General features: G+C 36.2%; 3 protein-coding genes and 2 long non-coding RNA genes across 5 annotated transcripts in view; 3 read left to right on the forward strand and 2 right to left on the reverse strand.

Annotated features, from left to right (window-relative positions):
* Positions 1 to 22,891: 22,891 nt before the first annotated feature.
* Positions 22,892 to 30,922, reverse strand: LOC147493181 (diacylglycerol kinase 5-like). Its single transcript, XM_086564548.1, is given in 14 exon segments — positions 22,892 to 23,425; positions 24,364 to 24,480; positions 24,651 to 24,738; positions 25,650 to 25,724; positions 26,234 to 26,301; positions 27,633 to 27,715; positions 28,438 to 28,486; positions 28,873 to 28,961; positions 28,964 to 28,995; positions 29,129 to 29,214; positions 29,687 to 29,815; positions 29,912 to 30,034; positions 30,116 to 30,329; positions 30,720 to 30,922. Coding segments are annotated over 13 exon segments (1,467 nt in total). The 5' UTR covers positions 30,317 to 30,329; positions 30,720 to 30,922; the 3' UTR covers positions 22,892 to 23,098.
* LOC147493182 (uncharacterized) lies at positions 23,425 to 23,936 on the forward strand. The gene is made up of 2 exons (XR_015197753.1): positions 23,425 to 23,596; positions 23,678 to 23,936. It is a non-coding gene; the product is annotated as an uncharacterized LOC147493182 (long non-coding RNA).
* A 12,897-nt stretch (positions 30,923 to 43,819) lies between the features above and the next one.
* Positions 43,820 to 44,314, forward strand: LOC147493183 (uncharacterized). Its single transcript, XR_015197854.1, has 3 exons — positions 43,820 to 43,893; positions 43,972 to 44,040; positions 44,154 to 44,314. It is a non-coding gene; the product is annotated as an uncharacterized LOC147493183 (long non-coding RNA).
* Positions 44,315 to 57,174: 12,860 nt separating this feature from the next.
* LOC147493184 (putative inactive purple acid phosphatase 27) lies at positions 57,175 to 62,992 on the reverse strand. Its single transcript, XM_086566765.1, is given in 13 exon segments — positions 57,175 to 57,699; positions 58,106 to 58,415; positions 58,659 to 58,680; positions 58,683 to 58,783; positions 58,896 to 59,101; positions 59,357 to 59,489; positions 59,586 to 59,667; positions 60,033 to 60,162; positions 60,771 to 60,863; positions 61,003 to 61,125; positions 61,226 to 61,298; positions 62,540 to 62,631; positions 62,716 to 62,992. Coding segments are annotated over 13 exon segments (1,857 nt in total). The 5' UTR covers positions 62,902 to 62,992; the 3' UTR covers positions 57,175 to 57,393.
* Positions 62,993 to 63,127: 135 nt separating this feature from the next.
* The window catches only part of LOC147493185 (transcription/mRNA export factor), a 10,964-nt gene continuing 2,002 nt past the window's right edge, over positions 63,128 to 72,089 (forward strand). The window contains exons 1-3 of the mRNA XM_086566768.1: positions 63,128 to 63,154; positions 63,226 to 63,313; positions 63,397 to 63,491. Of these exons, the coding sequence (XP_086422894.1) occupies positions 63,153 to 63,154; positions 63,226 to 63,313; positions 63,397 to 63,491 (185 nt within the window). The 5' untranslated portion in view covers positions 63,128 to 63,152. The remainder of the gene's footprint in view (positions 63,155 to 63,225; positions 63,314 to 63,396; positions 63,492 to 72,089) is intronic.

Consider the following 72,089-nt stretch of genomic DNA (forward strand, 5'->3'; position numbering starts at 1 on the left):
AAAAATAGCAATTGTTAGCTAGCTACAATTTCTTTCTCTGTCCAAGCTACCTGCTTATTTAATCAAATTACAAAAAAGTGCTTATGGATTCTCTAGATCCTTTTGAAGACAATAATAAAAAAGGTTATTCTTCTTGCATTTTTTTTAAGAAATTTTATTCTCTAGTGTAGAATAGCAATTATGTTGCACACCATGATATAGTATTCTTATATCTTAGAGTTAGTACACTCATATGAATCCAACAATGTTCCTCAATCACATATAATTGCTCAACAAGATTTATTTGCAACATGGTAGAGCAGCAAAAATCGAATCGAACAAAAAACACAACTAGCATATTGAACTTTTTTTTTTACTGAAGTGTTTTTTCATACCTCAACCTGTATTAATCTAAAACATGTTACATATTGATTTTCTCCACCCCAATTTTCTCACCTAGCACGTGCAACGCACATGCCCGTTTACTAGTAATAATAATAATAATTAAAAATTAAGTTTTTCATCGTGTTCTCTAATAGTCAAAAAAATTTGTTTCTCTTTGTATCTTCTTTTGTTAAGAAATGTTAAGGAGTATGCCTACTAGGATTGTCATAATTCTAGTTGTTATTAATAAATAGACATTTGAATCAAATTTTAAATTGTTGTTTTAAATTTGAATACAGGAGGGGCCTATCTTCTTCCATACTCTTTCATCCATCCAGTCAGACTTTATTGGATACTTATCTTAGTATCACTTTATCCATCAGGCGTGGCGGACATATTTTATTCCCTTGCGGTGGGACCTTCTCGTTGCTTCACGCAACATGACTATTTCATTTTGAACGTTTCCTCACACTGATTAATAGTCTGTCAGGACTCCCTACCTTACCCCTCTCTCTACTCCTACTAAACTATCTTCATCAAGCATGGCTACACCACGAATCATTCATGAGCAATCCTTCCAGGCTATGATAGATTCCAATGCTTATGGCTTTCATTTCCGTGAATACATCACCAACATCGAGTGGTCTTCTCTACTTCTTTGACCTGACCAAACTTATTTTCCAAGTTTGGCTGCATACTTTTATGTCAATATGGGAGACACACAAGCATTTAATCATGCTCAAGGCTTCTTCTTAGATGGGTTCACAATCCAAGTTGGTGGTACACAACATATCTTTTCTGAGCCAACACTTGCCCTAACTTTGGATCTTCCCTATCACGAGCCGGCGACAACATGGCCATACATCCGCCAGAACTCTACCCGTTCCTTTTCATGGCCTACTTTTCGGTGAACATATGGTGATGGTCTTGCAATTAAAGATGAAGGCACTGCACCTAGCAGATGGCCATAAACCACCATTCCATTAGCAAACATGACTATGAACGTGGGGAATGCAATGTTGTTCATCTTTCTAAACATCATGGGAGATTAGCATTTTTCTACTACCAATGATGCTGCCTATGTAGTATTCAATGTGCTTGCTCAAGGTCATACATTCTTTAATATCATAAATTATGTTATCAACAATCTGAAAATAGGTCGCACCGTTCGGCATCAGTATTTACTTTTACCTGTAATCACTTGCCGAATTATGAGGACACATTTCCCATAGATTTTGGCTACTTTTAACGATTGGGTTAAAGTAGATTCTATGTGCTCGGCGAACAGAATAATCCGTTCACTAAGGTTTCGGCAATGGCGAGAACGTCCTTCACGGTACCTAAGATACGTTCGTTGCTACCCTGACGACGATGATATGTTGGCACATTTGAACAAATATGGGGAACAACAATGGAGCACCATTTGGCAAACCATTATCTATTGGTGCGATACTAAGGAAATGCATTTCACTCGAGATGATGCGAGAACATCAGGACCTAGTGGTTAGTAAATTTGAGTAGGCCACTGTGTATATATATCTAACTATATATAGTTGCGTTGGCGTATATATATCTAACTGGAGCTCTAGATAAGGTCACGCGCGTGACTCCTGGAAAAATCAGGTTTTGATATTGGATCAACTGTTGTAAAATAGAACTAGGAGTTGGAATGATATTTCAGAGATGAATATCAGTTCAATTCCACATGCTAGTATGATATGTTTAGAGATATGTATATTGTGCTAGGGTTCGAGACTCAAATTTGTTTTCGGGTTTTTTTGTCAACCCAAAATGGATTAGAGACGTAGTGATTTTATTTTCTAAAATGTTATGAAACTAATCTTTGCATGAGTAAGATTAATTCTCTCCTATCTTTCTCTCTCTTTTATTTAAGAAACAAACTTGTAATTTCTAATAACTTGTTTAGTAAGTCGCCTTAAGAAGTAGAAATATATCATTCCAAAACCCTTCTCACATGGTTTTCTAAGGGTAAAATTTCAGTTGTGATAATTAGCCTAGTCCTAAGGTTTGGACGAACTCCTTACTCTAATTATACACATGAATCACGTGAGTAAGGTGAAATTGATTATTAGTATCTTTTGAGGATTCGGGTAGCAAATACAATAAACTATCAAAAGGGCTAACATCACCCAACAAGAGGCTATAGACTAAGAAGAGGCATTCTCCCCTATGGTGAGATACGCTTCAATTTGCCTCATTCTAGCTATTGTCACACAATAGGATTTAGAACATTTTCAAATGAATGTTAAGACCGCATTTCTCAATAGAGAATTAAAGGAAGAGATCTATATGGCTCAACATACTGGTTTTAAGGTCTAGGGACAAGAGCGCAAAGTTCGCCTCCTAAAACGTTCTATATATGGCCTTAAGCAGTCGTCTAGGCAATGGTATCTCATATTTCACAATTCATTACCCCAATTGGTTTTGAGATGATTGAAAAAGATCACTGCATATACACTAAGTGACCCAGAAAGATTTTCTTATCCTTTCGTTGTATGTTGATGACATTCTTTTAGCTGGGAATGATATGGATTGCATTGTTGCCAGTAAGAAGTGGTTCTCCTCTAATTTTGATATGAAGTATATGGGTGAAGCTAACTATGTATTGGGAGTTAAGATCATGAAAGATCACCTAAGGAAATTTCTTGGTTTGTCTCAGGAGACTTACATTAGAAAGATTCTTGAGCTTTTTGGTATGCAAAATTCCAAACCAATAGACACTCCATTGGAAAAAGGATGTGTCTTAAGCCTTGATCAGTGTCCCAAAACTAATGAAGAAAATAATCAAATGTCCAATGTGCCATATGTGGCTGCAATTGGTAGTCTGATGTATGCCATGATGTGTACTCGACCAGATATCAGCTCTACAGTTGGGTTAGTCAGTCGTTATCAGAATAATCCTGGTCCCGCTCATTAGAAAGTTGTGAAAAGGATACTTAGATATCTACAAGGGACTGTTGACTTTGTCCTAAGTTACCATAGTGGAGACTTGAAACTAAAATGTTACACCGATTCAGACTGGGATGGTGATAAAGATGAACGCACGTCCACTTCGGGTTATGCTTTTATGCTCAGAAATGGAATTATTACTTGGTGTAGCCAGAGCAAAAATGTGTTGCTTTGTTTACAATGGAGTCAGAGTATACTGCTTGCTCAACTGCAGTCCAAGAAGTTGTTTGGCTAAGGAAATTCTTGATACACTTAGATATCACAGCTCATGCAGAGGATGCAGTATTACTTTATAGTGAAAGCACTGCAGCTCTGGCATTTGTAAAGGATCCTAAGTATCATGGGAAGGTCAAACACATAGAGACTCGTTTTCACTACATTCGAGATAAAGTTGAAACAGGAGAAGTGGACTTGAAACATAACTCCGCGCTTAACACGTTGGCTAATCCCATGACTAAACTATTGCACGAGATGCGTTTAAATCTCATGTTAGGAGTATGGGACTTCATAGGATTTGATATGTTGACATTGTTTATGGTATATTTCATTAATTCAAATTTTTTGGAATATTCTTTTATTTACACATTCTTGATTTGTTTTTTCACTGGACTTGAATCGACCTACTCACACGGGTGATTCACATTGGCGCTTGGAGAGTGAGCAAGATGATCGAGACATCTATATTCTTGGCGCTAGAAGAGCGAAAAGAATATTTTTTTAAACTCTTGAATGTCGTCTTAGTTAGAACTAAGATGAGACCTTATATAATAAAGGTTGGACATAAAATTTATCGACAATTTTATGTAGTCGCCTTGTAGTTAAGCCGAATATGAGTGTTTTTCTTGACAGGCGCTAGAGAGTGACTGGGATAAAACTCAAGTTAGGCGCTTGTTTAGCAACTAGACTAAGATTCGTATGGTGTTACAGTTTCGCAAGTGACATACCCATTTTAATGGGATAACACCATATCATATATAACATATTGTATGTGCTTTGTCGACCGATAATGAGAACAATGAATGAATCCCTTCTTCATTGTTGTGTGAGCCACGCACTGGGATAATTAAAACATTTTCCCATTGTATGCCTTTCTTAACATAAGGTTATGTCATGAAGAGAATATTTGGTGTCGCTACTTTAGTGTGCTTTCTAAGTACAACGATACTTACCGTATTACGGGGCATTTATAGGAAAGCGACTTAATATAATTGAACTGGCATGAATGCTTAGGGAAGACTTTTTGATATTACATCATGTTTTGTGACTGATAACTGGCCCGTGACTATATTTTTGATATGTCATGAGTACAAAACAAGGAGGGATGTATCACTGCTTTATACAAGGGATTAAGAGTGTTGATTCCGGTGTAATCAACAATGTCTCAGACATATACGAGATGTTTCTGGGTGATGCGTTTTTATTAGTTGGATGAAAACTTAATAATATCGCTCATGTTGCTCTTTGTTCTTCTCGTGAGGTCACACACCTTATTCCCTGTATGCAAAAATAAGTAATAGAGATATATTGAAAGATATTAAGATTTACCCTATGTGGGCGAGTGGGAGATGTAAGTGGGTCGTATCACTTAAGTCCACCCACATGGATCAAGGATCCATCTCCAATATAAGTTACTTCCTGGATCATTGGATATATTATGAACTATGGGTTATCCTACTAGATAGAATAAAATCTATCTTAAATCTCTTGTTGCACAAGAGTAGTGGGAGTTAGCTATTTTCTAGTTTTGTTTTAAATACCTTACGTAGGTATTATAAACACACTAAGAAAAAAAAACGAAAAACTATCTCAAAGATTTTACTCTCATCTTTCTCCATTCACCAACGAGTGGGTTTAATAAGGTGTAGAATCTAAGGGTTGATTCTAGTAGCAATCCTAAGCTTATAACAACAAAAAAGGGTTATCATTCTTTATATTTTGATTTATTCCGCTAGGACTAAGGTATGTTCTATAACTCGAATTAGTATGTTAATGTATAATTTACACTCCACTTTAGAATATAACAAGTATGCGAACTTTGCTATGCATCGGTGCTTTTTCAAGTCTTTAAACCTGTCGCTCTAACATCTCTCGGATAGTATGATTTTTTGAATTCTAGTTCTAATCAAAAAAATAATATAAAAACATTATGATGGGTTGAATATAATTTTAATGACGTGAAGGATGTTTTCTAAATTATTTTAAATAATATGAATCTAATTCTAATTTCAATAAAGTGAGAGAGTTTTTTGTAAATTGTTTAAAAAGAAAGGAATTGATTAGAATAAGGGAGGTAGTTCTAAAATCTTAAAATAGAGAGATTAGAAATATACGGTTGAGAAATATGCCTCCTAAAGACCCGGCTATCATATAGATACAAGTATGCAAACCTTACTACGCATCGGTTTTTTTAAGTCTTGAAACTCGTCCCTCCAGATCGATAGTTAGCATGATTTCTTTGGATTCTAATTGTAAATGGTAATTGTAATTATATAGGAGAGACTCATTTATTTATTTATTTTAAACAAAATGGGAGATAATTATGTTATTTGAGTGAGATTAGGAAGGTTCTTTTAAATTATCAATAATAAAATAGGGCTTACTTGTTTTAATTTCAATGTGGAAAATAGGGCCGTCCCTCCAGGTCGATAGTTAGCATAGTTTCTTTGGATTCTAATTGTAATTATATAGGAGAGACTCATTTATTTATTTATTTGAAACAAAATGGGAGATAATTATGTTATTTGAGTGAGATTAGGAAGGTTCTTTTAAATTATCAATAATAAAATAGGGTTTGTTTTAATTTCAATGTGGAAAATGGGGTAATTATTTAATTTAAGGGACATTAGAGAGGTGTTTCTAAATTATTAATAAACAAAAAGACCTTATTCTAAATTTAGTGAGGGAGGTATTTCTAAATTAAGTAAATAAGGAGATTTAAATTTGCCTACTCGAGAATTGAGGAGGCTTCCGAATGACCCGGCTATCATATAGAGACGAGTATGCGAACCGTGCTACGCATCGGTGTTTTTTCAAATCTTTAAACTTGTCACTCTAACATCTCTCTAATAATATGATTTTTTGAATTCTAGTTATAATCTAAAAAATAATATAAAAACATTAGGAGGGGTTGAATATAATTTGAGTGACGTGAATGAGGTTTTCTAAATTATTTTAAATAATAATGAAGCTAATTCTAATTTCAATAAAGTGAGAGAGTTTTTGATAAATTGTTTAAAAAGGAGGGAGCTAATTAGAATAATTAAGGGAGGTGGTTCTAAAATCATAAAATAGAGATATTACAAATACACAGTTCGGTTAAGAAATTTTCCTCCTAAAAAATAATACAAAAAAAAATTAAGAAGAGTTGAATATAATTTGAGTTACGTGAATGAGGTTTTCTAAATTATTTTAAATAATATGAAGCTAATTCTAATTTCAATAAAGTGAGAGAGTTTTTGGTAAATTGTTTAAAAATGAAGGAGCTAATTAGAATAATTAAGGGAGGTAGTTCTAAAATCATAAAATAGAGAGATTACAAATACCCAGTTCTGTTGAGAGTGTAGAGATGTAAGCAATAGCGTTCCAAAAAAACTGTAAAGAATTTTGGTCAATTTTCAAACTTATACCTATATCTTCAACCTGTAAGTTCACCACATATCACAGAGTTCATATTCTTTACTAATGCTTCTTTAGTAAGCCTGCATGTTTAACGAATCTAGTTAAAAAACAGCCTTCGGCAAAAAGAAAATTGAGACAACCATAACAATATCTTATCATAAAGTTTAGCAAACATGCAGCAACGCATTTAATTTTTCGTTCACAATGAATCACCAAATATAAATCAACACACATGGAAAACACAGAAACTTACTAACCATTATGCGAGACATTCTGCAATCCAATTTGCGCCATAAAATCTTGACGTTCGGATTATGGATCACATAGAAACGTTTTCATTAAAATTCTAAGATTTATTGCTTTGAGGTCTCGCTAGTCAAAAACCCCCCAAAGGATGCGTGATGGTGGGGGTTCCCAATTTGTTCTGGAAACTTTCAAATTTTGATGTTTGCAGTTCCGGAATGTTTAAATTGAATTTTGATCATCAAAGAGGAATGTTTAAATAATGAAAATAAAGAGATCCAAAATAGCCTACTCGATCCCGACCATCATATAGTGTAGAGATTCCATAGGTTATTGCCTTGGGATTATTGTTACTAGGTTTTGCAAGATTACAATGATTTTATTTGTTGTTACCAGGTTTTGCAAGATTACAATGATTTTATTTGCCAAGATTATTATATGTGCTTCAGTGCTTCGTTATCTTAGATCAATAATGAAACAAAAGTTTGAGACAAGAAGTCTAAGTTTTCATTCCTTCATAAGAAAATTGATATTTACATTATATGAAGAGATCGATTTACACTGTTCAGCATTCATTAACTCAGTTGGCACCCCAGCAACTCAAGAACATAACTTTGCCTAGTGACTCCTCTGATTGTTTCGTATTCTCATCACTCAACTTCTTCATCATCACAGAAGAAAATGTACAAGAAAATCTTTTGCTTTCATATATAGACCTCCCACTGATTTTGGCATGTTGCTGTAGTAATCTAAGAGGAGAGTTCCATCTACATACACCTTGATCTTTCAACATCACCACAATTCCAACGCTTGCAGCTGCAACCCAAGCTCTAGTTGTCGAACTCATCTTTCTTCTTCTTTTTCGGTTTTGCTCTTCTACGAGTTAAGAATAATGTAATTGTATTTTGTTATTTGTGGAGACGAACTTATATATAGTCATATAGAGAGTGAGTCTGCATGAACAAGATAAGATCAACGAAATCAAATATATATATATTATATAATAGACAAGATAATGCCTATAGTGGTTTTGCTAGTGGTATAGGAAAATCATTGAATGAGGACGAACGCAAAAGAGAAAAAAAAGAAAGAAAAAAAGGTGATAAAAGCACCAGTCCCCACAAGAGAATATAATGAGGTTGTGGGTCATGAATTTCCTTCTTTTTTTTATCAGAAATTATTGTGCAAGTGCCAACAAATAAATCTATTTGAGCCATGATGGATAGCATGTATCTTAGGTTCTTGGCTTCGATCTGATCACAATCTAGCCCTTCATTTTCACATTTGCTTTGTGTTTATCCTGTCATTATGTGAAATATGATCATTTTCAACAAGTTGATTAATTAGATACTAGCATATAATCCTAGCATGGTGCAGTTGTTTACTTGTTTATCAAAAAAAATCATATCTTATTGTATCTTTTCCGGGGGATGTGGAAACCATGTCTATCTGCATCGAGAGTCTGTATAGCAGTTGTACTTGAGTCCATGTGATGCCCGATAACATTTTTATTCTTGTCCAGGTCGACTCTTCTGTTTTTTCCCCTGCTTTTGCTTAAAATGTTTTAGGAAATAGCTTGAATTGTCTGATCGAGTGATGTGCAAATTCAAATCAATTCTAGCACCACCACCACATGCAACTCCATAGCATCTGTATAGCTTGGATCAGAATACTTGACAGGAAAAAAATACAAAATAAATAAAGAAGAAAAAAATTAAAAAATCTATCAGCTAAGTCACATGTACAGGATCATTTCAATTAGTAATCTGAAGACGACAAGAGGGAGATGCTCAGATGCATCTCCGATCCATGCACTTGTTACTTTTGTAGTATTAAATAAACATCAAAGCTTGCCAAATCAATTTGACTATAGTTTGACGGGCGAAACAAAAAGGTATTGAATACGGTTTTGGTAGATTGTATATACTATTTTAATTAGATTTACATATCCATATTCGTATTTGATTAAATTTCTTGTGTGGAATAGAAAATTTATATTCCTTATCAGAATCGGCCATTGGGTCTTAATTATTTGACAATTTCACCTATAAGTACTTTGTTGACAAATTTGCTGACGGCAGGACTCATAGTTTTTCAAAGTTGTGTTCTGTCTAGTAACTGCTAGTACGCGGGAGCATCCTTTATCTGCAGCCACTATAACGCGTTTGCATCCTACACCCCTTCATACTGGATCCTCCATGTTGGGGAAAATGATGTCAATCGTGTTGTAATTATCCCTCACATGAGGAGAGAACGAAGTTCATTCTGCGTGGAAATGTTTGAGCACGACCCGTGCTCAGATTGGTCTTGACCAAGGCGTGACCCGCGCTCATGCCGTGGAAGACTTCCAATACCTTTCAAAGACGACCGCGACTCGACTTCGACTTGTCTTGCCAGCGCCCAAGTCTATTTTCAGAAGAAATTGTGGACCGCAAGTTTGCAATAAGAGTTAGAGTTTTTTGCAAAACCTAACACCCATAAAACACACGAGAGACAGCACAAAAGTCAGAGAAAACCCAATCTTGAAAGCTATCAAGATTGAGAGATAACCTTTACAGAGAGACAACTCTATAAAAAGATAAGAGTGATCTAGTAAGGTGAAAGACTAAAAGGAGATATTGTAATCTTCCTTCCCACTTTATAAAGAACTAGCTCTTGTGGAAGTAGGCACCATTGGCCGAACCACGATATATCTTTGTGTTGTGGTATACGTTTAATTCTGCTTTATATTATTATTTGTTGTTAATAGTTGTTCAGCGAGTTTGGCATGTTAGCATAGGTTGTAGTTGATATTTAGAATTTGTCTGGAGTTGAATTGTATTCAAATACAAGTTATCTGTGTAGTGGAGGGATTGATTGGTATTGGTATAAACCCCAACAATGTGGTATCAGAGCCTTGGTTATATTAGCCTAGGGTGTTATCCAAATTTTGGTTGGAAGGTGTTTGACAAAACTCCTGAGAAAATATTTGAGTTTAAATAACTTGTAGAAATGGACCATTCCATTAACACTCGCATGACGAGTCTGAATAGGAATAACTACACTATGTGGAAAGTCAGGATGGAAGACTTGCTCTATTACGAGGACCTGGCACAACCCATTGAGAATGGGGGAGTAAAACCGGATATATTATCCGATGCCGATTGGAAGATGTTTGATGAAAAAGCGATTGGGCGCATTAGATAACGGATTGACAATAATGTAATCCATCTTGTATCCCAAGAGACCACAACTTTCAACCTATGGAAGACTTTAGAAGACCTCAATGAGAAGACAAGAAAGGACGCACATAATAGCTCCTGTCACTCAGAGATCCTTGTTACAGAAAAGCAAGAAAGAGGCAAAAGTAGAAAACCATCTCATTCTAGAGGTGAGGACAAAAGAAAATCTAGGAGCACAAGCAGACCTCCTAAGAAAGACTTGCCATGCAATCATTGCGGTATCCATGACCACTTCAAGTATGAATGCATAGAATTAAAGAGGGATGAGAAAACTAGTACCGTACATGAAGACAAGTTAGAGTTAAAAGACGCCACAGATATCGCTTCAAAAGGTGAAGTAGGAATTGTGTCAGATGGTGACGAGTTATGCTTGAGCACTTCAGGCCAGGGTATAGAGTGGGTGGTAGATACAAGTGCTTCTTACCACGTCACACCCCATAAGAGTTTCTTCACTACCTACAAATCTGGTGATTTTGGTGAGGTGAAGATGGACAACAGTGGAGTCTTGAAGATTATAGGCATTGGTGATGTTCATGTAGAAACCAATGTCGGCTACACCTTGACACTCAAAGATGTAAGACATGTCCCTGATATTCGGCTAAGCCTAATTTCGGCTAGGAAGTTAATGACGATGGCTTTGTAAACTCGTTTGGTAACGGGGTATGGAAACTGAGTAGAGGTTCCATTGTAGCAACCAAAGGGAAGAAAACTTGCTCTCTTTACAAAACACAGGCTAGTTTGTGTAAAGCAGAAGTAAATGCGGCAGAAGAAGAAGCTTCCTCCAAACTCGTGGCACAAGAGACTGTGTCATATGGGCATAAAAGGGATGGAAGTTCTTGCTAAGCAAAAGGCCTTGTCGGACATCAAAGGGTACACATTTAAATACATGTACTCATTGTTTGGTAGGAAAGCAACACAGGGTGTCTTTCCAAAGATTCCCGTCTCACAGAAAGGACAATGTCCTTGAACTAGTGCACACAAATTTATGTGGTCCTATAAAAGTGAAGTCCCACGGGGGAGCTTCATACTTCATGACCTTCATTGATGATGCGTCAAGAAAGATATGGGCCTATAGTCTAAAGACCAAGGATGAAGTACTTGGCATGTTTGAGAAATTCCACAGCATGGTGGAAAGAGAGACTGGGAAGTTGTTGAAGTGTATTCGCTCAGATAATGGGGGTGAGTACATTGGGCCATTTGAAGAGTATTGCCAGAGTCATGGGATTCGTCATGAGCAGATCGTTCCCAAGACACCGCAACATAATGGAATAGCAGAAAGAATGAACCGTACCATTGTAAAGAGAATGAGATGCATGATGTCTCACTCTAAGCTACCTAGAATCTACTGGGTAAAAGCAATGCATACAGCCGTGCAAGTGATCAACCTATCACCATCAAAGCCTCTGAATAGTGATTATCCAGAGAGAGTATGGTCAGGCAGAGATGTTGATTATGGATACTTGAGGGTATTTGGATGTAGGACCTTTGTGCATATTTCGAAGGATGAAAGATCCAAGCTTGATGACAAAGCCAAGCAGTGTATTTTTCTGGGTTATGGAGATGAAAAGTTTGGTTACAAACTCTATGATCCAATTAACAAGAAGGTAATCCGAAGTCAAGATGTTGTGTTCTTGGAAGACCAAACCATAGCGGACTTTGAGGAGGGTGAGAAGCTACAGGCTTTCACCAATGATCTTGTTGATTCAGAAACCGAAGTTCCTACTGTGGAACGTGCAGAAGGCATTGAGAATGCAGAGAACCATGAGTTTGAAGCTCATGATGAGAATCCTATTGCTCACGATATGATAGAACCTATTGGTATAGAAGATGCAGATGAGATGCATGAACCACCACCAGAGCACGCAGAAGTGTATCCTCCTGAGGCACCAGCAGATGGGGCAAGGAGGTCAAATAGAGAGAGACTAGCTTCAACCATGTATCCACCACATACGTACATGCTACTATCGGATGGTGGAGAATCTATGTACTATCAAAAGGAACTTGAAGGTACAGACAAAGAAAAGTGGTTGAAGGCTATGCATGACGAGATGGATTCTTTGCATAAGAATCACACTTATGAGTTAGTTGAGAAACCGCAAGGACAAAAAATTCTCAAGAATAAGTGGATATACAAAGTCAAGCATGAGGAAAACAATCCTCACCCAAGGCACAAATCTCGCCTTGTTGTGAAGGGATTCGGTCAAAGAAAAGGGATTTACTTTGATGAGATTTTCTCTCCTGTAGGGAAGATGACTTCTATAGTTCTATCCGAGTGATATTGGGTATGACCGCAAGTATGAACCTAGAGGTTGAGCAGCTAGATGTTAAGATAGCTTTTCTTCATGGAGACCTTGAAGAAGATGTCTACATGGACCAGCCAGAGGGGTTTGAGGTCAAAGGCAAGGAGCACCTAGTATGCAAGCTGATAAAGAGCTTGTATGGGTTGAAGCAGGCACCGAGGCAGTGGTACATAAAGTTTGATTCCTTTATGGCGAAGCAAGGATACAAGAAGTCTGCTTCCAATCATTGTGTGTTTGTTCAGAGATTTCCAGACGGGGATTTTATTGTGTTATTGCTGTATGTGGATGATATGTTGATAGTTGGCCCAAACATCAACAAAATATCCAAGCTGAAGAAAGACTTGAGTAAGTCCTTTGAGATGAAGGATTTGGGTCAAGCAAGACAGATACTTGGGATGCGGATTACTCATGACAAAAAGAGTGGGAAGTTGTGGCTTTCTCAAGAAAGCTATATTGAAAAGGTGTTGAAGAGATTCAACATGGATCAAGCGAAGCCAGTCAGTTGTCCGCTTGGTGGCCAGTTCCGCATAACCAAAGAGATGTGTCCAAAGGGTAAGCATGAGCAGAGTCAGATGGAAAAGATTCCTTATGCATCCGCAGTGTGCAGTTTAATGTATGCAATGGTGTGTACAAGACCGGATATTACTTTCGCCATGGGCGTTGCAAGCCGCTTTCTGTCAAATCCGGGTAAGAAACATTGGGAAGGTGTTAAGTTGATATTGAGATATCTCAAGGGCACTTCCAAATCGTGTTTGTGCTTTGGTGGAAGTAAGCCCTTACTTGAAGACTACATTGATGCAGACATGGCAGGTGATGTTGACTCGATGAAGTTCACCTCCGATTATCTGGTTACTTTTGCAGGGGGAGCAGTTTCTTGGCAATCAAAATTGCAAAAGTGTGTTGCCCTCTCCACTACAGAAGCTGAGTATATTGCAGCCACTAAGTGTTGCAAAGAGATGCTATGGATGAAGAGGTTCTTCGAAGAACTAGGGCTAAAGCATAAACTGTTTGTAGTTCTATGTGACAGTCAGAGCGCCATCCATTTGAACAAGAATCTGAGTTTCCATTCTAGATCCAAGCACATATACGTGCATTATCATTGGATTAGAGAAGTACTCGAAGACAAGCATTTGTGTATCGAGAAGATCCATACCGACAAGAACGGGTCGGATATGATGACCAAAGTCTTACCGAAAGGTAAGTTTAATGTTTGTTATGCTATTGCCATAATGGCAGCACACTCCTCCTGTTGATTTGGAAATTGCATGGAGGTAGCCCCCCTCACTATTCGGGAGGGGGAGATTGTAGGAATTATCCCTCACATGAGGAAGGAACGAAGTTCATTCTGCGTGGAAATGTTTAAGCGCAACCTGCGCTCATATTGGTCTTGACCAAGGCGACCCACGCCCATGCCGTGGAAAACTTCCAGTACCTTCAGTCGCGACCCGCGCTCGACTTGGTCTTGCCTGAGGCGCGACCCGCACCTAAGTCTATTTTCAGAAGAAATTGTGGACCGCGAGTTTGCAATAAGAGTTAGAGTTTTTGGCAAAACCTAACACCTAGAAAACACACGAGAGACAGCACAAAAGTCAGAGAAAACCCAATCTTGAAAGCTATCAAGATTGAGAGATAAACTTTACAAAGAGACAACCCTGTAAAGAGATAAGAGTGATCTAGTAAGGTGAGAGACTGAAAGGAGATATTGTAATCTTTCTTCCCACTTTATAAAGAACTAGCTCTTGTGGAAGTAGGCACCATTGGCCAAACCACTGTATATCTTTGTGTTGTGGTATGCGTTTAATTCTGCTTTACATTATTATCTGTTGTTAATAGTTATTTAGAGAGTTGGGCATGTTAGCATAGGTTGTAGTTGATATTTAGAATTTGTCTAGAGTTAAATTGTGTTCAAATACAAGTTATCTGTATAATGGGGGAATCGATTGGTATTGGTATAAACCCCAACAAATCGATTCCGCTAAGATAGCTTGTATATGGACACTCCAAACTCCAACCGAATCTAAGTTTTCACTACAACCAACAACTTCAAACCTAAGCTATGGAATCAACAACCACAAACCTAAGATATGGAATCAACAACCACAACAACCAATAACAATGTAGAGTAAACACATAACAAAATATGTAACGTGGTTAGGCCAATAATATCTACTTCCACAAGAGCAAATCATTTATAAGATTTGGAAAGATGATTACAATCACTCCTCTCAAGTCTCTCCAACACTTACTAGATCTCTCTTCTTGTATCTTTCTCCTTACAAGCTTATCTATTTGTAATGATTTCCTCTCAATTTTGGTGGCTCTCAAAATTGGTTTTTCTCTCTCTTTTTATTTTGGGTATGAAACCCTAATTTCTTTTATGGGCAAAAAGGTAGTTTTCACCCTCGAACTTGTCACGTTTTACCACTTACCCCCCCCCCCCCCCTAAGCTTCACTTTAGGCAATTTTAACCCTAAACTTGTAAAACGTATCCAGCTTCATTTTTCCAGTTCATTTCCGGCACCTGAAGAGTGACGTGGAGTGACGTGGAATTATGTTTTCTTACGTGGAATTTCTAATTTTGTCATGTGTCAAATTTCTTGTGTGGAATAGAAAATTTATATTACTTGTCAGAATTAGCCATTGGGTCCTTAATTATTTGACATAAATTATTTGACAATTTCACATGTACGTACTTTGTTGACTAATTTGCTGATGGCGGGACTCATAGTTTTTCAAAGTTGTGTTCTATCTACTAACTGCTAGTACACGGTAGCATCCTTTATCTGCAGCCATTATAACCGTTTGCATCTTCCACCCCTTCAGATTAGATCCTCCGTGTTGGGGAAAATGATGTCAATCGATCCCCGCTAAGATAGGTTGTATATGAATACTCCAAACTCTAATCAAATATAAGTTTTCACTACAACCACCAACCACAAACCTAAGTTATGGAATCAACAACCACAAACCTAAGATATGGAATCAACAACCACAACAAGCAATAACAATGTAAAGTAAACATATAACACAAGATATAACGTGGTTCGACCAATAATGTCTACTTCCACAAGAGCAAATCATTCATAAGATTGGGAAGGATGATTACAATCACTCCTCTTAAGTCTCTCCAACACTTACTAGATCTCTCTTCTTGTATCTCTCTCCTTACAAGCTTATCTCTTTGTAAGGGTTTCTTCTCAATTTTGGTAGCTCTCAAAATTGGTTTTTCTCTCTCTTTTTCTTTTAGGTATGAAACCCTAACTTCTTTTATATACTATGCTGAAAAATCAGTGAGCCATGATATTTCGGTTTATCTCAGTTCAACAACAAAAAATCGGAACTTTGCTCTTCTTAACTTCTCACATGGTGAGGGACACCCAACAATCTCTCCCTCCCGAGCCATGAGGGGTGGGATACCTCCACATTCCCAAATAGGAGGAGTATGTTACCAATCCGGCGGTAGCACAACAAACATCAAACTTGCCTTTCAGCAAAATTTTAGTCATCATATCCAACCCATTCTTGTCGATATGGATCTTCACAATGCACTATCGCTTCTCTTCGAGAACTTCTCTAATCCAATGATAACGCATATGTATGTGCTTGGATCTACAATAAAAACTCGAATTCTTGCTTAAATGAATAACGCTTTAACTATTGCAAAGAACCGTAAACTGTTTATGCTTTAACCCTAGTTCATTGAAGAACCTCTTCATCCATAGCATCTCTTTGCAACACTTAGTAACTGCAATATACTCGGTTTCTATAGTGGAGAGGGTAACACACTTTTGCAACTTCGAGTGTCATAAAACGGCTCCCCTTGGAAATGTAAATAGATAACCGAAAGTGGACTTCATCGAGTCAACAACATTTGCCATGTTTACATCTGTGTAGCCTTCAAGTAAGGTCTTACTCCCACCAAAATACAAACACTCCTTGGAAGTGCCCTTGAGATATCTCAATATCCACTTAACACCTTCTCAATATAGCTTTCTTGAGAAAGCCATAACTTTCCACTCTTTCTATCACGAGTGATCCGCATACCAAGTATCTGCTTTGCTTTACCCAAATCTATCATCTCAAAGGACATACTCAAGTCTTTCTTTAACTTGGATATCTTGTTGATATTTTGGTCAACTATCAACATATTATCCACATACAACAAGAGCACTATGAAATCCCCATCTGGAAAGTTCTGAACAAACACACAGTAGCCAGAAGTAGATTTCTTGTAGCCATGTTTCACCATAAAGGACTCAAACTTCATGTACCACGGTCTCGATGCTTGCTTCAACCCATACAAACTCTTTCTCAGCTTGCATACCATGTGCTCTTTACCTTTGACCTTAAAACCTTCTAGCTGGTCCATCTAGACATCTTCCTCAAGATCAGCATGAAGTAAAGTTGTCTTGAAATCTAGTTACTCAACCTCTAGGTTCATACTTGCAGCCAAACCCAATACCATCCCTGATCGAAGTCATCTTAACCACTGGAGAGAAAATTTCATCAAAGTCAATACCTTTCCTCTAATCGAATTCATTCACAACAACGCGAGCTTTGTGTCTTAGATGTAGATTACTCTCTTCATGCTTGACTTTGAACACCCACTTGTTATTGAGAACTTTTCTTCCTTTCGGTTTCTCTACGTCATAGGCGTGATTCTTATGTAAATAACACATCTCATCTTGCATAACCTTCAACCATTTCTCTCCATCTGTACCTTTAAGAGCATCTTGATAGTACATATGTTCTCCACTATCGGAGAGTAATACATATGTATGTGGTAGGTACCTGGTTGAAGCTTGTCTTTCTCTTTCGAATCTCCTCACCTCATCTTCTTGTGGCTCAGGAGGATGCATTTCTACTTGTTCAGGTGGTGGTTCATGCACATCTTCTATCTCAATAGGTTGAATCCTATCATGAATAATAGGATCATCATCATGAGCCTCAAACTCATGGTTCAATACATTCTCAATGTCATATGTCGCTTATTCTACTGCCAAAACTTCTGGTTCTAAGTCAACGAGGTTATAAACAAGAGCTTCTAGCTTCTCCCCATTCTCAAAGTCCTCTATTGTCTGATCTTCCAAGAACACAACATCTCAACTTCAAATTACCTTCTTGTTAATCGGATCATAAAGCTTGTAATCAAACTTCTCATCCCTATAACCAAGAAAAATGCATTGTTTGGCTTTGTCATCAAGTTTGGACCTCTCATCCGTGGGACTATGAACAAATGCTCTACACCCAAATACCCTCAAGTATCCATAATCAATATCTCTACCTGACCATACTCTCTCTGGATAATCATTATTCAGAGGCTTCGAAGACAATAGATTGATCATATGTACGGTTGTGCGCATTGTTTCTACCCATGCTAGTAACTCTTTGGTAACTTAAAATGAGACAACATGCATTTCATCCTCTTTACAATGGTACGGTTCATCCTCTCGGCTATACTATTGTGTTACGGTGTCTTGGGCACTATCTGCTCATGACAAATGATATAACTCTTGCAATACTCTTCAAATGACCCAATGTACTCTCGCCCATTATCTGAACGGATACATTTCAAAGGTTAAGGCTTCCTGGTGTCTCTTTCCACCATACTATGGAAAGTCTTGAACACATTGAGAACCTCATCCTTGGTCTTCAAACCATATGCTCATACCTTTCTTGCATCATCAATGAAAGTCAAGAAGTACAAAGCTCCCCCGTGGGACTTCACTTTCATGGGACCATATAAATCCGAGTGTAGTAGCTCAAGGACATTCTCCTTTAGGTGAGAGGAGGATCTTTGGAAAGATTCTCTACGTTGCTTTCCAACTAAACAATGAGTACATTTATTTAAATGTGTACCTTTGATGTTTGGTAACATATTTTGCTTGGCAAGAACTTCCATGCATTTCTCTCCCATATGACACAATCTCTTATGTCATAGTTCAGTGGAAATTTCTTCTTGTGCCGCATTTAACTCTGCTTTACACAAACTAGCTTTTGTCTTGTAAAGCGAATAACACTTCTTCCCTTTGGCTACCACAAAGGAACCTCTGTTTAGTTTCCATACCCCATTACCAAACGAGCTCTGTAAACCATCATCATCTAACTTCCCAGTGGAAATTAGGCTTAGTCGAAGATCGGGGATGTACTAACACAATATTCACCACAATCTGACACAACTCCCAATAGATCATCGTCTGAAACTACTACGGTAGTATCTTGATTTGTGCTTCCATTCCTCTTTATCATGTCTTCATGTACACAGTTATTCTTCTCATCCCTCTTTAGTGATATGCACTCATACTTGAAGTGACCCTTGGTGGTAGAGTAGTAATATTGTCTCTCTTTCTTACTAGTTCAATATTCACCCCTAGTTTTGCTTCTATCATCACTTCTATAATAAGGTGGTTTTCTACTCTAACCTCTCCCCCATTTTTCTGTGACAAAGATATTTGAGTGAGAGGAGCTACTCCGTGAACCCCTTCTTGTCTTCTCATTTAACAATGCACCGATAACCCTTTCCATTGAAACGATTCCATCATTAGCGGCTCCGCTAAGAGAAACTGCCAAAGTTTCCCTACTATCAAGTAGAGAGTTCAATAATAACAAAGCCTCAACTTTGTCACCCATATCAATCTTCATCAAATGCAACCAATTGATGGTATTATGTACGTCATTAAGATGCTCAGACATTGAAGAACATTCTTTGTACTTCGAGTTAGCAAACTTCTTAATGAGTAACACTTTGTTTCCAGCAGATTTCCTCTCATAGAGGTCTTTGAGTTTCTTCCACAAGCTAAAAGCGATAGTCTCTTGGGATACATGGTGGAATACATTATCGTCAATCTATTGTCGAATGTACCCAATAACTTTTCTATCAAGCTTGCTCCACTCGGCCACGGATATTTCATCTGGTTTTACTCATTCATTCTCGATGGGTTGTGACAAGTCCTTGCAATAAAGCAAGTCTTTCATCTTGGCTTTTCAAATAATGTAATTACTTCTATTTATACTAGTAATGTGAGTGTTTATAGAATGATCCATCTCGACAAACTATGTCAACTCAAACCTCCTCTTAATTAGGAATTTAATCAAACACCTTTCAAGCAAGATTTGGAACAACAACCTTTGTGATTGATCTAATCACGGCTCCGATACCACTTATTGGGGAAAACGATATCAATCAATAGCTTGTATATGGATACTTCAAACTCTAATCAAATCTAAACTTTCACTACAACCAACAACCACAAACCTAAGCTATTGAATCAACAACTACAACAACCGATAACAATGTAGAGTAAACACATAACACAAGATTTAACGACGTAATGTGGTTCGGCCAATAATGCTTACTTTCACAAGAGCAAATAATTTATAAGATTAGGAATAATGATTACAATCACTCCTCTCAAGTCTCTCCAACACTTACTAGATCTATCTTCTTATATCTCTCTCCTTACAAGCTTATCTTTTAGTAAGGGTTTCTTCTCAATTTTGGTGGCTCTCAAAATTGGTTTTTCTCTCTTTTTCTTTTGGGTATGAAACCCTAACTTCTTTTAGATACTATGCTAAAATTTCAGTGAGCCATGAAATTTCAGTTCATCTCGATTCAACAACAAAAAATCGAAACTTTGCTCTTCTTCTCACATGGTGAAGGACACCCAACACTCGGAATAGCAACATTTATCAAGTTTCTTTCATGGTATGTCAAAAGCCATAGAAGCCAAAGCTGCTTTCCTATAGTACTAACATCAATTTATTTTTATTTTTTGCCATGGTGTGGTGCAATCCAAATCCTTTTGTTAGAATTTAGAATTTAGATAGCGGAACCTATTCTTTTATTTTTGGACAATTATGTGAACCATATTACGCATCAGTTTTTTCCAAGTCTTTAAACCTGTCGCTCAAACATGTATCCTCTGTTCTATATATAAAGGTAGTATGGTTCTTTGAATTCTAATTCTAATTTAAAAAGCAATATAAAATTTCAGTGGCATGAGAGAGGTTCTTCTAAATTATTTTGAAAATGAGAGCTAATTTTAATATTGTGAGAGAGTTTCTTCTAAAAAATTTAAAAAAATTTGAAGTTGATTTTAATTTCAGTGAAGTGAGGGAGTTTTGTTTAAATTATTTAAAAAGGGGAGGTGATTAAAATTGTAAAATATAGGAGATTAGAAGAAATAGCCTATTCGATTGTTAGAGAGTTCATGAAACTGGCTACCATATAGTGTAGAGAATTGAATTTCATACTCGTAGTTGGTACCAAACTATCAATAATACTTATGGAAATACGTGGGCATACTTAAATAAATGAATTGAACCAGCACAAAATCCCTTCGATCACTTGACCTGCAAGGCTACGACTCCATTTCTCATGCATGGATGCATGAAAAGCTTATCCATGTTTCAAAAAACTGTTCTAAACGCCTTGCAAAATTAACACAATTCCATTTTTATATATGCTGATGAAGAATTATTTACAAGCAAATAAATACAAATAGATAACATGATCAATTAGGACCCCAGCAGCTTAAATACATAACAGTCCTTAATGATTCCTCGGCCTTTTTCAGCTTCTCATTACCATTCTTAGCCACTTGATATGAACCTTGAGCATTTGAGAACCTTCTAATTTGTTTAGAAGATGAAGAACTTGGAGTCTTTAAGAGATCGGATGGTAGAAGCAGAATCACACTTGGAAGCTTGATCTTTGATCCCTTGAGCTGCTCGCATGCTTACTTGATAGAATACTCGGCTCACGTACCTTAAGCTCATGGTCTCAGATATTTGGTAAAATAAATACAACGAAGTGTTTTGTGTTTTGTGTTTTGAAAATTGGAATTAGGATTCGAAGAGAAGAAAGAAAGTTGTATTTGTTTTGGTTTCTTGGTTTAGTGTTTAGATCTTGTGGAAGTGATTTATACTGTTTGAGAGAGTTGGCGGTATTTGGAAACTAGGTGGAATGGGTCAACTGTTTTGTCATGCTAGAAAAACAACCGGCTGTGTGGATAATGATACATTTGGCTTTGGAGCCAAAGAAGTTAACTAGAAGAAACTGTGGGAGCTCGTCTGGCCGGTGTGGGCAATGTTATCCGCTTAATATTCTGACTTGGAATCTGAGTTGCTTGGGGTGCAAACCAACTAACCTTTCTTAGGTTTTTTTTTTTCTTAGAAGGCGTTTTTCATAATTTCATCTTGGTCAGAATTGCTAAAAAAAAAAAACAATTATTACAAGTGTGTCATTGGTCCCAAAAAATTGAATTCGAAAATTCCAAACTTAAACGACCCGGTTAGATCGTTCATTGTGCAAACCCAACGATATGGCCACACCGTTTGGACTAAGTCTCCAACGATATGGCCACACCGTTTGAGACTTAGTCCAAACGATGTGCCATTAATACCGGTTAAGAAAGGCAGTTAAAGCGAAAGCTTTATATTTTTTCAAAGTTCAAAGTTCAAACGGTGTGGCCATACCGTTAGAAACTTAGTCCAAACAGTGTGGTCATATCGTTGGAGACTTAGTCCAAACGGTATAGCCACACCGTTTGGGATTTGAACTTTGAAAAAATATAAAATTTTTGGCATCTTTTTTGGCCTCTCTTGACCGGTCCCAAACCAAGTCGTTTGGGATCGTTATTCAAACGATATAGCCATATCGTTGGAGAATTATTCCAAACGGTGTGGTCATATCGTTGGAGACTTAGTCCAAACGGTGTGGCCATATCGTTGGGTTTGCACAATAAACGACCTAGTCGGGTCGTTTAAGATTGGGTTATCGAATTCAATTTTTTGAAACTAATGGCACACTTGTAATAATTATTTTTTTAGAGTCTGCCCAACACAATATGGAGTCGGTCAGTAATAGGACCCATTTTGTTTTATTATCTTTTTCCATTAAGAGTATTCGGTAATCAGTACTAGTTTTTTCTCAAGTTCGGAGAATACTGGAAGACCACAACTTTTTCAACATAATTTTGGTGGACAAAGGCTAAGAAATGGGATTGCAGCTGAAGCCGGAACCTAACAAACTTAATATATCTTTTGACCTTTTTGACGATCTATGCCGAGTTTAAGATTTTTGTTAAAATCAGCCATTGTCGTGGATTACCTAAATTACAAGGGAAATAATCAGAATATAGTAATATCGTTTGAGATCACAAAGACAGTTCGAGAAGCAATGTGCAAAAATCTTTATATTTCATGCTACGAATCTACAAACAGTTTCCCCGTAGGGCATTCAGTGTATTTATCGAGGTCAATTACTGTTATATACCTAAACAGTAAACATATACAGAGTAATAACATAACTGTAAACTTAAACTAGAAATGGTAAAAATGAGCAGGTCTGCACAACGTAGAAAAGGTCAAGTGTTGAAGAGGTCAAGAGAGATTTGCAATGTCAACCTCGAAGGGTATTTTGAATGTATCCGCTGCGCCAAATTTTCTCCTCTCTTCCCAATCTTCACGAGATTCTTCTTCAGAACTATAATCGTCCTCATCTTGCTGACTACGTGGAGTCGTGGGATCATTTACACTTCTGGATTTACAATCTTTAGTGGCGAGCATGTTGACTTGACCACGGTGAGATATTTCAACTACAACAGTATCATCATCAACAGGTAGTGGCTGTTTCCAAGGTTCCCCATCAATTCTCATGTATGTATGATCAGCAGCTCCTTTGTGAAACTCAAAGCGGATGCCATGTGCCTAAACAAGTATTACAATGTTTAATGGTTTGTTTATGAATGTAAATTTTGTTGAAGTTTTTTTATTTATTTATTGACAAGTCTGTTTTAAATGAGATCAGTAACTCTTTGAAGTAACTTTTTGATGATTGGCAGGGTTCGACCACCAAACCTCTGTTATCATCACCCAAAGGTTTTACCTACTAGCTAGTCAAATGTAAATTTTGTTCAAGTTGGTTTTATGATAATGAATGCTTAGCAATATTAACTGCAGATTTGTCCCCAACCTTGAAAGTAAAAGGCAGGGTTTTGGCTAATACAACTATCAAAGTTGGTGAAACTAGTGTCTAGAGCAGGGGGATTAGAACTTAGAAGATGATGTCCACTTTCCTGAGGTACACAGAACAGTTTTGGAGGCATACAGACCCACTTGACCTACCTAGCTAGTCAAATGTAAATTTTGTTCAAGTTGGTTTTATGATAATGAATGCTTAGCAATATTGACTGCAGATTTGTCCCCAACCTTGAAAGTAGAAGGCAGGGTTTTGGCTAATACAACTATCAAAGTTGGTGAAACTAGTGTCTAGAGTGGGGGGATTAGAACTTAGAAGATGATGTCCACTTTCCTGAGGTACACAGAACAGTTTTGGAGGCATACAGACCCACCATAAATGGGCTACGCCTGTGTGTGTAGCAAGAAGAAGCAGTCCTTTTGGAAATTTGACCATCAACTCATCAAGTTTGCTATTATCTCCTTGAGAGTTAACAACAATATGACAACTGAATCTACTCAGAAGCAAAATCTTCGAGGTGGTTTATTACTTTATTGGCATCTACAATTCTCACAGTGGACCATTTGAATGTGTGCTTCCACCTCCATAATTTATGTGCATAAAGGAAGAAAACTGCAGTTTTAAATCAAGTCTCAATAAGCATTACAAACAAAATAACAAGTCAAACCTGTGCAAGACGAGTCCCATGTCCTTTCGGAGCATACAAAACAAGTCCGTGCCACGCATCCTTAAAACCAACAACCTCAAGGAAGCCATCATCTACAAATGGTGCTGTCAAGTCTCTCTGTAGATTACAGCATCAAATGAAAATTCGTAAACAATGCATCAGCAAAAAATTCTTGATACACAAATTGCAAAGGAAGCTGTTCAATTATAAGTACCACCAGTTTTTGTACTCGTGTAATATTCTAAATGGAAAGATAAAGATATTGCAATAGCATAATCAGAACTCACATCTCGTGTCTTCCTCTTGTTTGGTGTACCCCAAGGATTTAGTCCACCAGAAAAGCTAGGCAAGTTTAGACAGACAATTGATCGGATGCTGTATGATGAAAAAACAAATTAATTAGCAAGACTACTCATTAATTAAAATTTAAAACCCATAATCAAAAAATTTAGGTATTTTAAGTAGCAGACTGATTTTAGAGAATGTAATTTTTCTCACTTTATATAGCATATATGAATGCACAAAGAAAACCCACGAAAGCAACACAGGTTTTGGTAGCAAAAAAGGACAAATTTTGTCTAGCATTTCTTAGTATTGTGTGACGCTCTGTTCATTTACAGAAAGGAACTTTAAGTGGAATGCAGAATCTGGAGTTCTATTTATTTCTTCGTCTTGACTGTTGTAACAGTCGACTGAACGAAAGATCAACAGTTTTGATAAAAGAAGATGCAATCGTAAAAAACTAACTTTTGATGACCCATCTAGAAGATTGTTTATCCACCATTGACTTGCTAAAAAGCCCTCCACATAGTTGCTAGTTTTATAGTAAATTCTCAATACCTGGTAGCTGCAGAAGAGTTTCCACTGAACATATTACAAATTGAACTCTAAAGTGCCCATAAAATGAGTAGAACAAAGATGAAACATCAATAGATACAACGTAGAGGTTTAATCAGAAAGCAAATTGCGAGACCCAGTCAAGACACAGTTTGAAAAGGATTTATATGCGCTTACATGCTGTACAATACAGGTCTCTATTTGTTTCCATAAAATCACCCCTCTGATGAGTTAATAGAATTAGCTTGTGTGGTACATAATATATAAATTTATCAAAAACTCATACAGGTGCAAGCAAAAATATGAAAAGAAAGTCTATATCATAAAAGGACTACAGCATAATACTAATGTGTGCACTGCCCAAAATATGAGTTGAGGAATCGAATTGTGAGTGAAGTAGAAAATATAACAACCTGAATTACAAGAAGTGTACATACGAACACCATTACCTGCGAGGAATGTGCAGATCTTCCCACTGACCATGTCTTTTCATGATCTTGACCCTTGCAAGTTGAGCTATGTTCCTGAGCAAGAAGTAAATCATTTAAATTAATAACACATTTTTTTTTATATGTAGTTTAAATAAGTAACACATTGCAATTAAACAATATAAAAAGTGTATACATTGTGATAACTATAATCTAAGGTTAGGACCTAAGAAAAATTCCCTTGTGCCCATTGTTAATTTTTGTTTCAGTTGGAGCTCTACTTGGCACAACAAAGTTTCCCATTCACACTTCATATGATCTGGGAAAATCAGGATTATGCAATCTTTCCCACATTTCCTAATGTGTGCACATCCTTGGCCAGATCTGACCTGATTTGTTCAATCAATATTGTATAGTTAAGTAATCTCAAGTAGTTGCAAATACCCTTGTTTCATTTCGTAAAATACCTTATTTTCAAGTGAAGATATAGAAAGACTTAGGCAACCTTAAATCTGAGCATCGAGTACTCAAGCAGGACAACAAAACATACTAATTATGTGCTTTCTGGACATTTGATCATAACAGCTGTCCCTTGAAATGCTCACCTTGATGGAGGATGCAAAAGAGGAGCCCAAAACCATCCTTGTGTGCATACAAGCTTTGCGTAAGTACTCTGCTCAAGTAAAAAGTATAAGTACCACAATTTCATTTTGATGGTTCATGACAGTAATTGACCCCTAAATAAAGAAAAAAGTAAAAGAAAAGGAAGGCATTCGCATAATTGACCACAAATTAGAATTAGGACTTTAAGATCCAATCCAGTATAGCATTAAATAGTTTGTAGTAAATCCTATTATCTATTTCAAAGTCAAAAGTCCAGGTTGGATTCCAAAATGATGTCAAGGAAGTATGCCACATCAATATTGAAGTAGAGAATTAAACCTATTCACGTAAAATGAAAACCCGTCAGGAACAACCACGCCGCCTACACCGAGACTCGCATATTGGATAGACCAACAAGCAAATGGATAGTTCTTAGACAAAGGAATGCATTCATATTTTCGTACAACACTGAACAGTTGTGACCATAATTATGATTAATGGACAAACACCTAAAACTAAGGTTTAAACCTTCAATATGAAGAAAGAAAATAATATTCAATAACAACCATCTCACAATTTAGGCCTAGATGTCTTTATATAATAATCCTTGTTCCTAATTCTATATGGAAACCAAAATAGAAACCTTACAAAATAACCTAGATCTAATACAAATAGGAAATTCTACTAATTCAATAAGACTACTAATAATATAATTAGAAGCTTCCATGCCCATGCATCAGTTGAGTTTTTCATTGTTGGGAATTCGGGACAGTCTAGAGATTAATTTCAACTTGTTTAAAGACACCACATTTATATGCATAAGATGGAAGTAAGAGGACTTTCTCAACCAATAGGGGAAAGGTGGAAGAATTTATTTAAAAAGATGATCGCAGAAATTAGTATTGTATGTTCAGTCTCAAAAACATTTGGAAGAAGCAGTCGCTATTCACTACGTCCTGTATGTATGATAATGTATGTCCCTCACACATGCAACATGAGGTACATACGGTTGATATTCTTCGTAATAGCTTTTATTTTGTTTTCCCAAAAGGTGTGCCGAGGACACTATGATTGAGCTATCATTTCCTTTCCACCAACCAAGATATTCACCTATGCTAATAAAAAGAAAATCATTATAGCTAATTATTGCAATCTTTGATTGTTTGGAATCTAATTGGTTGAGCTATAGTTCCAATTTCACCAAGTATATACACCTAAATAAATTGTTTCCTATCAATCAAACACCATAAGATCAAGATTCCATGTCATTAACAATCTAAAGAACTACTCTAGTTTTTTTTCATGTTTATGAATTACAATTTGTAGTCCCAAATAACAAGGAAAAATATAATCACCGTAAAGGTTGACATCTTAGTCCAAGTAGAAATAATAAATCAATACCTGATTAACCAACTGATTCTTGAATTTTTCTGGATGCAACTTTCTCTCTGAATGAAATGCATATGATACTTGAGCATCCATACCTGCGAAGGTAAGAACAATACTTGTTTGTTCACTTATACCTTACTACAGTTGAATTGCATATTTACTTTATATTTCCCAACACAGAATATGCTCTGTGTGATCGATTATTCTGTTATTCCAGTTTTAGCATCAGATGATTTAGAACAAGTGAAACTTCACGAGTTAAACTCAAGCTTGTTAAAGTATCTGGATACTCAGAAATGGAATGGTTTTTCCCTCTCTTTCTCTATATATTTTGTCCATGCATGTAATTTTCTTTGTACTTTAACAATAACTGTGCCCTATCCCAAATGTCTAGTAGTGGCTGGGGGAATCCTGTTTATCTGTTCAATCTGTCCAGAGCTATCCATCCAGTTCTTTAGTCAGGGATTTTCAAATCATAAACAAATCTGTAAAGCTTGTTCTTCTTCAAATCGTGATCGTTTACAAAAGACAAGAATTTGATGTGCCCACACAAAATATATAAACAGGTAAAAACATATATTTCTAAGTACATAATAAATCAGGTAAAGAAAAGATAGATATCAAGATTTAATAATTTTCATGAAAAAAATTGCTATATAGTGCTGCCGTAAGCCCGTAAAGCACTTTTTTCCCTAGGTGCCATTTTATTTATTGGTGTGCGCGCGTATTCTCAAATAGTGAAATAACTACAGAGATCATAGAAAGCTTAACAAAGATAAGAATCATCTTAGAAATGTGTGCAAAAGAAAACAGTTACCCATGCTGAAGTAGTTCCAGAACCCCCCACGAAATGTGTGGCGACCTTCCTACAACCAACAAAAAATATGCATTTGAGCACCGGTACAATTCAACATTTACATGAGAAAGGTCTTTTTTTTTCATACTTGATTTATCTCATATCTTCCGAATTAGTGGGTCTACAATTAGAGCATAATGCTATAAAAAGTCAGTGTATTTTAAGCTATAACAATGCTGTAAAAATTTAACAGAGTGCTATATTTTATATTTTAACCCAGTATATTTTAATATAGGGAGAGGAACAACAAAAAAAGAGATAAGACGATCTGTCATGTTACTCATTTGGATTATGTTTTTCACCTTATTCATTTGTCCTTCAAGTTTAGGCAAGCATGCTTTATAAGTAAATGTCAGACTTGAATCAAGAGGTACAGAATTTAAGGGAATGTATTACCATGTTCTGTGAGTCTGTCTGTGAGACACGGTGAAATGCATGTAAAGATTGTGGTAGATCTAGAGGTGCAATTGGGTCACAAGAACCTTTTTGGGTGATTTCATCCTCATAAGAATGTGCCAGCTGAAATACATCTTTACGTTAGTAATAGAATAAAACTCCAACCATCAATTAGAAATGTGCACAATTTTTTTAATGTGTGATACATTGAAAAGATTCTATCAAAATGAAACATTGAACCATCAATATGTCATACCTGTCTATCTTAATTTCTTTAGCTGTCAACACTTGATCCAAGAACAACTTCACAGATTGATGATCAGTACCAGGGTTCCTCTTTCCCTGCAAATCAAAAGTGGGTCTCACTTCACATTTTCAAATTCATGTCTTTCGAACCATATAAAAAATTCTTATCCACTTGCATCAATATACTAAAAACTTGGATCCTCAAAACACAGTGTCATGCAAGTGTTGTCAACAACACGCGCCTTGATGACTATATGTTGCTTCTTGTGAAGAAAATATACTTCATTGACCCGCATTAAGGTAGGGAGAACAAGGTTAGTCGTAAGCTTTAGTGGTTATGAAAATGTGACAACAAAACGATATATGTGAGAGTTCCCAGGAGAAATCTTAATATAAATTATGATTGGTGAGTGGAGACATAGACATGTTCAAGCACAACCGAACAGAACCAAAATTGAATGTTCATTGTTGAGAAATTTCTAGTTAAAGAACTAAGTAATATCTAATTCTATTCATAAGTTATTGTCATAATTTATAACAATGCAAAATCCATTCTTCAGTGTCCTACCCAGCCAAAAGAAAACGGGAGGTTGTTTCCAGTACCCAAGGGTACTGTTGCAATTGGAGGTGGCTGAGAGAGCTTGAGATCGGAAACAACTCCAAGTAGCCAACCAGCTGTACCATCGCCACCTGCAACCTAAACAAGCAAGTAAATGTTAATAATATATATGAATTTAAGCAAAGTCAATACTCTATCATAATTCACAACTAGAACATTGGAATCTGAACTCACAATTAGTCTCAATCTATTGTAAATTTCGTGCGCAATATTATCTCCATTGAACTTTAGCTTTTCTAAAGTGGCATAAATTTTGTGAAGCACTTTATCAGGAGCATCTTCCCCCAAATCAAAAACCTGGAAATCAACAAAAAGGAATAAGAAGTAAATATATACAATGTAATTATGTAAATCCTATAATGACCTCACATATTATACCTGATTCTTATTGAGAGTAGAGCGATATGTTTTCAGTAACTCCCCGCCCAATTGACCGCCACTTCTGGAGTTTATAAACACTAATACGGGGCAAGTTGGTACATAAGAAACCTGTTCAACCTCCGGTTCTGCTAGAAGTATGTAATTAGGAATGTAAAATTCCTTTAGAAACTGTTTAGATCCAGTGTTGCTATCGCCCATCACTACGTCCCAGCTGTAGTATCACAAAAGGAACAATGATCACATTCTGCAATACAGGTGTATAACTATTTCCAATAGGGGCAAAATAGAGTTCATGAAGTTCATAGCAATTAGCAAGCACGCCCAAATGATCACCAAATGAGAAAACTATACCTCCTAGTGTTAATTCGTAATCACAACCAATGAATGACACGTAAGACAATTCTATATCGATCTAAGAATCTACCGGAAGTATAATAGCTAGAAAATATGTGTTTACAATTTGGTAATCGAAAAACTCAACCATCAAAATCAAGTCCAATTCTAGTTCAATCAAATACTCGCAATTACGAGCAAAACTCATGATATCATGAAGTAGCATTCGAGACATTGAAAAAAAAAAAAAAATGAGAAGATTCTTTACCTTTGGAAAGAGAGAGATTCTACGATTCGATTCTTTACCTGGATCTGAATATGAATAAAAAGCGTGATCAAGAAGAAACAGAGACAGATAAAATGGCCAGCTGGTTTCAGGTTTATTTATACTACTTTTTTGTTTGCGGTAGTTGGGGCAGAGTATGTAATTAATTTTGAAAAAACAAAACAGAAAGTGCGGCAGAAGCGCACAAGGGGTCTATCGGCTCTTATCTTCGCATGTTCGAATTTTATTATTGCGTTCTCATTGGTGGGGGCCAAGAAGATCTATGATTGGTTTTAGTCCAAACTCCAAAGACACGCCGCTTGAAAACGTGTGATTATAGGTTTTATTTTCTTTAATTAATTAGGATAATTATCAACGAAGGATGCCGTGGTTCAATGACGGCGCCAACTCTAGATATATTTTTCACCAGGTGGTGCGTAAAAAACGCGTGACCAATAGATTGAGACGGCCAACTAACGAAAATTGGGAAGAAGAAAGATAACATATTAGCATCACTATCGTTGCATGAGCATTTTACAAAACCTATTAACATCTTCAAACCTTGAAATTTATGTGGCCGACTTAGAGATAATAATTTAACAGAGAGCGACTCTAAAAAAAAAAAATCGGAAAAAAAAAAAAACTTTTTTCTTTTAATCACGAAATAATGACCGGGTGGTCAAAAGTTCAAGTTTATCGAAATAACAACAGCTTGGATAGATGAAAGGTCAAGTATATCCCTAGAGAAAAAAAATAAAATGCCCGATCCAACCCAGTTATTATGAACATTGATTGTTTATACCCACAATAAATATGAACATTGATTGTTCATACCTACACATGTTGAACATCAGCTATGAACATTGATTGTGGCTATAAAAACATGAACCCATAATAGATATGAAAAATAATTGTTCATACCCAAAACATATATGAATAATCATTGTTTATACCCTCAATTATGAACCTTAGCTATGAACAATGAGTGTTCATACTTATTAGACTATGAACAAAACAGATATGAACAATAAATGTTCATACCCAAAACAGATATAAACATGGATTGTTCATACCTTCTTAGGTATGAATAATCCATGTTCATAAAAAAACATTAATCCAAAACAGATATGAACAATATTGATTGTTCATACCCAAAACATATATGAACAATAAATGTCCATACCCAAAATAGATATGAACATTGATTGTTCATACCTACTTTAGGTATGAACAATATGTGTTCATACCAACAAAAAAACATGAACCCAAAGCAGACATGAATGAACAATAAATGTTTATACCCAAAACAGATATGAATAATACATATTCATACTTAAATAAAATGTATGACCAATAAGAACATTTATTAGAGTATGAATAATAATTGTTCATACCTATTTTGGGTATGAACAATCATTATTCATACATCAACATGAGCTATGACCAGTCGTTGTTCATATATATATTAAGGTATGAACAATCAATGTTCATACCTAAATATAATGAATGATCAATAAGAACACTTATTGAAGTCATTGTTCATACCTATTTGGGGTATAAACAATCAATGTTCATACCTAAATACAATGAATGATCAATAAAACACTTATTGAAGTATGAACAATGATTGTTCATACTTCAATAAGTGTTCTTATACTTCAATGTTCATACCTCAACATCATGTCTAAGTATGGTGCGACACTTTCGATCGCAGGGAGCCAAAATATTGGAATTCGGACTTTCTAAGGGTGGAAGATCCATATATACCTACTTTTTAACTTAATGTTATCTTCTTACAAATCAATAACCTTATTTTATTCATTAATCAATCACCTTTAAGCAAAAAAAATAATGTATGATCAGTAAGAATACCTATTGAAGTATGAACAATCATTGTTCATACCTCAACATCATGTCTAAGTATGGTGCGACACTCGATGCAGGAGCCAAAATATGGTGGAATGGACGTCCAGACTTTCTAAGGGTGGAAGATCCATATACTACCTACTTTCGCTTTGTAACTTAATGTTATCTTCTTATTTTCCTCTTGTAACCAAAGTGTAGAGCTGTAACCTTATTTTATTCATTAATCAATCACCTTTAAGCAAAAAAAATAATGTATGATCAGTAAGAATACCTTATTGAAGTATGAACAATCACTATTTATACTTCAACATGATCTATGAATAATCATTGTTCATACATCAATATATTGTATAAGGTACGTTCACCTATTTGGGTATGTATGAACAATCATTGTTCATACACCAGCAGAAGGTATGAACACTCATTGTTCATAGTAAAATGACATAAAGGGTAAAATTGAAAAATATTTATTTCAAATCCGGGACATTTGTCTTTGAGGGTTATTTTCACCCAAAAATTGGTTTTCAGGGTTATTTTCATCCGAAATTTGCCCTTGTGAATGATTATAAAAAACCTCTTTCCTCTAGAGTTGTTTTGAATTGAAATTGGGTCTTTGACCTTGCCTCTTTTTTGTTTGTGAGATGATATATGGATGATGTAGATAGATGATGGTCGTTGAACAAAATAGAAGCGTATCAAAACCTAATTATCCCTCAATGAGTAAAGGATGAGTAGGGTATCGTTCCACTTTTAATTGTATGTTTATATGAAGGACAGGACTGGAAAGGGGGTTTAAGGGATTAAAAACTATTATTATAGATTTTAGATTCTAATGCTAAACTAAACTAACTAAACTAAACTAAACTATTGAGAATTTATAAGAGAGAGGGAATTCAAGAGATTAGAATCCACCAATACTTTTGATCTATGATCTTCTGCTTCATGGTTGTTCTCACAAGTAAACTACAATTAGGTAATCGAGCGAGTGTCAATGCCCTCTTGGACGAAACATCGTTAACGAATAACTTTACTTAAGGTTGTTCCTATATTCATGTTACTAGTATCTTCTTTCCTTTTATGTGAGTTTGGGTAGCTATTCAATAAATCACCATCTAAGGCAAACACAATGAATACTTCCCTTACTCTAAAACAATACACAACTAGAAGAAAAGTAGAGAATAATAGTATAATATTCAATTACAATAAATAAAACCCTATTCTAACATTGTATTCAATTGCAATAAATAAAAGCATGTTACTAACAAATATTCAATTGTAATAAATACAACCCTAAATTAGCATGATATTCGATTGCAATAAATAAAAACCTTAATCTATACTTCCATCCCCTGGTTTGGGCAATGGAACTAATAACTAAAAACATAAAGAACTAACCTGATTGAAGAGCACCATGAACCAGAAGAATCATTAAACCTTAGGCACCGGCTTCATCTTCTCCCTTGAAGGAGAAGATTAGCCTTCCATAAAGAAGGAAAAACACGAAGAACGAGAAGAAGAAGAGTCGAAGAACATAAGACTAGAAATACTAATTTATTAAGACTCAACTAGTTAAAACCAATCTTTTATTATTAATCTCTCTCTGCCTCAAGTTCTGGAGACAAGAGTATAAGTGAATTGACAAATTACATGAGGCACTTAGGTCCTCTATTTATAGAGGTTACAATGAGCTCTAGAAGCATTCCAAACCGTCATTTGTTTCCTAATACAAATATACTTCTTTCAGAGTCCAACTTCGTCTCCAAAACTGAAAAGAAATTGGCTACAATGTCGATTCATGCGTCTGGACACACTATTCATGCATCTCAGATGTGATCAATGCGTCTGGACGCTCGATCCATGCGTCCCAGACGCGTAAGCCTATTTTGTCTCTTCTGCTCTATCCTTCTATCATCTTTTGCGGGCTTTGGTCTAAGCAACAAATCATTTGGCCTTGGGCTTCCAAATAGGCTTTAAAATAAGTCCAAGTCGCATCTTTAATAGCTCCAATTCCTTGGCCTTCTCCATGATTGTCCACGGGCTTCCCATGTGATCCTTAATGCTCCGAATTGCTCCGTTTTACCCCTTTTTCTCTAATATTCTACAAAACTCTCTCTTTCACCTGTAGAATCATAAAACATAACTTACAAATACTATTAGTCCACTAAGATAGCTAAACAAGAGGCATAATCGAGGGTTAAATTGCACATTTTGAGCACTTATCAGCCTTGGGACCAATTTCTTGATAATTGAACTCACCATCATTGTTATTTAACGTCTTGATCTGATTCCAGATGTGATAACTGGTTCACTTTAGCCACGCGGTGGCTAATGGGGCAGGTGCCCCGGTAGAATTCTACAAGAACATTAAAAAAAAATTGGTCAAAACAAGAACGTCTCCACACTATAAGATTGCCACATTCCGGAATCCCCTTATATAGTTGATCTCGTGTATTTTGAATCTCCAGTTTTTTATTATTTAGTTACACCTCTCTACCTTTTTTTCACTAATTAGTTACATCTCTATATCATTCTCATTATTTAGTTACACCCCGTCGCTCTCTTTTAATCGGGCATCCATCTATATTTTCCTGAAAATGTCTTAAATACCCTGCACATGTCAAACACGAGACTTATTTGAGGACCAAACACAAATATTGCTATTAACGGTATGACCAAATATTGAAAACCCCAAATAATAGTCACACATAAGAGTGTAAAAAAAAATTGTTGACCCATCATCCGGTATGGTACCCGGTCTTCACCCGCCACCCAAATCCGCACCGACCCGAAAACAGACCCACCCCGCCCCGCCACCATTTTTACGCGGTCGGGATATGGGTGTAGGTTATATGCTAAAACCCGACCCATATCGTGTCATAAGCCGTTGACCCGCACAATTTCAAGACTCTAACTCTAATATTTTTGTATTTTGTTTATATTTTCTTTTAACTTTTGTAAGAATTTGAGAGTTATGAATACAAACTTATGAGTTCAACATCAATTTCACATATTCAAGTTTGAACATTGGGCAAATATCAAGTGCAAATTCAATTTTCGAATTTTGGAAAAGATGAATCATTCATCCTTGTATTAATTTCGAATTCTTTTAGTTTATATTTTATTGTTTTGTACCATAGATGCTCGCTTCATATATTTTAGTTTATATTTTATCATGCTATGAAAAATAATCAATTTACAAATAGTAAATCACGAGAAAAAAGTTTCAAATTTATAGATATGGTTTTGGGTTCAAGTTCAAGTTTTTTTATTTTTGTTTATTTTTTATTGATTGATTCTATTTTTTTTCTCTATGTTGTGAATTGGAAATATATTACTTGCAGAATTAGAAAGTTTTTTTTTGGTGAAATTGGGTTAAAATGATAATTTCCACCCGACCCGGATAACCTGCCCAAAACCCACCCCGTAAGCTTACCCAACAGGCGGGGTGATGGTACTAAGACATGACACTTCAACCCGCCCCGTTGGGGACCACTGGATTTGTATCCCCTAGACCCGCCCCGACCCAACCCATCACTATTTGACCCGCGGTTGACCCGGCCCGCCCCATATTACACCCCTAGTCACACACTTGGCAAGATCTAAGATTTGATTCAACGGCCATATAAGAATCTTGTCGGGGCAAAAAGTTAGCTCGGCACTCCCGAAGTGGTGGCGCTTCCAAAAGCTCGAAGGAGATGGGGATTAGGTTTTTTGAGAAAGAGAGACTTTACCAACGTTCTGGTTGCCTACGTACCCAGTAAAGAATTCGGGATCAAGTCTCTTCAAACGTAGTTCTGGAGGCTGCAAAAGTCTCCATATATATAGCAATCTCCTGCCTTGGCGACCAAAAAAGTGATTCTCAGAAATTGCCTTCCTTAACGAATCCTAGCATGATTCTATTTCTCAAATAGGATCATTCCCCAAGATTTCATTCTATTATTGTGCAAGATCTTATCGGATTGCACTAGGGTTTATCGCTTCCGCGGATCGGGCTATTAGATCAGAGTGATTCAAACGGATTGGGTCCATGAACTTGGGCAACCCGGATGGGCCCTGGACCTATGTGAATTTTGATGGACTAGAGAACCGGATGATCCAAAGTGATTTTGACAGCTATCAAACTGGTCCGCCGCTGGTCCCACACCCGGTATATGGTCCGAGTACACTTTGGACCAGAAATATGATGTAGGGTACACACATTGCCCCCTCTTCAACAGATGAGCAAACGAAGATGAAGATGAGATGTTGAATAATTAAAGTATCGAAAAAACCAAAATGGAAAAATAATGAATGTGTAATGGAGATGGGTGAAAAAGTTTGAAAAGCGTCGAAATAAACAAAAGTGAACAAATAAAAGGGTATAAATGGAAATGACCGTTGTAGGTAACTAGTGATAAAAAAAAATAGAGCTACTAAAGTACGCGGGATTATGGGTGCGCTAGCATCTAGAGCCTTGGTTATAGACTATGCCATGCAATACACCCTCATCCCTTGCCTGATGGAGGGCCCATATCTCATAGTGCAGGTACAACCTGCGTACTCTAGAATTTGGTATAAAAAAAAATGGGAGGGATTTATGTGAAAAGGCTTTACAATGAGGGACTTAAGCTAAAAAAATTGAGAGAAGTTGGTGTAAATGAATGAATGGTGTGAACATAAGAGAGACTAAAGTCAAAAGTTGGGAAAAGTAAAAAAGGTTGGTGGGTTAAGTTGAAGGGGGTAGGCAATAACTGGGTGGGTGGGGAGTTAAAAAGAATGAGATAACAATTGGGTGGGTGGGGAGTGGGGGAGTCAGAGGAAGTGGAGCTAGAGGAACAAGGTCAAAACATAGAAAATCCAATGTCAGCTACTCGGGAAGGACAATGACATAATACCAACAAGGTGGGTGGGGAGTGAAAGAAAAAGATAAGAAGAAATAGAAGAAGAAGAGGACAAGTGAAGAACTAAGCATTACAATGTAAGTGTGCTTTCATTTTTCACTTAATTCCTTTGTGTATTTGTCACTACTAGTTTTTGAACCCGTTCAACGAACGAGGATCGTTTTCATGAAATATTTTGTACCAAAAAATTTTAACTATAGAATATTGTAGTGAGTTAAATTTTGATTAAAACACTAAAAGTACTGGTCTCTACCTTTTAGGGAGGAACTAATGTATTAAAGTAGCATATTTATACTTGCAAAATCAATTCACATGGCATACATTATTAATTACAAACTTAATAACATGCCCATCTTAGGAATCTCTTAAGGGCGTTTAGGCTTCTTGGTTAGGTGATCCCAGCCTTTTTTAACGAACAGGGACCATTTTCATGAACTATTATGTGCCAAAAGGTTTTAACTATAGAATATTGTAGTGTTTCAAATTTTGATGTCAGCACTAATACTACAACATAGTATTAATAAAAGAAAACATAGTTCAACAAACATAATTAATTTGATTTATGACCAAACCACTAATAAATACAAATTATGGAAAAAAGAAAGTGGTTAGAAAGTGATGATATGTACTCGTGTATGTCAAAATGAGTGACCTTGCCTTATGAATTATGGTGTCAATGACAATTAACACAATAATTTTCATACAACATTCTCAATCATGTATTTATGAGTCCCTCATGTTTGTGTTTTATACAAAATTAGAAATCATGCGCGTCCAGTAATAAGACTCCTCCAAGTTCATTTGGTTACATGTAAATATATCACATGAAAAGTCAATAAAGTTGGTTGAACAACCGGTTGTATTGTGGATGAGATATAAAGTTTTCATGTTTATATCCTAAATATCAACATCAACTGTTGTCATGCAATTGAATTAAATATAAAGTTTTAACTATAGAATATTATAATGATTTTTTTTTTTTTTTTTTTTTATAAAAACACAAATTTTACAACCCTACATGGGCTATAATATTATTTAAAGTAAAAATAGCTCAACAAACATAATTTATTTGATATATGATTGAACCACTGACAAATCCTATAATTTAGAAGTAGAATCTATTTTACTTGTTCAACATGTTTCTGGCTTGATAACTGAAGGTCATGTTGGGAAGAAAGAAGGTGACATCAATATTTTAATGATTTCAGTTTTGATCTAAACAATTTTTTTTTTTTTTTTAAATATTCAATGTGTCCCATATTTTATTTCCTTGTAGAATAACCGATTCATAGAAAGGGTGTCGACGCAAAATAATATATAATTATGAAAGAAAAATATAGTTCAACAAACATAATTAATTTGATTTATGACCAAAGCATTGACAAATCCTAAAATTTAAAAGTAGAATCTATTTTAATTTTATGCACAAATTGAAATTGGAAAAGTCATTGAACTCCAAATTTAACTGTTGACTCTTTTTAATTGATTATATTTTGACAAACAACCATTTTTGTTTTCCTATTTTACACTTTAATTCATAGGCAAAACATCCTATGATTTGGGCTTGTTATATTTCTGGGCTTGTTGTTAAGCCAAAAGCCCATATTTTGTTATAATAAACACATGCCAAGGTTTTTACCATTTGTTTGATTCATTCAAAGAAACTTGACAGGTGTGAAGATATTTCTCGTGGTAAGATTTTAATCAATTTCATCTTCTCCAACGCTGACTTGAGCTTGTGCCGTGTTATTTTGTTTTTATAGATTCATTTGAGGTAATTTTTTTTGTTTATTTACTTTTTTTAAAAAAAATTACTAATTCCCAACTCTCCAATTTTTATAACGGTACTTAGTTGATGCTAATTAATTAATTTAGTTAGCAACTATTTGATGTAATTTTTGTTTAGACTATTATTTGGCTCCTCTATTTGATTTTATTGTACCTTGATAAAATATTTGAATCTTTGTCTCTTTGGATTCATGTGTTTAACTTAACATTTTTGTTGGAATTGAACAATTTCTTAACTCATTTTGATATATAGTCGGCAATCATACTAACAATTGTTATCATTTTGTAGTACGTTACCGATACTAACTTGGTATCTGTGTGATCAGTTAGTTAGCACTCTAGGATTCCACGAACAATGAGAACGCTAGGCATTCTTTTAGATCTCTTATCCCTTTCAAATTTTGTTTTGATTTTCGGCTATGTTTTATTAGGTATGTATGTATGACTGTATGTCTGTATGTATAACTGTATTTGGGTGACGTGTTCTGTTAATACACATGAACTAACCATAGTTAGACAGTTGTCTGGGATTTTCAGCCTCCACAAAATGGAAAAATTATTTTTGTTTTTTTACCGGTGGAGAAGAACCACCCTTGTTGAGTTCGTTGTTGAGTTATCCTTGTTTAGTTTTTGTGTAGTGGTGAGTTTATGTTGGGGTAAAGAAGACATAAGGAGAAATCATGCGTGCGTCTTCTATTGCTTTCTATTTGAGTACTACGTTTCATAAAGTACTTTTTGCAATTTCTTATATTATACCAAAAGGCATATTGGGGTGATGTGTTCTCTGAATACACATGAACTATCCATAGTTAGACAGTCTGCTTGGATCTCTAGTAGTAATTTCTTTTTTGAGTGTATCCTCACCAACTCTCATTACTAATTATTATCATGGCAAGACCTTGCTAGGATGAGTTTTCAAATTTAAGTATATGATCTGTCAAAAAATGAAGTCATTGTTTAATACACTATTTTATTTTATTTTCAGGTTATCTTGGAATTTTATCAAAATGGAAGTGTAAGTTGAGTTATTTTTGTATTAGTATCAGTTTATTTTTATGTTTAAATGTTTTTTTTTTATGATTATTAATTTCTTTGTTTTTTTTTTTTTTAAATGTTTTGTAGAGATTGTTCATGTAAATTTCATAATTATTTTGGTTCTCCAAAAGACAAATGGTTAGCAAAAACGTTTGTTCAATATAATTATGATTGCATTACTGTTTTAGATTTTTTAAAATATATCTGATTAAAAAAATCAAGGAAAAGATGTGTTATATACACCGTGGTGTATGTAATGTTTATGCAAATAGTGAAATTCAAAAGTCGGTTCTCAGGATGAGAAACCTATTAGATGAGTAAGTTTTTTTTTTTTTTTTTTTTTTTTTTTTGGAATTTAATTACTTATAATGTTATTAATTTTATGTTTTTTTTTTAATATTTTTTGAAGTGTTCGTGTTCATTCGTATGCTATAAAGATGTTTTGGGTAAATAATGAAGTGGATAATTTTCTCAAATATTATAAGAAAAACTTTGAAGGATTAACTTTCTTGAACTGTATGGAATTTTTGGTTGAAGTTCTTACGAAATATATTAATTTGGATGAATATGATGAAGAGGTCGTTTGTCCTCATCTTAAAACGAAGAGCATTCAAGAACTTTATGATGAAGGAAGTTCAAGTGGTTGGAATGTGAATACTAAAAAAAGACAAAGAAAAATTTAGCAATAAAAGTTGTTGATAGGTAATTGTTTTTTATCATATAAATTTTTTGCTTTGTTTATAGTATATATATATATATATATATATATATATATATATATTTTTTTTTCCAACTGAACAGATTTTGGATGCTTTGTGGTACGAAGCTTTTGATGGTGACTTTGGACGCTTTTATTTTGGTAACGTTCCTCTTTTGTATGTCTTAAGTTGGGGTTTAAATAGGAACTTATATGGTCTGATTTTGCTCTAAAGTTCTTCCGGCAGACTTGTATCTTTTGGTAGTTATGATTTTTTTTTCGTCTTTATGTTAGTCTTTAACTTCATAGTCTAGTAATTGTATTATGACTATTTTTGTAATATCTATATTGCAATGAAAGTATATTGGCAATGATGATTAATCAATATATTTTGCTTACTTTGTTGGTCTGTTTATGTTTGATTTTTTTTTTGAATGAGTTGGATACACATTTTTTTTTCAATTCCTTTGAAAATGTCTCTATCAATCCTTGTGTTTTGATTTTTGTGAATCAAATTATTCTCATTACCATTTTTTCTTGTTACTACAACTGTAATTATCCCAGCTAAGAAAGCAATAGCTGCTATTGGCAGCGAATTAACTGCTAAAAGAGTTTTGTTTTTTTTGTTGGAAAAACAGTGATAGATCAAGTGGTTGAGTTTTCCCATTTATCTTAAAACCTGTGATGCAACAAAATATTGCTTTGATGGAGAAAAATACAAGTCTTGATAAAAAGGTAGATGTACTTTAGGCTTCAATTCTAGAGAACACAGCTGTTTTGAAACCCTTTATGAGCCAAGGACGAACCTCTATGCCTGATGTTTCATCGCCATGTTCTAGTCATGCACATTATACCCACTCTACGCCGGTAATAATCTAAGTTATATGATAAATGGTATGATCACCACTTTGATGTTGCAAATATTGACAACTCTTTTTAATTTCAGGTTGTGAATGAATTCATTGGTAAATAATGTGACTTGCGTGGTGGTTGGCCACTTCGAGTTGTGGCTAGGGGTATTATGCAAGATGTTGATCCTACTATTGAGTTTGGTGACAGGAGATTAGAGGAGGGGAACTTTAAGGTTTATGTCAATGTTATTTATGACGGAACTGTTGCACTTCCACTTTCTCATGATGCGTGGAAATCAAAGCTTGGCGAGATTGCTCAAGGAAGTGTTATTTGGCCCAAAGAACTATTGATGTTCTAATATATTGGTGAAGTTCTGACACATTTGGATTCCCATCCAAATAAATAGGTTTTTGATATTTTGTGTAAGTAAGAACGTGTTCACATTAAAGTTCATACTGCATAAGTCTATGCACTTAAGTCTTTGGTTGGATTTTGTAGTCCAAAGTAGTAAGTAAAATATGTAAACCATGAACTTTTGGTGTTTTATGTATTGTAATGTTTTTAATGGACGTTGCATTATTATAATTTTGTTATAAGCTATATTTTACTAACCCCCTTTAACTCTGCCAATGCAAACTATTGTCAAGTTTGCATTGCCAGTCCCAAGCCCGGATAAAGGAGGAGGGAAAAGGGCAGTGTACTTGTCTCTGTTAGTTAATGAGATCGATTTTAAGTTATTAATTATTTATTTGGTTTTTGCTTACTCTGCTTATGTTTTCTGGTTTTATAGAACACGAACGTGAAATAGCTAATGAAGAAGTTATAGGATATGGTGTGAATGATGCTAATCATAGTGGCAATGCCCCAGAACTTTTGAGCCATAGAACAATCATAAACCAGGTGAATGTGAAATGGTGGTTTCACTTATTATTTTGTTGTAAGTTATTTTGAACTGAATGTGAAATGGTTTTTTCAACTGAATGTGAAGTATTGCTTTGTTCATGCTTTCTCTTTAACGGACATGTTTGAAGGCAGCTTATATATAGTGTCTTAAACAACCTGTTCTAGGGCAGCTTATATATGACAATGTATAAGTTGTGCACGACACTGTATAAGCTATGCACAACACTATATAACAGAGAAAGTTTATATATGACAATGTATAAGCTGTGCACGACACTGTATAAATACCGTATGTTAGTATTGTGGAATTTACGAAAGACGATTTTGAACCTACCCATTCTTTAGTTTCTTCTACATCTTTAATTCAACAAAAGCTTTGACTTGGCTAAATACCGTATGTTAGTAGTTCCTTGGAATTTTAGATATAACACTAAGTTTTATATTCACTTAAGTTACTATTGTACAATTGAATTCAGGTTTCCTAGAAGCGCTATACTCAAGAGTATGACTCATGGGAGCCGATAGAGAACCTTGGGCTTGCTACACCTTATATATTTAACTTTTTTTTTTTGTAATTCTTATACATGTGTATGTACTTACAGCTGTTCATACTTGTGCTCTAGAAACTGTGAGGGAAAATTATGGGAGTTTGTAACTACTCAAGCATCTTGCATTTACCAGTAGGTTATCTTTTCCTTTTCCTTTTTTTAAGAGAATAGTTTATATCATTTTTGTTCCTTAAATGGTGGTGTAACACATTTATTCTTAAGCTGTATTTTGTAAGTTGTTTATTTATTTATTTATTTTTAAAATTTATCTTTTAAAGGGTAAAGTTCATGTCATACATATGGTGGCCCTCCCTGCCAAGGTATTAGTGGATTCAACCGTATCCGTAACAAGGATAAGCTTTAGAGGATCTGAAGAACAACCAACTTGTTGTTTTCATGGACATCATCCAGTACTTGAAGCCAAAATATGTGCTCATGGAGAATGTCGTAGATATCGAAAAGTTTTCTAGTGGTTACCTTGGTCGCTTGGCGCTAGGCGTTTGGTTGCCATGAATTATCAGGCGCGATTTGGACTACTAGTTGTCAGATGTTATCGGCTACCACAGTTTCGCATGCGTGCATTTTTTTAGGGGGCTTGTTCTACTGAGGTAAATCCATAAGAAATCAATAAATAAAACCAATTTATCATGTAAAGGTCGTTTATTGACCATTGTTTTCCTTTTCAGAAGCTTCCGCAGTTCCCATTACCAACCCATGAGGTGGATGTTCGTGGTCAAGTCCCTAAAGAGTTTAAGGTATTACTGCTATTTGCTATCAATGTCTTTGAAATATTACATCTTAAGTTATGACTACTATTTTCTATCAATTTCTTGAAAACATTACAATAAATCGTTTTTCACAACTATAGCGTAATGTTGTTGCCTATGGTGAAAATGACCCTTGCATACTAGGAAGAGCTAACATATATACTAGTCTGATTTCCTAGGGCTAGCTATATTATCCGCTGCAAACAAAAACATGGCTATAAAATGGGGAGACCCAACCTTGCATGAATGTCTACTCAACCCAAAGAAGGTGAGTAATTGTATACATTTTATCATTTGTATAAATAATTAAACTCAAAGCTTTGAAATATTAAATTGTCTTTGATTGAACATAATATGATGTTTGGATCTCATACAAATATCTCTTCTTAACAAAGATTTATATCTCTTCTGCTTTGTAGTACATTCTTAGAACAAATATGGTTTTTCATGGACTTAAGAAGGCTCATGAACGTGCCGATCTCATTGCATACCTGAAATCAGCAACTTCATCTTAAGCTACTCCTGGCGCTTAAACAAGAGTAAGAACAATAGTGGGACTGGTTGTGCTTGTGTAGTGAAAGATTTAGTAAACAATATATGGTGTTAGTATTTGTAAGCTTTAAAACAATTTTGCTCCTTGTTTTTACCCGTTTCAATGGTGTACTAAATGAATTTGTAAGCTTTATCTTCTTGATTCATTTCTACATGTTTATATAGTCAAGGTGCTCACAATGCAATCTTGGGGGTTAAAAAGTTTTTGTTATGTTGTACAGGGTTCTTATTTTGATGTGAGCAGAGAAAAAATAATTTTTAAAAAAAAAAAAAAAATTAACTCTTCCAACGGATTAAGTTTGCAGGAACATTCTTTACCGACGGCTACAGACTAATTGCCATGTGGTCCAGAAATAGCTTTGGCATCCAACATAGACCGTCGGCATAGGTAACTTTCCGACGGTTAAGAGCAGTGGAAGTTTTGCCGATGGCCCTAGACAGTGGGTACATTCCAACGATTAATAGTCGTCACACATCCGCCGGCGTAGCATATTTTAGCCAACGGCCTATTCCGATGGTCAAAAACAGTCAGTAGGCTAACCTGATTGGCCATTTTCCGACGGCTCTCCGACTGCTTTAGGCCGTTGGGTATTCTCTTTCCCTACTGTTGTAGTCCGTTGGAGAAGGTCATTAGTTTTGTAGTGATCACCAGTCAAGTTCTTGAGAAAATAAGAACCTTTGGATGTGAGCTTTTCAATGATAAAAGGGACCTCCCAGTTTTCACCGAGTTTCCAGTTGTTGGATTCTTCGTTGCTCTTTTGTCTTGTACGTAAGATCTAATCACCTGGTTTGAATACTCGTGCGCACAACTTTTTGTCATAACTGCGCTTCATAGATTCCTTGTAAGTCATGAGATTCTGTAGGGCTTAGCTTCATCTCTAAGCTCCTCCACCATGGCTTTTTCACGAGCCAAGATGTCAACATTCGTCTCTGTGAAAATGGATTTTGTTCGCGATGTTGGAGCGATTATTTCAGTTGGGAGTACTGCTTCCGTTCCATATGCCAATGAAAGGGTGACATTTCTGTTGAACGACGGGGGTTGTCATGTAAGCCCAAAGCACCCTCGGTAGTTGTTTTGCCCAATTTACTTTGGCCATTTTCTTCAATGTGTCAAGAATGACACGGTTCATTGCTTCCACTTGTCAATTTCCCTGGGGATAGTAGGGGGCAAAGAAGTTATGCCTTATCTTCAAGGATTTGCAAAAAAAGTGGATCTCAGTAGAATCAAATTGTCTTCCGTTGTCCGATACCATTTTAGCTGGGAATCCGAATCGGCACACAATATCTTGCCAGATGAACCGTTTGACATTTGAAGATTGAATCTGACTTAAGGATATAGCTTTAACCCACTTCGTGAAGTAATCAGTTGCGACCAAGAGAAACCTTATGTTACATGGTGCCTTTGGTAAATGACCAACAATGTCGAGTCCCTCCTTAGCAAATGGTCAAGGGCTAAGTATGGGGTGAAACTCATTTGCAAGATGTTTAACGATCCGAGCATGTTTCTAGCATAGTACACAGATCTGGACAAACCGTTTGGCTCCTTTTGCATATATGGCTACCAATTAATATCCTTGGGTGAGAGCTTTGTGAGCGAGACTCCTACCACCCGAATGATTTCCACAGATGCCATTGTGAATTTCTTTCAAAATATCTTGTCCCTATTCAGGAGTAAGGCATCGGAGTAGTGGGCCTAAACCCATGGGTTTCCTGTAAAAGCGGGATCCCCCCTCTGAGGTAGGTAACAACAAAAACTACAACGCATCCCATTTCACTTTGTCAGATAAAGCCTTGTCTACAGGGAGTTCTCCAGTCTTTAAGAATTCAACAAGATGTCGACGCCAATCGGGAATTATAAGTTTCATAAATTCGATGTCGGAAAACTGATCCTCTGGTATCTCAGGAGTGTTGTCAGCAAGATCTGTTTCTGAATCAGGTGCAAAGTCATCATCCTGTACAACTTCATTTTCAGCCGCTACAGAGTCAGTATCCATAGTGGTGGAGATGTCAATGTCTTGCTCATGGTTGCGAGGAGACTCTTGAATGGGAGGCACTTGGTGCTTTTCCCGCGCTTTGCTGCGCGTCATTATTGCGTAAATTTGTGTGAATACCTTACATTCTGCAGTGCAGACGTTAGCCATATTTGGCAATGGGAGGTCGATGCTAGGCATTGGCTGAACCTCTACCCTGATATTTCGAGGTGATAAGGTTATATACTAAAAGTATTACTTTTGTATTAACTCTAATTCTTCATTTTTTGAATGAGAATCATATGGGCAAATGTTATGCATATTATATATGTCATTAGTTATATGCATGCGTCTAATACTTTATGTTGTAGATGATATGGTGTGTGGTGACACACAAAATATCATATCATCAGTACCTTATAAAGTATAAGTAAACGTTCACAACCTAGATGGATTTGGACAAACCATTGGTATGGTTGTAGTATAATCTGGTATTAGTCTATCTTGACTATAGGATTACACTAGTACACTTTGTGTGTATTGAACAAGACCAAGTGAGGTTGTTTATCTTTATACTGACTATATAAGAAAACAAACACCTCTATTATTATGGATGCTTGTCCTCTTACTCTGGATATAATAACGGGCACTTGCGTGCATTGTACATTGCTTTAAATCATCAATGAGTGAGATTCATTTGCGAATCAACATACTCGATGGATTGGGTAATGACATTGTATGTAAGGTGTGTTGTTGATTATAGAAGGAATCCGTGACCCGCAAGAAGCCGGGTTGATGATGTCCCTTTGAGGAGCTCATAAGGATTATCATGCATATAAACCCGGCCTTCAGGTAGATTTAATCTGACATGACAATGAGGTTGAGCGGTACTACTCAAGGACATAAGAAGTTGATTAATGTAGTTGTTAGTAACTTGAATTAATCAACGGGCATTCAATATCTTAACTCGGGGAGATCAACAAGCATATAATATGGAGCCCATAAACGTAATACATATGATTTGGGATTAGGGCGGTAGTGCAACAATGACCTTTAGTGGAATAAGTCATTTTTGTTGATGGACTTATCTTTTAAAGGTTATGGGCTTAACATGGGAAGCCCAAGCCCGTCAGAAGACCTAACCCTAATTTCTCCTCATGGTCCCTGTTGTAGCCTATATAAGGAAACCCTTCTTTCCTGGCCAAGACACTGAGTTATTTGCTCAAGCAAAATTAGTCCCAAAATTCGGTTCTAACCTTGTGAGTGAGAGAGGCCAAGAAAGAAAGAAGGGGCTGGTAGATCGTTGCCCATATAACGTCTGTTGTGAATATATAAGTGCGGAAACAACGTTACCCACAACAAACGGATCAATCCTACACAACGATCGATCCTTCACAATAGACAAGACTTCAACACCCTCCAAGCAATATCCCAACACTTCTCAATATCAAATAACAAGCATATAAAGTAAAACAATTAATGCAAAAGAGAACCAACCACAAGACAAGGATATATCGTGGTTCGGCAATTTGCCTACGTCCACACTGGCGAGATCCAAGCTTTACTACAAGTCCGGAGTAACAGATTACAAGTCTCTCAATTCACTCACAAAGAATGAACACTCAACTCACAAAGAATTGTTCTCTTGTAATCATTTCTCATTTGTTTTGGAAAAGTTAGGTTTTCCAAAACTGGTTTTGTTTTTATACTAAAAACAAAAATCGGATTCTCGTAGGCGAGGCCCGCAAACAAAAGATTTGGCTGGCACGCCTTTGGCCTGGGGAACAAATAAAATCACCGTGGACTTAAGAAGGCTGGCATGAGCTTTTTCTTTGAGCGCGGGTCGCGCCAAACATATACTCGAACCCGATCTTAAGCTAATTGTAAAGGCATTCGATCGTGGAAAAGCAAAAAAATCCCTTTTTCTCTACATTCTCCACCTCGGTGAGGTTTTAACACATAAAACCGAGCCGAACACATCCAGCAAGAACACATCCATCCGTAACTTCGCAGTCATCGGCCTCGAGGGCCATGCCCCTAAAGGGCCACCCACAAAAGTGTCTTGCTCACAAAGAGCCACCCACAAAGAGTGTCATGCTCACAAAGAGCCACCCACAAAGAGTCATGCCCGGGTTAAAAAGAGCACGCCATGCCCACAAAGGGCCACCCACAAAGAGTGTCTTGCTCACAAAGAGCCACCCACAAAGAGTGTCGCTCACAAAGAGCCATCTCCACAGAGTCATGCTCACAAAGAGCAATCACGCCCACAAAGGGCCATGATTTGAAAGGCATCAATCAACAATGCATGAGCCTCCACCATTTGTGGAGTACCTCCAACCAATGTTGGAACTCAACTCCATAGAGAACCTTCTACAACCCAAAACCCTGTTGCCCTTTAGGCAATGAAACAAATTGCTTTTTACAAAACTTGTCACGAGCCTCCACCATTTTTCTGCATATCCACCGACCAATCTCAGAATGAGCATCTCTAACGCCTTCCTTGAAGCTATCTCGGTTCATCATTGCAATATTCGGTCGTAAGCAACCGAAGTTCGGTTGACCATAATGCTTCACTGGCTTATCATGCCCGTACTTCATAACTTGTTTCACACTTCTCTTTGGCTTTGATCTAGCCAAAGTTTGCTGCTCAGGTTGTTGTAACTCTACTTCTTGTTGAATAGTTCTTTCACTAAGAACCTCACTCTCTTTTAGCATCCTCGGGACGCTTCTATCTCAATCACTTGAGATTGTATAGAATCACCCCTATTTCAAATTCTCCTAATTCCGCTAAAAGTAGCACGAAGTCTCATCAAAGGTAACCTCGCTGTCGACCGGGAACTTGTGGTTCTCTAGACACCACAATCCGTGATCCCTTTCCTCCCTTTGCATAGCCCAAGAATATTGCTTTCCTAGCTTTAGAATCAAGTTTACTATCATTCATGTGGTAGTAAGCACTAGATCCAAACACTCGCAAAGTACCATAATCGGTGGTTTCCTGTCACACCTCATAAGGTGTTTTTGCGCCTATCGCCGAACCGGTGATCTATTATACAAGTAACACGCCATGGCCATTGATTCGCCTTGTAATTTCTTTGCCAAGGTTGGCATTGAAAGCAAACACCTAGCTTTCTCAAGCGGCGCGCGATTCATTCTCTCGCTAACCCATTCTGGCTGTGGGTTGTCCCTCATGGTCAATTGTCCGGCAATTGTCATTCAAGCACAAAACTCTTTGAAAGGCCTATAGGTATACTCAAGGTACCATCAAAATCGGATGGGAAAGTCTTCACCTTCCTATAAATGCGATTCTCAACCCTTTTGCCTTCCACTTCTTAAATGTCTCAAAACTTCATCCTTGGACTTCAAGATATATACCCACACATAGCTGTATAATCATCGATGAAAGAGACATAATACGGTTACCTCCTTTAGGAGCCACTCTAGAAGGTCCCCAAACATCCGTATGCACATAATCCAGGATACCTCTCGTCTTGTGCTTGCTTGTACCGAACTTGACTCTGCACTGCTTGCCATAGACACAATGCTCACAGAACCCCATACTTGGCTTCTTCAAGTTCTTCAAGAATCCTCGCTTGCACAACTCAGACAATCCCTTTTGGCTTATATGCCCAAGGCGCATATGCCACAATTTTGTGCACTCAGAATCATCACTACATGTACCCACTGCTACATCACCTATCACTGTACTACCCAAGAAAGTATACAAGTTTCCATGTCTTTGACCCTTCATAATGACTAGAGAGCCACTAAGGATCTTTAGGACTCCACCATTTCCCACAAAATTGTGGCCTTTGGAATCCAAGGTACCAAGAGAAATAAGGTTCTTCTTTAACTCAGGAACATGTCTCACATCGGTTAAAGTCCTCACTACACCATCATGCATCTTGACCTGTATAGTTCCAATCCCAACCGTCTTACAAGCAACGTCATTGCCCATCAAAACGGAACCTCCACTCAAGTTCTCATAGGTAGCAAACCACTTCCTATTTGGACACATGTGGTAGGAACACCCGAATCAAGAATCCACGTGATCGGTCATGTGGTCGTCTTGTGTAGACACCGAAAAGACTTACATCATCCCTTATCGGCCGGGAAGCAAGACTTGCTTCACTAACATCCTCATTCTCAAACTTACCACTCATCTTGTTACTTTTTCGGAAGAGCAATCACATAGATAAATGTTTTTCTTTGCAATTGTAGCACCGCATCGACATGTTTTAAAGGCTTAGATGAACTACCCTTCCACTTGCTTTGTGGAAGTCATCTCATTCGACATCACCCTCGCCATCTTTTCTTTTGCTTCTTTATCAAACTTCTCTACTTTAAATCTAGCATTTGATATCTTGGGAGCCCCTTTTTCAAGTCACACACAATAACCCAAAAAAATTATCTATCTTTATCGGAGAATTTTATCAACACCATACATAAATTTGAAGCACTATGGTTCTTTACCAAAACTCAAAATCCTGGGTCGATTGTCGATACCAATTGTTGTGAATATATTAGTGCGGAAACAACGCTTACCCATTAACAAACGGATCAATCCTACACAACGATCGATCCTTCACAATAGACAAGACTTCAACACCTCCAAGCAATATCCCAACACTTTCAATATCAAATAACAAGCATATAAAGTAAAACAATTAATGCAAAAGAGAACCAACCACAAGACAAGGATATAAGAAGTTGGTTAGGCAATTTGCTTACGCCCACACATTCAGATCCAAGCTTTACTACAAGGGAGAGTAACAGATTACAAGTCTCTCAATTCACTCACAAAGAATGAACACTCAACTCACAAAGAATTGTTCTCTTGTAATGACTCTTTCTTGTTTTGGAAAAGTTAGGTTTTCAAAAACTGATTTTGTTTTTATACTAAAACAAAAAAATCGCGATTCGTGAGCGAGGCCCTAAAACAAATTTCTCCTCATGGCTGGCCCCCTGTAGCCTATATAAGCAAAATCACCGGAGAAAAGCGCTGGCGCTTATTTGCTTTGGTCGCTTAAACATCTTGGAGTCCCAAAATTGGGCGCTTCTTCGAAAGAGGAGGCCTCGAAAGAAAAAGCAAAAAATCCTTTTTCTCTACAACGTCCATTCCAAGGATATGAATACAACAGAAGATCAAGAGGTTGCTGATTCGTAGAGCTTGGATTCTCAGAGATATCACAACTGATCAAAAGGTATGATTCCTAATCAAAATCGTGAACACCCTTATTCCGCTGCGCATGGGTTTTCACGGTTTGTAAACAATGACGACATGCAACCATAACGGTTCCTACACGAGGTTAAGTTGAATCAACTACTGCTGAAAGGTAGGCCAATACATCTGCGTGCCTAACATCATTCCTTGGTCTTTGCGAAATTGAGATGCACTCAAATTTTGCAGCTAGATCGCGTATAACAGCTAAATAAGCCACCATTCGCTCATCTCGTGCTTGATATGACCCTCAAAACTAACAAACAACTAGTTTAGAATCAGTTACCATATTGATCTTCTTTGCCCCTATTTCGAGCATCGCTCTCATTCCAAATATTGCAGCTTCATACACAGCTTCATTGTTGAAAGCAGGAAAGCAAAGTCGGACGGACCTTTTGATTCGGCTTCCGTTTGGGTCGATTATCACACAACCGATCCCAGACCCCTTCATATTACTTGAACCATCGGTATACACAACCCACGCCTCGCCCCCGGTGAAAGTCTCTTCAACGGAGTCAGGTTGGTGGTTGGGAAAATCTTGCAGCTGTTCTTCCTCGAATAACTCGGGAGAAACCATGATATCTTCTACTGGGAAATCTGCCATCAGAGAGGCTAATGCATGACCTTTTTGTGCAGTTCGAGGCTCATACAAGATGTGGTAAGCACTTAGATAGCTAAACTAATAAGGAAGGCGGCCAGACTCTTTGGCTCGTCCGAGTGCCTTGCAAAGGGGATATTCTGTATATACTTTAATAACACACCCCTGAAAATATGGCTTACACCTGCGTGCGGCATGCACCAGATCAAGCGGGGTTTTCTCAATTTTAGAATATCTACTCTCTGATCCAGTTAACATTTTGCTGATTAAATATATTGGGCGCTCTTTCGGGCTTTCATGGAATCGAAAAAGATGGGGATTAGGTTTTTTGAGGAAGAGAGATTGCACCAACGTTCTGGTTGCCTATGTACCCAGTAAGGAATCCGGGATCAAGTCTCTTCAAACGTAGTTCTGGAGGCTGCAGAAGCCTCCGTATATATAACAATCTCCTACCTTGGCGACCAAGAAAGTGATTCTCGGAGATTGGCTTCCTTGACGAATCCTAGCATGATTCTACTTCTCAAATAAGATTATTCCCCAAGATTTCATTCTATCCTTGTGCAAAATCTTATCGGATTGCACTAGGGTTTCTCGTCTCCGTGGATCGGGCTACTGGATCAGAGTGATCCAGACGGATTGGGTCCATGAACTTGGGCAACCCGGATGGGCCCTGGACCTGTTGTGAATTTTGACGGACTAGAGAACCGGATGATCCAAAGCATTTTTTACAGCTATCAGACTGGTCCGCCGCTGGTCCCACACTCAGTCCATGGTCCAGGATTCCGGGTACACTTTGGACCTGAAATATGATGTAGGGTACACACAAATCTATTTGCAACCACCTACTTAACCAACATACATCCTACAACTAAGCCAAGTTTAACACACTAAAAAAAGGTGAATATTATTAACTTTGCATAATTGTACGAATTAAATAGTCTCGATCATTATATTACACTAACTTTTTTGTGGTAAGAGCAAAATGAAATTAATATTGTGAACGCTTGTGAAGTTGTAAGCATTCAATTACTATGCTTAGAGGTTTGATGGTGCAATGTTTGCGTTTTGTTAGCTTTGATTCTAAAATTAATTATGAGGACCGTTCAAATTGGAATTTATTGATCGAGAAGATCTCATGCCTAAATTTTAAACAAGATTCATATATCTATAAAAACGACATACCAATTGCAGCACACCTCACATGGTTTATTACTAGTGTTAGTCATGGTGTTGAATAATCTATTGTTGACTCAATTGCTATTATTAAGTTATATATATAATAAATGTAAGCTAGAATATAATAAATGTTGATTAAAGAGAATATGTAGTTGAGTGGCCAGTTTTTCAAATTACATAGTTTTAACTGAGGTGGTGGAAGAATAAAGGGTATAAAACTAATATAACTTTTTACGGTTGAGCTTATAGACGTAACAAGGAGATAATATTGGTACCCTAAAATTATTGTTTAATGGTACCAAAAACATAAAATTGTGCAACCCAATTAGTGGCTAATTTGATGTCAATTTAGGCTGGTCATTGTATTTAGAGTTTCCAACTGCGAATTACATGAACAATACTTCTTAATTAGAGCATACAATCACAATTAGAACAAGGTTACGCCTTTATTAAATGCCCAAATTGTATCTCAAAATTAGGGTTTGGCCTCCAATTTTAACTGAAAATTAGAGTTTGGTCTTAAAAGTAAATGTGTCAATATAAAAAATATGGATGAGCAACCGACAATTTTGGCCCAAATACTAATAAACAAATAGTCGTGGACCAAACACAAATATTGCTATTAAAATTAGGACTAAAAGCTAAATCACCCCAGATATATACATCTCTCTCCTTTAAATAACACGCCCTAGTTACAGTATTTTCATACGTTATTTCTCATTGTTTCCAGTTTTGCTCTCGCCTATTTTCTTTTTCCAGAACGCGGGAGATATAAGGAAAAACAATCACCGAGTCTTCCTCCCTCAATATCACACCCTCCTAATATTGGTCACGTATTGAGAAACAGAATAATACTTGGTTGCGATGAAAGGGAACTGGGGAAGTATAAAGTTTATTTACTAATAAGTTACAGTGTGTATCTCTACACTATAATCTTGCTAAGGCGACGGGCAACCAACGCAATTAATCTTTGATCATTAGGTTTACATACAGAGACAGAATTAATCAGATCTCATGCTTAGTTCAAAGAGGTACAGATTATCTAAAGAAGGTGATACTGTGAAGGTTACTCAGATGGACATCGAGGATTAGTAGTGTTTCTGCAAGAATTTTCAATGGATGTCCGAGTTTTATTGATCCCAGCATGATACCTCTCTCGCACTGGTTTCTGAATTTGGGTTCAGTAACTTTCCAGAATTCCACTTCACTTTTTCTTTCTATCGATATTAAAAAAACACATCAAAGACTATTGTGGATGAAACTACCTTATTTATTTGATTTTTGCTGGATATTGCAGGGGATAAAAAATAGGGTTATTTAGGGATTGGTCCTACTTATTTAGGGGTATTTAGGGATAGGTCCTAAAATTATTGATTATTAGGCTTTAGTCCTACTTCTATCGATTGACCTTAAGTCAACTCAGTTGACCGTAGTCAACCCATTTTATAATAATATAATTTTTATTTTTTATGAAAATGGCCAAACTACCCTTTCTTTCTTCTTCTCAATTGACCCATTAATTAATCAATGATAAACCTTCAAACATCAAATTCAAAGAGTGAAATGAAAATGAAAACATCAATCCAATCCAATCCAAATCGATGTGTGACAACAACAAAGACATAGAAGACTACTTGCGGTATACGATGAGTCAGAATCAAATTTTAGCAATCCAATCCAAAAGAGAACAAAAACAGCAACCCAACTTCAACACCCAAACCCATTTAACTTAGGAGAATCAAATATGGATAACCGATATGGAGATGATTATTTTTTTATCACAATTTTCGCAACCGATATGAAGAACAGATATGGAGGGTTATGATTTATTGTCGATACATAGCTTCGGTTGATATTTGATACAAAATGGACGAAGCAAATAATCCAAATGGACGAAGAAAATAATCTAATTTCAATTTCGATACCGATACCAAGCTTTTCAATTATAGACGGAGGTGTCGGATTTGAAGTTGTTGGGGTCAATAACTTAGAACCGATACCGATATCAATCAATAACGATTAGAAACAACAACAACCCATTTTTCATTCCTCCTGATCTTCACCTCAAACTCTCAAAACCATAATCCAATTTCGATACCGATTCACCAAAAACCAAATTGCGATATCGAACTCCCAGATACTTCATCAAGACCTCATTTTTCGGTAGTAGCCATCGTTTTCTGACGTGGATAGGATGTTGGATGTCGGAATTCAACTGAAGACAAAACAAGAAATAGTTGAATCCTTACAATAATACCTGGACCATTTAAGAGTGAATGTTGATATAAAGATTGTGTTGCAAGTGAAATTGCATTGATATAGATAACCGATACTGAGATGACTTTGGTTTTATGGATACATTTTCAATACCGATACTCAAAGTGAAGCAAAATTCTCATTCAATTCGTTATTAAAGATGGTTATGTGGACACGATTTGGTTGTTGACAAAATCTTTTGGCTGCTTTGTTTGCTGGTGGGTTCAAGAATCATTGATTAATTAATGGGTCAATTGAGAAGAAAAGAAAAGTTTGAGAAGAAAGAAAGGGTAGTTTGGCCATTTTTATAAAAACAAAAATTATATTATTATAAAATGGGTTGACCACGGTCAACTGAGTTGACTCAAGGTCAATCGATAAAAGTAGGACTAAAGCCTAATAATCAATAATTTTAGGACTTATTTCTAAATACCCCTAAATAAATAGGACCAATCCCTAAATAACCCTAAAAAATATGTGTGTTATATTAAGCGTGTTAACAGCCTCAGGAACCAATTCATGCTCATCAAGCGTGCCCCCACCTACAGTGTTTTTTCATAGGTCGTTTTTTTCGTTTTTCCGATTTTGCTCTCGCCAAACACTATTATTACAACTCAGGCTACAACCCACGCCATCCAAAATTTTGACAAATTCATCAGAAATTCCGAACAAATTTTCACACTATTATTACAACACATGCCCCATCCTATGTCATCGAAATTTTGACAATTCTACCTGAAATTTCAACAATTTCATTAGAAATTCCAGACAAATTTTTAGAATTTTTATTTTTTATTTATCCTGACAAATTTAACATATATAGTCTAAATTAATGGGTTAGTGACATAGTTAGCAATTCGTAATACGGCAAAAATTCGATACGGAAAATATTCGAATAAAATTCGAACTTTGATAAGAATTCGTTTTTTCAATTCGGATTAAAAAAAAGGGAAACGACAATTAAAAAAAATGGAAACGGCAAAAGTTCGTGTTTGTAAGTAATTCGAGTATAATACGAAACTAAAAATAAAAAAATACGATAAAATTTAACAACATACTCAACAAACTTATAGTGAAAATACGAATAATTTGCAAATTAATGATTTCTTGCCGAATTAACGAATTATTCTGTATTATTGATAAATACGACTTTTTTAAACGTTTTCCGAATTAAACGAATAATTCGCCGAATTGCTAACTATGGTTAGTGGAACCTCCTTACATCTAGAGCAACAAATCGGGTGGGATATTCGAATTTGAATTTTGGAATCGGGGTTTTCTATTGACCCGATTGATTTCGGTTTCGGATAAGTAGCATAAAATAAGTGTGAAAAACAACAACGCATCACGCGTGCCAGAATAGGATTTCACACTCATCGAGCGTGCCCAGAATGCCAGTGTCTATAAATGCATGAGGGACTCATGCATTTATTACATGAGGGACTCAGGTATTCCTATAGACAGATGCGTTGCTAATATATAGTACACTAATGCGGCGAGGAGAACCCAGAACCCACATATGAAAGAATGCATTTCCTAAAAAAAAAAGAAATAACAGAATTACTTAGAAGTTAGAAGGCCAAGGTGGTTGGCCCGCAACCATCTGGTACACAAGCCAACACATCTCTGTAATCCCTTGAGATGGTGAAGGAATCATAAACGTTTCCATCGCTGCTCCTTTTGTACTCAAAGAGGAGAGACGAGTGATTGAAAGCTGTCAATTTGACAAACCCATAGTCATAGTCTCTGAAAAGACTCCAGCTAGTCTGTATGTCGCTGAACTTCGACAAGTGGCTGCCTCCCCCGCCAACAACGACGTGGATGGTTCCGTTCACAGTGCCAGAGTAGTGAGATCTTTCTGCATTTACACATTGGTTCTGCAACGCCAAAACCATAACGATGATAAGATGACCCACGCCATGATTGAAAAAGCTAATTGAATGAACTAATTGATATACTGGAGTATGATGATCCTAACTCTGCAGTGATCTAAAGTAAACAAAATTGATTAGTCCTACACGCGTTAAATCCCTGATGTTGCTAGCCAATGGTTCAACAATCAATACTGAAACACCCACAAGGCAATATGGAATGCATCCATGTCAAGCATGAACTGTATACTGCATAACACATTTGTCTTTAACTGCCAAGTTGTAGTACGGATATATAATATAGCTACATGCATGTGCACGTGCAGTCTGCATTACGCATTGTTCGCATTGGCCAAACTGCGAAATGGATGGTCAGATTTCTTATTGTAATTCCAGATATACACTTCCATACCTGATACATGGGACATGTTCGTTCATAGTTGTGGACGTGACCATAGAATGCAATGTCGACCTTGTACTTCTGCCAAAGTTTCTGCAAGCTCTCCCTTCCCATCGGCTCTCCAAATGACCCCTGCATGCCCAACCAATAGTCGGAGGAGTAGCCAAGGACACGATGAGCAGCAAAGATTAACCAAGGTTGTTTTTGCCGATCTACAGATGCAAGGCAATGCTCAATAAATCTGTATTGTTCAGAACCCTCCCTCCAGTCATGTTCACTGTCTGCTATGCAGAAGTGAAACATGCCATAGTCTGTTGAATACCTGTAAAAATAGATAATGGAACTTCTATCAATTGAAGACAACACAAGATGAATAGTTTCATTAATTGCAAATAAGTAGATGAATAATTATGTATTGGCCCTCATGTCACTCGTGTGCAATACCGCAAATGTTTTTTTTTTTTTTTTTTTTCGCAGGTAATGAATTCATAGGTAGACCAACTCCAGATGTTTCTTTTAATAGTCCGTGAAGTTGGAAGGTGTATTTAAGAGGAAATGTGGTTACCAAAACTTGGCCCTATTCTCACAGGAACGTAGAACATGGTCTCAGCCAACACGCCACATTCTCCACCTGAATCCATGGTGTCGTAGAAGGACCCTGTCCCAGGCCAGTCACGTTCATGATTACCACTGCAAGTAAATAAATATAAAAGATAATGACCTTCTAAAAATACCATAGAATATCATGCTCGACTCTTTCTATCCAAATATCAATTGAAAATGTTCAAACAGAACAGGAGACCTCGCAATCATGTATGGCACAGCTGATGTAATGGGTTCCACCTGTGAAGTAAACTGATCCCACTGCGAGATATACCCATTTGAATATGTGATATCCCCTATATGGAAAACTATGTCAATGTCTTTCAAGTCCTTGATGAGTTGATCTGTGGTATTAAGAGAGCCTGGCTGGTAATTGCTGTACTCATTAGAGCCGTCACGCTCTGCCTGGAAAATGTAGAACAGATGTTACTCTATTGGTTCATAACAGAAAGAATACTACTCAGTCATAAACGAAGAAGTTTACCCAGAGCTCCTTGTCTAGAAATTATAAATATTAGAAGCTGGATTGGCGTTCTATGGAACTTGAAGCAGTAAGCATACTGCATACACATGGCAGAAATACTTACAATTTCAAGAAATTTTGATATAAGTATATTTGTACAACTGACTATCAGTTTAATTCCAAGCAACTCTGGCTACCTTTCCCATGTCGCCAAAGATTATTACACGCTGTAAGGAATCTTGCCCAGGATATGGGGATGATTTGAAAGAATAAAGGTTGCTCCAGGCATATGAACCATTCAATAAACGATGACCGAGCTTGTAAGTATACCTGAAGAAACCATCATAACAAGCTTAAGAACATACCACAATAACCATTATCAACCTTAATATTGCAAAAACAGAAAAATCGAGATGAGATCTATACACCGCATTAGGCCACAAATCTTTTAAGAAGCTTGTATGTATAAAACCAGGATCACGCCAACCAAACGTTCGTGCTGGTGAGCCTGCAAAAGGATTGAAATATAACTCAGTCACCCCACAGATCCACCTAGCTCACCAAGGACATGCAACACCATATCAAGTATAGGATGAAAATGACAATCTTTGTTTTCCTGTTGTAGATGAACACTAGGTTTTAGCAAGACCTTTTAATGCACAGAATCCTCTCACGTGATACTTGAAAGATCAATTAGCACAGTAAGAGATTTATTGCCTAAAGAAGCTAGGTATTAATTTTTAGGATTTAGGGGTTGCTAGCAGTTATCTTCTCTCGGTAATATGTAGTATAACAGGTTGCACAATACAGGGGAAAAGAACACATTATTTTGCAATAGAATTGCCATTAAGTCAACAGGCAATTGACTCCTACCACACATGCTGTTCCTGTGAAGAGTCAACGTTCCAGCTGGTGATCTCATTTTAGCTTCACCCTCCAGACCCCATTCAACAAAAGGAGTAGCTCCACTTATATCGTAGCCACTTGTCCAAGTCACTGTCATCTGTCCAGAGGGTAGGATCCTGTTAGAAATTTTGGGTGTGTAGAAGTTGCCAACCCCATGAAATGTGTACGAAAAAGAAACACTGTTTCTAAAGAAGTCTTAAGGATCATACTTCAAAGCTAATGTCAACTATTGTATCTATATAAAATAGTTTTCAAATTTCTTAAAGTCAAGCCTCCAGGTGACAAATGAAATGCTTATCCAGGCTCTGCAACATTGTCATGAATAAAAGATTTCCATATTATTTCTGTACTCGTAAAGTGGAGGCTCATTCGTCCCACCGATAGTAGTAAAAACCACATAGTGTATTTCGGATGGAATAAACGTTAATAATTCATGGATGCCTTTCCTTTCAATGTCCTAAAACAAAATACCAGACAACATGTTTTTATAAATAAGGTAATTTAAGAACGTAATTAACGTTGCTCAAAACTGTTGTGCTACCGCGAACAAGAGCAAAACAGCTACAGTAATTTGGAAGGAGTTTCATAGGGGCACAATGTACATTCTGAAGATCTGAGTAACCAAACAAATTATATGCCTATTCATCAGAGGCAATATTAACATATACAAAACTACTTATATAGCATCAATTTAACTAAACTTACTTCATTCCAAGACTTCCCTTGAGCGAGACGTGGATAAACAGGTGCATTTGGATTTGCAAAAGATATAGCATTTGAAATTGCCACCAAATTTGGCTGCAAATACAAGCGTATGTACCATATATTCACACATTTGGTCTCATCCATAATCTATTCCTTAATATAGTGAATGAAATTATCATTATAGAGTCAGAAGAGGCATTTCTATGAGTAGAAAGGAATCACCATAACTGACATTAGAAAGTCCCCCTGAAAAAAGAGCGAAAGCGAAGTCAGCCCGCTGATTTATCAATTGGAACTTCAGAGAACCTTTACCACTCTTTGCATAATCTGGATTTGAGTAATTCGCATACGTGTACTGAAAATGTAGGTAGATATGCATGGTGGAATTAGTATAGAATTTTCAAAAGGGGAATGATTATCCATCCACAAATCACAAGTGATACGTTAAAACACACCTTTATGGGAGAGGAACATATATATGGAGCCTGTTCTCTTGTATTGCCGATGTCTGGTGAACAGGTTGACGAGCTGTCGCATTAAAGTATTTCAATTATCAATGAAATAACATAGGAAATAAATGTAGAAACAAAAACCTCTAGCATTAACAAATATCAGACTTGAAAGCATCAATAAGAACTGCTCGTTCGAACTGAGACTAGGTCTCAACCAACAGTTCCACCTGTTGACCTCCCTGCAAACAGCAGCTTGTCTCTCTACTCTATAGTCTATAGACACTAAAAGAAAGGGTCGCTCCTCTTCAATTTAAGGATGGGCTCAACTTCAAACCTGTTCAAGCAATGTGCCTGTGCCTGAAAATGTAATCATTTGTTCTTTGATTGCCCAGTTACATTCGACATTTGGAGGGAGATGCTTGCATGTTGTGGTACTAACATAACGGTACTAAGGAGACCAATAGAGTGGAGGTGGATTATGAACCAGCTAAAAGGTAATTCTCTGCACAAACTCTTGGTCCAATCAGCTCGAGCAGAAACTGTGAATTGATCTAGGACCAGAGGGATAACAGAATCTTGACAAGCTCCTCAAGAACCCGTGCTCTTGTTGTTGAACTTATTATTAAAGAAATTAAGATTAAACTGGCAGGTCTATCCACAAAATTTGAAGACAATGCACATAACAGGATAGCAGCAATTAAAATTGGTAGAATCCTGTACATAGTAGCTCCTTAAAACAAGATTGTGACATCATTGGGAGCACCGAATGAGGAGTAAATAACTCTTAAAAAGGAAGGATCTCTGATTTCAAGATCTATAGGCCATGAGGGTGTTATAAAAGTTATGTTGGTAATGTTTTGGCTGCGTACAATGCTGGGTCCTTCACTAACTTGTTTCTGACAGAGTTGAGATGTTAGCCATTCTTAAAGGCTCAAAACAGCAACCATGATGCAGACAAATTATCTGGTGGTGCAGTCGTGCAGACCGACTTGTTGCAAGCTAAACGGTGTAATGGCACACAAATTAATCAGGTGATCAACACACTTGACGGTTTTGAAATCACGCATATCTACAGACAAGCTAACAACCTAACATGGTGGCTGATGCACTAACATATATACATGCTCGAGCGAGGACAGCCTAATGGTGTTTGCATCTCCTTTCTCAAATGAAATTGTAATTCGTCTTAGAAATTATGCCTAAGGCATGATGCATATTTTAGATAGACTTAATAAACCAAACTTGCGTTTTGCAAAAAAATAAATAAAGAAACAAGTGCTCAAACTCAAATTGAGGTTGTTTAGAAAAGAGCATTACTTGAAATTTGCAGGGGAAAAGACTCCAACCCAGTCCTCATTAGATCCATTATGGTATTCAAGTTCCACATTGACCCACTCTGTATTTTCACCCTGCAAGCAAAACCAAATACCAGTTTACCACTAAAAATTATGTATAATCCAATGGTGAAAAGAAAACAGAATAACTATCTTTACCTTGGAGCCAAGAACAAGTGGTGATGCTTTAATAGAAGCAGAGTCCTGAAGCGAGAAAGTTGCTTTATGGACTGCTATTTTAGACAAAGGTTGTTCATTGCGATCATGAGAAGCAGCAACTTGAAACAGAACATAATAAGAATAAAAAATCAAAAGCAGTATTATTAGTAACTTGAAGCTCTCCATCTCTTTGTAATAACAAACTGAACAAGAGACGATCAATAGTAAGTGGGACAAGTACTAGGAGTCAAGTGGAAATGTCCGTTTTTAAAAATGATTCGTGCCGTCAAAGACTTATCTCAAAATCTCGATGAGGTTCGTTAATTGGATTGGGCTTGGACCCGAACCCAAAGCCCATAACCCGAATTGCTCCACCTATCTTATCTTATCTTCTTATATATAAAGACAGAAGAAAGAGAAGTCCCAAAAAACAGAAGATGTGAGTTTCTTTCTTTTTAACGAGTCTCATTATTAGAATATATTGAGTCTGATTATTATTTTTATAAACAGGAGGAGGGGTTCAATTAATAGGCCTCCAACACCGGATGCAGAGGAAGAAGACGAACAACTTACTCTCCAAGAAATTATTAACATCAAGGTAGGTGAACCAAACTTTTTATATTGTCAATTGATTCTGTAAAAGTAAACTAAAGAAAAAATATATATATATATATATTTTAGCTGATTGAGAGTGGAGAGAAGGAACGATTGAAGGAGCTGTTAAGGGAAAGACTTATAGAGTGTGGTTGGAGAGATGAAATGAAATCTATATGCAGGTTCTTCTTCATCTCAATTTATTTTTTATTTATTTTTTGTCTTATTTTAGGGTTTAGGGTTTTAATTAAAACGGCCTGGAGAATGAATCAGTATTTCTTTAAAAACTTTTTAATCAAAATTACAAAGGCAGTCCTCCATAGGAGTTAATCTTTAAGGAGCGGTCAATTAGATCATAAGTGCAATTATTTGATGCCTTTTCTTTTTTTGAAATCCTGCCTTGGCTTTTAGGTCTTGTCCAACCTTTCTTGAATGCAATCAGGAAAGGTTCCCTTTACCTGCCTCATTGAACCCACTCCCTTTAAACAACCCAAAGCACCCACACTTGGATCGCTCGTCCTCAACTCCTGATATTGTTAATGTGATAGCACTTTGCACCTCGGACCCTTCACCTGAAAACCTGTAACCGTATCATCCGTGCATGGAAAGACAAACAAAGGATTAGGGGGATTTATTTTAGGAAAGAGAGGAGGAGGGGGGGCATGGTAGGTATGTCAATGGGCCAAATAGGGTAAGGGAGCGGAGTATCATTTTGGGATGACACGCAATGTGAATATTTGACTCGGCTGGATTCTTAGCTGTGAAGTTGGTTAATTTCAGTTCCATGAAGAGAAAGCCTCGAAGACAAGTGCATTAGTAAGATGGATGTGAGGACAGGGCCGAGTGCAGGTTTTGCTCCAGTTAATCATGCCAATAAATTGAGGTTGAGTGTGTCAAAGTGAAATTACCAGACGTGCGAGCCAGGGACTCTAAAAAGAGAACATGCTCAATAGGGATGATTAGAAACAATGCGAGCATGTACTAGATCACTTTCTTAGTCACTGTGTAAGCGGGAAAGGGAAAGCCATATACATGTATCTGACCCACAGCTCAAATATTTCCTCTTATGTAGCTGCAAGTAGGTCTTCCATTGGAGACCTACCTACTAGCAAAAAGAATATGGGCTGGTAAAAAAAGGTAAGAAAACCAGAGGGAATCTATTTTTTGAGATTGAAAAGGTAACATCTACCACTCATTCCACGGATACTTCATTGGCCTCAAATTGTGGAGTCATAATTCTTTGGTGAACAATTAGCTCCTTTTTGATTGAAGAAAATTGTTCTAAACTGATTTTAGGCCACATTTTTCCATTTACTGTATTGTCTTACCAAGGTTTCAAAATCTCTGAAAATGCGTTTTGCATCTATTGTAATTTTGAATTTTCTTACCATGGTTTTTGAAATCCTTGAGGGTACTTTGCATCTAATTTGCTTTATTTACCAAGGTTTGAGACTATTTCATTTTTAGTTTCATATTGTTTCATATCACATTATCAGCACTATTTCGATTTGTTTTTAACACTTTTGGCTTTGTGGTTTTGCCCATCTTCTTCAGAAAGAAAATTTGATTATCCTAATACTAAACATTATCCATAAACCTTCCTTTAGTGGATCGTCCTTTTGTGTTTAATTTGATTAAACACGGTGGATATTACAAAGTTGAGAAATTATCGAATAAGTAGCATTTACTTTTTGCTAGTTTAGTTTTAGAATTTCTCGCACAAGTAATCCTCAACTTTGAAGAAGAATGCAACACAATATGCACACACTTGATTTATTTGAAGATGATTTCACGTGAAAATTTAATACGTGAACAGTAACACACTATACACACACTATTGATATTAATTTGTTGAAATTGACTTGTTGAAAATGATTTCACGAGATTTACTTAAAACAGTGAGAATGATTGTTCTGAGGATTTTCTATCTTTGCCTATAGACATGTTATTATAATAAACATGAAGAGACAAACTATTTCACTATTTGTAAGTCAACTTAAGAGAAGAATCAATAACTTGCTCAATAGTGTGACTGATAAGTGTGATTGAATCTGTTTGAATAGCAAGCAATCTTTGGACACAGTATTATCTAATTACGGACAGTATGCTAGTGTGACACACAATAAATTGTGCATCTCAAAACCGTATCTTAAATTATGATGAATCAATACTGCTTTGACAATATTTTTACATGTTACCATAAAATGTACCTAGCCTACATTTAATACATGAACAACATACTTCTCGCTAGAATACCTATGCAATCAATAGTAAAATCTTAGTTGTTAATTACTAAATATACTACAAAATGCACTAACACAATGATAGTCTTTTATTTAAATAAAAGAAACACACACATTTAATAATTTACAGAAACTTGTTTAATCTCGACTAAGATGTATTTAAGAATGCAATGTCAAAAGATGAGTCAAATAATTGATATTCAGCAAATTAAATGCTATTGAAGAGACAAGATGTACTTAAATCTAGACTAAGATGTACTTAAGAATGCTACTAATTCGATCCTTTCTCAACTTTTTAATGGCAAGGGACAATCCACCACAGGATTAGGATTATTAGAATTATAGCTTTTGTAAAAAGAAGGTTTATGATAATGTTTAGTATTAGGATAACCAAATTTCTTTATGAAGAAAATGATCAAAACTAAAAAGCTAAAGTGTTAGAAACAAATCGTGCTGATAACGTGATATGAAACTATATGAAACTAAAAACGAAATAGTCTCAAACTCGGATGATTTCTCAGTCACAAAAAGTCTGTATTTACAGTTTACAAAAGGAAATAGTAAAATACTATTGAGCACCATTTACATTTAATGAAGGTAGTGTTTCTCTCGTCGGTTGTCGCCCCTATGCATAGGCACCGCGGTCAATCAAACAATTTGGCACATTTATAACACAAACCTTTCTTTGTTAAGTTTATTATTACTGGTGAGATAACTTCTCATGAAAACAGGGTGCTCATTTTATTTAAGCGTTGTAGATTGGATAATATGATAAATTTATAATAAAGGTCAACAATGAAACTACACAAGTAATGCTATAATCATGCTATGGCTATGTATAAATGAAGCATTAAACCTTAAAATTTGGCTGATCAAGACCCCCTTGTCTTGTGAAATTATTCAAATGACATGACAAGTTTGATCATGAGTAGATTACTCTACTACCTCAAGCAAACCAAGATTGGATGAATTTTTGCTTCAGCAAAAGTGTCTCAGAAAACAATTATGCATTACTCAAAATCACTTCATTGTTAAAACTATTTATGAAAAACTGGTTATAGAGGTGGCTAAAGTTGATAGAACTTTATCATTCTTTCATACTCATGACACTATACTATTACAATTATATCACAGGGCAAATGATGTTTGTTTTCAATCTCTTGCAAATGATATTCGTTTTTCAATCTCTTGCAAATCAAATGATCCTCTTTGCTTGGAAATAGAACATCTTGCGGCTTCAAAATCAAAATTAGCAATAGAGACCCACTTTTAATTCACCTCCTTATGTTAACGATGTCGAAGCAATAACAATAAGTGGAATGGAAAATGGTAAAGGTGTCCTATATGTGGCTAAGCTAGTAAAATTATTATCCAGACGGGAGTTGCCCCGCATAGGATGTCTTCACTTTTTTCCCTTCCATATATTGTTTTAGTATTAGTAACATATGGAGGTGATGGGTCTTTGTTAATGATTTTAAAACAACATTTTGTAAACTTTTCGACAAGGAGGTGCTTAGCATGAGATTTGAAAAACGAACATCATTTGTGTTGTGATATGACTGTGAGAGCATAATGTCATTACTCATTAACATTGAAGAATAATAAAGTTTTATCAATTTTAGCAACCTCTGTAATTGGTTTTTCACAAAATCCTGAGAGGGAAGTGTTTGTGTAATGCAAAACTGTATTCTGTGACACTTATATAATTCTTGAGGCAAAGACATTCAATCTTGCTTTGTTTGAGGTACTTAAATAGTCTTTTTATGATCAAATATGTCATTTAAATTATTCCACAAGGCAAAGGGGTCTTTAACAATCAAATTTTCAAGTTTTAATGTTTGCCACTTAAACTATTCTCATGGATATTGGCTTTGATTCTTTGTACTTGTGTGGTTTGATTGTCAGGCCGTCATCTGCAATTAATTAAATGAAGTAAGAAGTAATTATTGTCAGTAGCATCATCCTTAGCAAAAAAAAAAAAGGGGGTTTTTGATATAATCCATAGATCTTATCAACGAGAAACAAGTTACGTGGACATGATTATGTGAATAAATCTTTTCTTGTATCTAGTTATTACCATTGATCATCATTTAACTTGTAATGGTAATATCACATATCAAACCTAGAAAAAAAAATTCCTTTAAAGAGAAAAGAGTATGAACTTTCCAGACCCCACTATATGTGATGCGAAACACGTATAAGTTAATGCCATGTGTTAGAATTTCTTTTAATATTTTATTGTTTGTTAATTCTAGTTCTCTAACAATAGTTAGTTTCCTTGTTGAGATCGGTTTCCTAGCAAGCAAGGAAACCAATCCATAAACAAGGATTTTGCCATTAGGATTAGATTTGGTTTCTTAATTTTGAGACTTTGTATTTATGAGAGTTTTGGCTGTTTTGATGATATAGTGAGAGATTATAATTTGTGAGAGTTTAATTAGTGGTTGCTTTGAGTAGAATTATGAATAAAGTTATCATCTTAGTCTAATTTATAGCTTTTGTCTTTTGTTCTGTTTTTAAATTTTTGGATTTCTCGAGTGTGGACCTTAATCATCTCAATTTAGTATCTTTTTGAAATTTTCGCCAACAAGTTTGCATCAATATGGTTTCTAAGCAAGAGATGATGGAAACATGGCCTTGCATGCCACAGGGTCATAACCCTTTTTCTTGTTATCCTTACATTTTTATTTTTGTAATAGAGGAACTTAACATAATAGTAGTTTTCACTCGTGCAATTCTTAACCAATAGTTTGTGCATATTTGAATGGATACACGTATGCAATTTAAAACTTGTAGTTTGTGCATATGTATAAGTGAATATTGTTGGAAATTGGAAATTTCTCAATACAAGGATTTCACTATGATGGAAACCCTAAATTATGGTTCATAGAGAATATTTGTTTGATTCGGTATTGTCGATAATAGTGGTTTGATAATAGAAGTTTTACCTTAATTATAAAATTCCTACTATGATTGGATAGCGCATATGTAATTGGGTTAGGAAACTAAATTCTTCTATCTAGTTTTCCATCAATCCAACACTTTTGAAACACAACTCAAGTTTATAAGTTAAGAGAGAGAAACCCGTTTTCCCTATTAAAATCTTTGCACACGTGCAATCATGACTTCAGGCAAAGGTATTTGTTTAATTTATGAGATTTAAATGAAGTGATTATGCATGTGATTAACGATCATTTTATAAATATACTAGTATATTGCATTGCAGTGGGGGTGTGAGCGAAGAGTGAAGGAGGGAGAGAGAGGGAGGAAAAGTGGCGGAGACTGAAGGAGGGAGAGGGAGAGAGAGGGAAGGTGAGAGATTGAGGACAGACAGACAGAAACCTACCAAATTATATTTTGGGCCACATACCCCCTACCCTTAACTGAAACGTTCGCTCCGCTTACTTGATTATATTTGTTTTTAGCTTCCAAATGTGCGATTGTCTTAAACTTGGGTTTCCATCATAACCCATCATTCTACGGTTCAAACGGTGTCTTAGGAACTCCCTTACTTGGAACTTTATTCAAGATATACACGACGGTTTTGATAGCATGCATCGACAATGATAGTAGGTAAATTAGAATTACTTATCATACTATTAACCTTATACATATGTGTTCGATTGCGTCTTTCAGCTACATCATTCTGCCAAAGAGAACCTGACATTGTGTACTCAAATTCCTAGACGCTTAAGGAGTTTAGTGGAAGGACCGGACATTGTCATGTTTCATGATACCTTCTATAAAATTCACCACTTCTATTAGATTTGATAATTTTCACATTTTTATCTATTTCTTTCAACCTCAATTATGAATATTCAACAACATTGACAGATTGAGATTTATCATGCAAAAGATGAAGACAACAATAACATGAAAAATCATCTATAAAAGTGATAAATATTTTTCTCCGCAAAAAAATGGAACATCAAAATGTCCACAAATGTCTATGTATATTATTTCAGAAGGATCTATATTTCTTGTGGCTATTTTCTTGGTATGTTTAGATTGTTTGCCCTTAGTGTAATCTACACATGCCACAATCAAGATTTGGACTTTTGTCCTTTTTGGTGGGTAACATAACCAGAGAAAGAGTGAAAAGATTGGTAAAAGAGAAGGTTCTCTCCCGAATATTTATTTTATTGATTTTGGTGTATGTGTGGATTGTATTAAGAGCAAACAAACCAAACATTCCAAAAAAAGAGTGACAAGAAGTAAACATCTTTTTGAAATAATACATATAGACATTTGTGGATTTTTTGATGTTCTATATTTTGGTAGAGAAAAATATTTTATCACCTTTATAGATGATTTTCATGTTATTGTTATTTTTATCGTTTGCATGATAAAAACAGGATAACGGCAGGTCTTTTCACTAAACTCCTCAAGTGTTTAGTAATTTGTGTCGAGTACACTATCAGATTCTCTTTGGCAGAATGATGTAGCTGAAAGGCACAACACTTATATATATGGTGAAGAGAATGATGAGTAATTCTAATTTACCTACATATTTATGGATGCATGCTCTTAAAACCGTTATGTATTTATATTCTTTAAATAGAGTTCCAAAGACACCTTTTGAATTGTGGAAATGATGGAAACCCACTTTAAGACATTTGCACATTTGGGAGGCTAAATGAAAACATATAATCAAGTGAGCGGAGCGAACTTTTTGAGAGGGGTGGGGGTATGTGGTTCAAAATATAGTTTGGTAGGTTTCTATCTGTTTGTCCTCAATCTTTCGCATTCACTTTCTCTCCCTCACTCTCCTTCATTCTCCGCTCACTCCCACTTTCCCTTCTCCCTCTCCCTCATTCAGTGAGCGGGAGCGATCTCTTGGTTTGGGTTTCCAACAAGCAACCACCACCACCACCACTACCCCCCCTCTTCTTCTTCTTCACTTGCTCAGCCCTCCTTCTCAACCAAACCCAACTCTCTCTCTCTTCCTACCCACAAATCCCTCTCTTTCTCTCTTCTCCACCCTCCCCACTGCTTGCAGTTATCTAGTATATTTAATAAAATGATCGTTAATCACTTCATTTAAATGTCGTAAATTAAAGGCATTATTTTCCCCGAAGTCATATAGAACTTGTCTACGAGGATTTAATGGGGAAAACACATTTCTCTCTCTTATCATATAAACTTGAGTTGTGTGTTTCAAAGGTGTTGATTGATGGAAGTCAATCACCTATTTATAGATAGAGAGATGACTTTAGTTTCCTAATCCAATTAGATCTCCACTATCCATCATAATCATAGTAGGAATTAATTTTGTAATTAAAAAAAGATTTTTATTATCAAACCACTATTATCGACAATATCAAATTAAACCCATATTCCCGAAAGACCATAATCTAGGGTTTTCATTATAGTGAAGTTGTTGTATTTAGAAATTTCCAACAAATACACCCGTGCATTTCCACACTTGTAGTTTGGTCGTAGTAAGATGAGTGCCAATAAAAGGTTTACTTTAGGGAATGGCTTTTAAACCCTTTTCTACACATCATCATGATCAAGTTATCTTCAAGGGTTCTCAAGGATTTAAAAAACGTTGGTAAAATGAATACAGTAAATGCAAAAAAATACGTCCTCAAGAGTTTTAGAAACCTTGGTGTATAATATGAGGATATATATTTACCAATGCCATTTTGTTTCTTACGTGCTCTGTGCTGCTTATGCCGGTAGAATCATCAGACTTGGCATGTGCTAACCAGATTGTTGAGGGAACAAGGGATTTGCATATTAGAGGATCATAAGAAGGAATTTGCTAGCGTATCCTTAAACAAACTCTTACATGCACAACATACATGGTTTTCCCCTGATCTCTATAACTAGCAAGGCTGAGGTAGATTACAGGATCCATCTCGTCCGAGTGTGTCATGCTGAGGTAGAAATAGTTTTCCCAGTTCTTTTCTTGTGCAAATGTGTCCCCTTTTCTGGTGCTTGTCATTCTTCCGAAGACCAAGATCTTGGTGTTACCTCTGTAGTCCTTTGCCACCTCCACAAGTCCTTATCCACGAAATTTTTAAGGGGAAAAAACATTTTACTGGAAACTTTTGAAAACCAAGTTACAAAGAAACCTTGTATGGGAAGAAACATACTTGCTCTAGCTCATGTTTTTCAAATCCTCCCAGCTTTAAGTTGACAACCTTGTTATGTCGCAAGCATTTTCTTCTTGTAAACGGGGTCTCAAAATTTTCACCAAAAGGAATTTGTAACACCATACATAAAACTCCATGCAACAGTAGGGACGTTTCCACATTTTGCACCACAGAAAACTGAAAGAAATTGGAAAAATGACATATCAACATCTTATGTACAATTGACTCAGTTTTCACTTATATTTTTTAGCACCATTCTTTTATAGGTGTCAATCCGTCAGTTGGCATGTTTTCATCTGTTTTATAGGAATATACAATATAGGGACGTCAGGGACGATGTCCCTATCATTTGATGATCTTATTGACTTCGTTTGACTGTTGTCTTTGAGCACCATTCTTCTATATCCAGAAAGCAATTATTTCAACATGGGAAAGA

Source organism: Coptis chinensis, chromosome 6 (genome assembly GCF_015680905.1).
Source record: "Coptis chinensis isolate HL-2020 chromosome 6, ASM1568090v1, whole genome shotgun sequence".
NCBI lineage: Eukaryota > Viridiplantae > Streptophyta > Magnoliopsida > Ranunculales > Ranunculaceae > Coptis > Coptis chinensis.